Source organism: Mytilus trossulus, chromosome 12 (genome assembly GCF_036588685.1).
Source record: "Mytilus trossulus isolate FHL-02 chromosome 12, PNRI_Mtr1.1.1.hap1, whole genome shotgun sequence".
In the NCBI taxonomy this organism is placed as follows: Eukaryota; Metazoa; Mollusca; class Bivalvia; order Mytilida; family Mytilidae; genus Mytilus; species Mytilus trossulus.
In genome coordinates this window covers 47,587,439-47,659,527 of record NC_086384.1, presented here as the reverse complement: position 1 = coordinate 47,659,527, position 72,089 = coordinate 47,587,439, and the positions used below count along the sequence as shown (strand labels likewise).

Below are 72,089 nucleotides of genomic sequence, written 5' to 3'. Positions count from 1 at the left end.
AATCAGAATACAATGCAGATTCATCACAATTTTCAGGGTCGAGTAGAAACGACCGTTTTATTAAGATTTATTCAAAGTAATTAAAAATCTTTGAAAATGCAGGTATTCATATATAAAGTTGTAAAGACAAGATATGTTATTTAAGAAATAAACCTTACAATAAGCTAGTGGGTATATTTAACATAACATGGACAACATCCAAAACGACATCTTCAGAGACGTGATTCAAATAGTGCCTGAAAACTCAGAGGTGAATGTCTTTACCTTAATTACACCAATACACGTGAATATACTTGATGTCTTTATTAAAAATATGCAAAAGCTTCCTCGTTTATTCGTCTTCGAGTAATGCATGATTTTATAATTTCTTGGAGTTTCATTTTCTGTTACATAGTATGCGAGTTTGTCTTCAAAATGACAAATAATTTTATGAAGTGCTTTTTTTTTAAAACAATTTGGTCCATAGTGCTGTTTGTGAACTTTAAGTCCAGCTAAAAGTCAGTGATTAAGGGCTGGCATGATTTTGTGTTTTGTGTACTGTTTTTGTTGTTGTATTGTTGTTAATATCTGTTGGCCAAGCATTGCGAGTTTGTCGTCCACATATGACTTCGACTGTCTTATTGGTGACGTTCTTCTTCCTTTACAAAAATCCATAATAACTAAGGTAATTAATGATAGAATAGGCATAAGATCTAGTAATTATCTACAAATGTCAAAAGCTTAAAAAAATAAAGAAAAAATAGACTTATTGATACATGGAAAGAACTTAAGAAAAAAATACCAGCCAAAGAAAAATATAAATATAAATATTGCAAGCAGAATATATATTTTTGAAGTACGCGCATATATAAAACTCATATAATATCAGCAGCCATAAACCTGCACTAGTTTCAACTACATATCATCGAGGGACTAATAAAATGCAAAAAAGCATAAAAGCCCAAATAAAAGGTTAAAGTAAAAAATAAAGGAAATTCAAAATGATTAAAAGCTCAAACACACCAAACGAATCAATAACAACTGTCATATTCCTGACTTGGTTCAAGCATTTCCTTATTTTGAAAAATGGATGAAACCTGTTTTTATAGCTAGGCAAACCTCTTATCTTGTATGATAGTTGAAAAAAGTCCATTACATAATCAACGATGTGTAAACAAAACAAACAGGGGAAAACATGTAAAAAAAGAGAACAGCAGTCAACAGTGTGTTATAACATAATCACTAAAAATCGAACAAATATGTAACAAAAAAAACCAACACAAAAAGGTTATTTAAAGATAAATAATAGTATACTTCATGATAGAAATACTAAGATAATAATAATTTGTGCTATTTTGTGGAGGTCGGTTATTCTTAGTAGAAAAATCCTGACAGCACAGAGAGATCAACCGAAGTTCCGTAGAAAAACTGACATTCCTACTCAACTAAGATTGGAATTCGTGTGGGATTCGAACTCGCAATATCACTGTTGACTGGTCAGCGAAAAAGTAGTTCAAGTACTTTGACCATTTTGCCACCGAGGCCTCCCTAAAGAAAATCACAAAAGAAAAAAATGTAATAAAATTTAAGGTTTTAACTGTTTGAGTGTGAATTCTTATTTCACTGATGAACATAAACGATAAGATATGAAAACATTAAATACCTAACCATTCGAAAATACGATATTGTCTGTATTTTCAGTAATGAATTCCAATGTTGATTTTACTGATCAGATTTTTCCATTATATGAACAATTGTAAGCTGTTGTTTTATGTTATATAACAAACAACTAGAAATTGATATATCAGAAAAATGCATTACATATTAAATATTAAATAGCTAAATGTGATATAATTACCGATAAGTTAACTAAAAGACCTAATAATCGGAGGTCATCGCATGGATTACGTCAATGAAAAAATCCCATCCTATACAGTTAAGTCTAAACAACCAAGAAATATCAACGTTAAACTATACATTAGATAATTCAACGTCGTAAATTATGCAAAATTCATTGAATAAAGCCATATATTGCAAACGATATTTATTGACATACAGGTAACAAATGCGGCTTGATTTCACACGCCCCTTGTTGTATGCAACATGGTAATCTGTAGTTATGCACTCATATATCATTTAACGTTCACGTGATAGTTATGTAACTGACAATCATACCTAATCTCTTTATTTTTATATCATATCTGCAAGAGAAGTTTTGTTAAAATGTTTTAAAAATAGCTATTATGCAATAGCCTGAAAGAACATTTTTATTTTCCATTTTTAAACAAAGCCGTTTCTCTAATGATATACTCTATCTCTAATTCGATTAGTGAACGCCATAGTAACTAAGTTTAAAAATGTAGAATCATTTACATACACAATAGAGAAAACAGTACACTTTAAAAATAAAAAAAAAAATTAGCCAACTTGGCCAAAGTGACCCATATAAGTAGTTGATGGCTTCAAAAATTATTTTTTAGTTTTTCCCCAACAACGGTTATTGATTTTAAGTGCACAACACGAGTCTCTTACATAATCTTCATGATGTTTGCAGTTAATGTGGAACTTAATACTACAGCGAGACAACTCTGTACAAATTAGTTGAACGTTTAAATCATGTTCTATTATTAGGAAAATATAAAGCATGTCAATAATCAAAATCGGTGTTTATCAAACTGCTATATATCCAATGAAAATCTTCCGAAAAAGTGTTTTTGTAAACAATTCATGGATATTAAACGAGAATGATTTATTTTACTTAAGGTGTTGGGTATAGTCTCTCTTTGATTACCTTCATAAGGTTCGTGGTAAAAGCCAGGAAGTTGTAATTGACGTCGGAACACAAGCAAGTAATTTAATGTCTATATCTAAGATGATGAATAATTGAAATGTTAAGCAAAATAACATGATATTCTTTTATACTTGCTTTAAGGTAAGTTATGTAATCAATTAAGAGTAATATTTCGTGATTTCATCAAAATGTACAAAGTCAAATTAGCTTCTTGCATATCCCGAAGGCTTATCTTCCTCAATACACCATATATAAGAATTAGGAATGGATATTTCTTGAACAGGACAACTGCCGACTTAACAGGTAAATAATATATCATCCTGCACTATGCAAGTAGACATTTTACAGATCGAACATGCAATTAAAACTTAAAACAGAACTGTTCTAGTTCACAATACTATATTGATATGATTTGATACTGTAACACTTAAAAATTTAGATAAAATACTCCTTATAACATTCTTAATTATGTTCATAGCTGTTGTTGGATTTTTTTTTAAATATCTGACTCGAAGGTACTAAGAGAATACATAGTCATTGAAATGTATGATTAAAAAATATTCATCGAGTGACCAACAACAGGTTGAATAGATAATTTGTGTAGCAAATGAGTACAGTATTATTAGTTTTCAAGTTGAATGTTACGCTTATATTGTTTGTTCATTCCATATACTTTAGATGTATTCAATATAAAAAAGACAAGGAACTTTATATACTTTTTCGCGATATCACTTGTTTTAGTGTAAGTTAGATAAAGATTCCATATGTTTCATTTCGTAAAAAAGAATCCGTTAAATGGGAAGAAAATAAAGACAACTTGAAAAAAAACCTAATATTATGTTAAATATTAAAATTTAGTAAATGACATATTGTTTTAATTCGTTTTGGTAAAAGTGTCCTTAAACTTGAACAAGTTCGGTATCATAAAGCTCTTTCTTAAGTGTTTCTTATGCCGTTAAGAAGTAACCGAAAATGTCTTTTCAAACTTTAATGAACAAAACTAAACACATTCAGAGAGAAGTTATTATTCTTTATAGATTAAAGTAGTTATCTTCGTTTAAATTTAAAATGCTGATGTATACTTGTGAATTGTGATAACTATAAAATACATAAGTGATAGGTATAAAACTACATGTTGACTTGAGTTATACTTACTTGTGCGGTACAACACCTCAACACAACAGAGGATTCATGCAATAGGCAGTTTCTTTATCTGAAGGACTATGGGTTATTTTATTGTTTGTATTTCAAAAAGAAAATAACTTCACGTCATTGGTTGAGTTTTAATTGTGTTTCACAAATTTACTCAGACACGACGCTTTGTTGAACAACTATTTAATTAAAACATAGCATGTACAGTACGCATGTGTTTATAACACATTTTTCCAGTTAATTATTTTTGTCATATGCTTGCTTTCAACATTCATTATTGGCAGACCTATTCATTTCTGTTTTTCATGTCACAGTATACATACTACAAAAATTATCAATATCAAAATGTTTGTTCAGAAAACGATTAATTATACAATGCAACAAACTGAAAATAAGATAAAAATTCAAACCATAACAAACCTCACTAACTTTCCCAACATTATTGATTTGTATAAAAATATGTGAAATTAAACCATTTGAATAATGTCTTTTCCTGGATTTTAAAATTCCTTATATCAACTTGTTGTTTGTTCCTTATTCAATATTATAAATGAAAGAATGCACTTTGCCGTTTTGGAATCTAATGCATAAGGGTTACATTTTCAAAAGCGTACACCAAAACATTGTAACTGTTCAAAAAGTTCTAAACAATGGAAATTCAACAAATGACGTAACGTTATTTTCATTCTGATGTACGAACAATGATATCACTCATAGTCCTTGAGATTCTGAAAAGATGAACTAAGACACATAGTTTGTCATCCCTTTAAACTATCAATTTGTGAATGAATGTGTTGTCACAATTGTAACCTTGTAGTGGCTAAAACTTGTTCAGTAGACACATTTGTTTTAAATAATGTGAATATTTATCTATAGTGAATATTTTTTTTTAATTGTGTAAGGAAAGATCTATCTAAAATTCTTTGTTTATAGATGGCGCATGTTAAACTGATTATTCTGATGAAAAAAGATGTGTTTTGAATTCTTTGTTTATAGATGGTGCATGTTAAACTGACCATTCTTGTGAAAGAAGATCTATTTGAAATTCTTTGTTTATAGATGGTGCATGTTAAACTGACCATTTTTGTGAAAAAAAGATCTATTTTGAATTCTTTGTTTATAGATGGCGCATGTTAAACTGACCATTCTTGCCATAACGGTTGTTATAGGATTCCTCTATGGTCCTGTTCAGGTTAGCTGTCAAGGAGTCCCAGGTCTAGCACTAGGAGGAGGTTTAGGAGGAGGACTAGGACCTCTAGGAGGAGGTTTAGGAGGAGGACTAGGACCTCTAGGAGGAGGTTTAGGAGGAGGTCTAGGAGGGGATATGGGACGTTTTAGAGGAGGATTTGGACGACCGTTATTACCACGACCTAGAATAGGACGACCTATTCACGTTCCAAAAGGAGGAACTCTAGTGCCCTTTCCTGTTCCTAGACCGATCCCTGTACCTATACCTAGATCAAGAAACCGATCCCGTACAGTACGACGACGAATTGTTCTTGTCAATGGCCGGGGTGGAGGTGGCGGTGGCGGAAATGTAGGGGGCGGAAATTTAGGAGGAATTGCATCTCTGCTGCCCGCGTTACTTTTACCGTTATTATGTTAGTATAATTATTATAAGATTAACACATCATAACATACTTGAATTGGATTGGTCTGTTAGCTTTCCCCCTTTATTTACAATTCGATTAACCATGCTACCGAAATTATTTTTGTAGTCTTCATTGTAATCTTTTATGCGCTATACAGTTGTTTGGATCAAGAGTTCAAACAGGTTGAGATTGAAAAAATGCAAATATATATATTTCTGTTATTTCATTTCCAATAAATAGTAAAGCTGCATTAAAGCTTGGAAAATCTATGAATTTACAATAGGATAAAAAAAAATATCGAAAACATTCGAACTTTATCAATTGACTTACTCATTTTTGATCATATGATGATGGTTATCAAACGGAATGCTGTATTTTGTAAGGGTAGTACAGTCTACACATTGTTTAAATGATTTTTGAAGCATTATACTTTAAAGTAATCACAACTATTTTCGTTCTTCGAAATTACGGTTTACCTAAAAAGAAAGCGACGTGGTTTAACTGTTAAGAAAACTACCATTGACAAAATTTATTCTATTTATATTTTTTTCTTCTCCTACCCATTTTGCATTGATTCAAGGACACGAAATAAAAATAAAAATCTGTTTACGTAATAATTAAGGTGATACCAAACACCTTGCAAAAACAATTTGGCTTGTTCAATTTTAATTAACTTTTGACAAAATGTTCACCTTGACCCTTTGACACTTATCCGGATGAAATTATATGATTTATAGCATTTTGACAACACTTACTTTGATCATTGAAAAGTTTAATTTTGCAATATCAATAGTTCGTGATTTTTAGGTTCAGTTGATTTTTTCACAGTTATCTCCTTGAAGTGTATGTACCACTTAAAGAGCGTTTATTAACGGTTAATGTATAATCGCTAGTCTAACTGATTTTAATATCTAGAATATGTATTTACAAGATAATTTGCAATGTTATTGAATATGATGCTATGACATATTTAGATAATTGTTTTTATTTTTATATTAGTGTTGTCCTTACTTCGTGGTTTGACTACAGCAGCTACAACTAGTAAGTATTAAAGAGGCCCCCAATAGGGAATGTCATATTAAAGAGGCCCCCAATGGGGAATGTCATAGTAATTACATCATTGCAGATGGTTTACCAATATAATCACATAATCATCAGAAAACGGAATACGGATAATCACTGTATAATGTTTTTGTTTATTATTCATTGTCATTATAGGGTCAAATTCTTGTCAAATCCTATATTGAAAATTCAAACGTAGTATGAACTTAGAACAGAGTTTCAATGATTTATATACTGCAATTTAATCGAATCGTGTTGAAGCCTGCATATTAAAAGAAGAAAATGTACATTTATTCAGTTTTATAAGAAAGTATTTAAAAAATTCAAAAATTTCTGCTGTGAAATACATTTAAGAGAAATTGGTACCATGCAGTGTTCTGAAAATCTGCTTACTAAAAAAAAAGAAAATGTAATTAGAAAATGTGTCAAAGGGAATAGAATCAGGGAATGTGTCAAAGAGACAAAAATAATGACTAAAAGGAAGACAATAGAATGGAATCAGGGAATGTGTCAAAGAGAAAAAAATAATGACTAAAAGGTAGACAATAGAATGGAATCAGGGAATGTGTCAAAGAGAAAAAAAGACTAAAAGGTAGATATTGGCTATCAATTGGTCTTTAATGAAATCTACCCGGGGTAGGACATCATCTGGCCTCTTAACAATGATGTTTACTAGGACAGCAAAATGGACTGATCACGTAACCGAAAAGTTCAATGAATCAACATAATAAAAGGCGTGCTAAATTAACTATGTTCCTGACTTGGAAAGATGAAACATTCTTAGGAAGTTAACTTGGTTTGTGAGATCTAAACCCTCTTCATATTTCTAGCATATTTGTAATTAACATACACACACCAATGACTATATTTAATGTCGACTGCCATACAAATGTTCTTCATTTTAACCTGTTTATAGGAACATTTGTTTATTTCATCGGATATTTAACTGTCAACTTTCAAATACAAATGAATCCTTCATGTTAAGGAAAAGAATAATTATATGTTATATCAGATTAGCATTTTCGTTTTAAAATACACTTTTACGCCGAAAATTGACATGCCGCCCCTTCATCATAAAATATCAAAACATATATTAACATTTATTTTTTTGATTTTAGCTGCTGCTCCCGTTACTGTGATAGTGACAGCAGGAAAATAAACAGCATCAACGACAACGGCAATGTAGCGGAAAAAATACTAATATTAGATGTGCAAAACAGACATATTGTGTGTACCCAACATGTGTTTTTTATGTCAATATAAATAAGTACCAATCTGGTGTTATATTTGCCTTGTTTATCGACACGATAAAATGTAGATAACGAAATATCTTTAAAAAAACCAAACGACAATACGAGTGGTCTTCAATAAACCACAAAACAGATGTCGCATTTGGAGCAGGAAATTATACTAACAGAGCACCTGCAATCATCCCTAGTTCTTGGAGGGTGTCGTGATGTTCATGCTTTGATCTTCAATAGATATAAGAAGATGTGGTATGAATGCCAATGGGACAACTCTCCATCCGAGTCCCAGTTGGTAAAAGAACAACCATTATTAGTCAAAACACGGCCTTCAACACGGAGCTTTTCAAACCAAACAGGAAGCTTTTAAGGACACAATAAATGACCAGTGTCAATCCAATTAAACGATAAAAAACCCGGTCTAATCTTTATAAAAAACGAGTAACGAAGAAACACTTACGAACCACATCAATAATAGACAACTACTGAACATCAGATTCCTGTCTTAGGACAGATGCAAACAAATGCAGCGGGTTTGGATGTTTTCATAGGTCTATTTTTGTTTTGTGTACAATTGTTTGTTTAGCGGTCGTTTATCGTTTTTTTTGGTATGGCGTTGTTATTTGGCTTTCGACTTACGACTTATGAGTTTGACTTAGAGTTCCCATTTTAGCTCACCTGGCCCGAAGGTTCAAGTGAGCATTTCTCATCACTTGGCGTCCGTCGTCCATTGTCGTCCATCATCATCCGTCGTCGTCAACTTTTACAAAAATCTTCTCTGAAACTCCTGGGCTAAATTTAACCAAACTTTGCCACAATCATCATAGGTGTATCTAGTTAATAAAATGTTTCCGGTGACTCGGCCATACAACAAAGTTGGCCGCCATGGCTAAACGTAGAACATAGGGGTAAATTATAGATTTTGCCACATATCTCTGAAACAAAAGTATTTAGAGCAAATCTGACATTAGAGTAAAGTTGATTATCAGGTCAAGATCTATCTGCCCGGAAATGTTCAGATCAATCGGCCAACCCGCTGTTAGGTTGCTGCCCCTGCATTGGTAATTTTAAATAAATTTTGCCGTTTTCGGTTATTATCTTTAATATTATCACAGATAGATTTAAACTGTAAACATCAATAAAGATCAGCAAAGTCAGATATACAAATAAGTCAAAACATGACCCTGAAGGATTTATTGTTCTTTAAGTAAATTTTTAACAATTTTTCATAAATTTTTGTAATCTTCTTCTTTGAAACTAGTAACACAAATTTAACCAAACTTGTCCACAATCACCATTAGGTTATCTGGTTTAAAAATTGTGTCCGATGAACCAGTCCGCGATTCTGCAGGGCTTAAAATAGTACATACGGTAAAATGTTGTTTTTGGCTCATATAACCAAAACGATACCATTTAAAGCAAATCTGATAGGATAATATTATTCATTAGGTCTATCTGCCCTGAAATTTTCAGACAATTCAGGCAACCCGTTTAAGTGGCTGCCTCTGAATTGTTAATTTTAAGGACATTTTACAGTTTATAATTGTTATCTTGAATAGATAAAGATAGACTGTACACAGCAATAATGTACAGCAAAGTAAGACCAAAATGTTATTGCTCTTTATTTTAAATTTTGAACAATTTTCATAAATTTTGTAAATTTTTACAAAATATTTACCACTGTAAATACGTGGACAAATCATTATAACACAATTTTGTCATGAATCCATCTGTGTCCTTTGTTTAAGATGCACATTTTCATTGTTGATATTCACCCCATATGTACCAAGTTTTAAATTAGTTTTATTGTTTTATAGAATTATGAATCCTTAATGCTCTTCATCTTTTACTTGTTTGGCTTAACGGATATTTGATATGAGCGTCACTGATGAGTCTTTTGTAGACGAAACGCGCGTCTGGCGTACTAGATTATAATCCTGGTACCTTTGATAACTATTTACACCACTGGGTAGATGCCTCTGCTGGTGGACGTTTTGTCCCCGGGGGTATCACCAGCCCAGTAGGCAACACTTCTGTGTTAACATGAATATTAATAATGTGGTCATTTTTACAAATCTACTGTTAACAAAACTTTGAATTTTTCGAAAAATTAAGGGTTTTCTTATCCCAGGCAAAGATTAAATTATAATCCTTGTACCTTTAATAATGATTCATATTGAAGAAATTTCTTTGTATTCCTGAACGGAAGATTTTATACACACAGAAGAAGTATACTTAATAACAAACTGATTTTCATTTACCTGTGTATAATATGGCACAGGTTTTTTCAAAAGGTTCGATTTTCTAAAAACTATGTATTTGCATTCAGGTATCTCAGATCAAATTTACTCTTTCATTGTGTGTTAATTTGCGTTTTTTGTTTGAATTAGACCTTCCAATTGATATTTTATAGTGTGTCGTTTTATGTTGTGAGGTTAAATTATTGTTTCAAAAAAGAAAGAAGGTTTGGTACCATTGAAACGTTTAATCCCTTTAATGTCCTTAGTCAAGAATATGATGTAAAGTAGTTGTCGTCTGTTTAAGTAGTTCATACGTGTTTCTCGTTCTCGTTTTTATATCGTTAGTTTTTACATTTGATTGGTTTAACACTAGTATTTTTGTGTGCCTTTTATAGCTTGCTGTTCTGTGTGAGCCAAGGTTCCGTGTTGAAGGCCGTACCTTGTCCTATTATGGTTTACGTTTATAAATTGTTACTTGGATGCAGAGTTTTCTCATTGACACTCATACCACATCTTCCTGTATCTATAGACCAAAGTGATCGACATAGGCTCTTTAGGACCTCTAGTTTGTGTTTGCCTCTGTCCTGTAATGACTTAACATTTAACAGAAACGTAGGATACAAATATAGAATAACGGGTGTTAAAAAAGGGCAACATATATAAGAACAGAAGTAAAACAGAAATATTTCGAATAATGACAAAATTAACAAGAAATCAAAGGGCCGTCAGGAATATATTAACTTTGTTGTATTTAGAAAACTTTAAAGAAAGTTTTGAACGCAATACTCTTCAACTTCTTACTTATTGGGCTTTTAAACCTTTTTTGATTCCAGCGTCACTGTTGAGTCTTTTGTAGACGACACATGCGTCTTGCACGAATAATAAATTTTAAGCCTGGTATCTGTGACGGGTTTATTCACAAAATGATCGACATCTTCGAAGATCATGATGAATTTGATAACGTCATATCCTAAAAAAATTTACACGATTTCGTGAATAGCTATCAATTCCTTTTGAATCTTTGTTATCTTGATAAACAATGTAATGTACAATGTATAAACAAATCTAAAAGTTCAAGTCATCTAAACGGTAATACTAGAAGACACTGTTTGACTGAGGAACTATTAATTATTTATTAAGGGCGCTCAAACATGAAAAATGAGATAAAGTCAGAGTGTTCAAACTAGCACTTTTACTAATGGATTAATAAGATAGAAGTGATAGACAACTGCTATATGATGTTGACCTTGGTTGAAGGAGATAACTCTTCAAATCAGTGTTGCGTTTGTAAAAGTCAAGTTTTATCAATGTATTTTAAGTATTTACCTGAAACAGATTCGAAAAAATCCATGTAACCTAGAAGCTTAGAATATATTGATGAAAATTGTTGACACAAAAATATTGGTTAGTTCGTTCAAGTACTTTTTGTCCAGGGTTTTTGAAAATACTGTTGATACATTTATACGTAAAGTTGATGTTTGATAAAAACTCATCACGTTACGAATATTAAAATTTGGTATGTCAGTCATGCGTTTTGTCTAGGAAGCTGGACAAAAATGGTGAAAAGGTAGGAAAAGGTTCGAAGAGAACTTTTTACATTCCGTAAGTTTATGCCAAATACAGCTATATAGATATAGTAAGATGTGGTGTGAGTGCCAATGAGACAACTCTCCATCCAAATATTAATTTTTAAAAAGTAAACCATTAAAGGTCAAAGTACGGCCTTCAACACGGAGACTTGGCTCACACCGAACAACAAGCTATAAAGGGCCCCAAAATTACTAGTGTAAAACCATTCAAACGGGGAAACCAACGGTCTATTCTATATATAAAAAAAACGAGAAACGAGAAACGCGTATATATTACATGAACAAACGACAACATCAAATTCCTTACTTAGGACAGGTTATCTTTTCCTCGTGAAGAAAAGCTTTATCGTAGACGAGTGCCAAACTTTCAAAGTGCGGGGACATTGTAAATACGGGTTTTTGTCTTTTATCCGTTCTTCAAAGAAAAGTTTTTAATTGTTGCACTTTCTCATTTGGAACTATCAAAACATGACTTTAATACGTGAATAAGACCATTATCAATTGTATTTATAAGACCAATAAGTCATTTAAAACCAAAATAACTACCCTTTAAATATAGAAAGGAAACGGACAATTTGTCAAAGAGACAACAACCCGACCTAGGTGCAAAAAACAGCAAAAGGCCACAAAAGGGTCTGCAACGTTAACGTAGCAAGACAATTCATCACAAAGAGGCACGCTTCAACTGCCCGTTAAAAATATCATATATAAGTTAAGCAAAACGGACGCTACACTAAACTATGCTGTTAACATACAAAACAACATAATCTAAAATGAGCAGCACATAAAAATATGAAGATGTGGTATGAGTGCCAATGAGACAACTCTCCCTCTTTATACAAAATATTAGTTCTAGGTCTGATAGTGCTGCTTTGTCTCTGAGTCACTTAACATCAGAATAAATTCAACAACAGAACAACTCATTTGATCTGTCATTACTTTAGTTGAAAGTACACATATACAGAACAATTGTATTACTAAAGATATCGAAACCTGTTTTTTGTGTTTTTAGCATCCTTGTCCTTCCAGATCTCTATCTTGAACTGACTGATCAATGCTCATTTGATGCGACTCTAGTTGTGTTTGAGATTTGACTATTTGACTGTATAAAAACACGCGAGTCAGTTCCGAAGCTGTAGTTGAAATTCAGCAAAATATAATGCCGCTTGCAGTCAAATAGTTTCATCAAGGGCCAATAGTTTGAAACTCTTTACACGTCAAATATTAATACCCTTGCAATTGGAATATTGTGTACTAATTATATAATAGTTCTTGAAAAACTGGTCATTATCGTTATATATGGACTGGCCACAGGACAGTCGTATTGACTAAGATAGTGATAATGACTGAGCCGAAGGCGAGGTCATTATTGCTATTGCAGTCAATACCACTGTCCTACGGGCAGTCAATGTATCACGATAATGACCAGTTTTTCAAGAACTATTATGTTTATTTCATTGAGAAACCATGTTTTGGAAAATTGTCAAACATTCAAAATGACTAAAGCAAACGAGTAGTATTACGATTTCTATGGCAGAGTGGAGACCAGTCTTAGTAATACCGTGACATTAATTTTAGTGCAATTTTTCTCAATATATAAATACTTAATCAAGCTCTCTTAAATTTTATAGTTAATGAAAACATATAATAAACAATTAAACAACTTAAATTTAATATTAAAATCAGGAAAGTGTTTTATGCAAGGTACATCTATCTAAACAGAGAAACCACGCCTCAACGGTCATTATCATACGGAAACCACGCCCCAACGGTCATTATCAGACGGAAACCACGTCCCACCGGTCATTATCATGTATAAGTTCGTTAACGACCGGTTTTCTGGTCCGTATTGTTCTGTTATTGACCGATGGAATTTATTACTGCAGAATAATGAATGTCATGTGACCACTTTATATCCTATAAGAGAATCTTATTCTCAACCGATATGAAATAACATTATATAGAAAATGATCACTGAGGTATACAAAATTAAAGTAAAAGGGCCACATGAGACTGTTAATTTTTTTCATTGTTATTTTATTAAGAAAATACATTAGTTTTAAATAGCTTATCAACATTTTATTGGAACTATAAAAATCAGATCAAGAACTTAAAAAGTACACTAGTTCAAATAATAATGTCGTGACAGGCTATTGCATTTTTTCTCTCCCTACAATGTTGTAAAGCTGAAATCTTTATTTCCGTCTATTAAATCTACGAGTCACGGCTACAGAGAAAATATAACAAATTACAATTGTCTTTTTTTTTTTAATTATTCAGCAAATTGTTTTAAATAATAAAATTGTAGAAATCCGAATTTAACTAAAAGCAGGATTGCAAGATTGATGTTTGCATTCTGTCAATGACAGCTTCTGTCTTTGAAGTGATATATGATAAGCCTCCGTGTTATATTTGCATTATTCAAAGTTTGTATGCTGATATTATACAATTATAGCCTTCGTATGAGGTCGATACAAGGATATACTGACATGAAAGACGTATATTGACTGAGGACGAAATCCAAGGTCTATACACTTCTTAAGGTCGATATAACCTGTAATGACCTCATAAGTAGATTATGATTCTTATATCATTAACACCCCAAGGTTGACTGGGGTATTGAAATATGTTCACTTGGTCTTCTCCCGATCGGCAGTAAAACGCTTGCCGTAGTGGGGCGTCCGTTTGGCTGTGCGGGATGTATCAAGTTCGCAGTCACGTCCGGTCAGAAGGGGGACGTTAAATCCGATGCCTCGTGTACAGAGAGTGACACGCTCTTTGCACGTTAAGAACCCTTGCAACAACTCTTTGAGGGGTCCGAAGGTGCAAGGCCAAATTTCTGTCCCTATCCAATATACTCTCATTTTCCAGTGGCAGTCAAAATTTCCCCGACCATCATCCAAGATGGCCTCTATCGTATCAACCTACCTATTGTATTTATTGTGAACTTGTTCTCGTCCTGAATATGCATGAAATATTTGCCACTGGACGTAAAGCAACCAACAATCAATCAATCATTATATTATTAGTTTCCGACCATATTTGTATCAAAAAGGATGATTTGATTTTGTTGGAATTTCATATTGTCTACTATACAATAACAACATCTTAGTTTATGATTTTATTTCCCTTCTTTTTCATCTTAAATATTTGAAGATTTTATTCTTTAAAAAATCGATCATAGATATTTTATTTAGAAAGTTTTAACAATATCATGAAATTCATTACATGACTTCACAAAGTATATACTCTAAAAATACCCGTGCAATATGCTTTTTGCTATCCGCTGTTTTCTCTCTACCTTCAAAAATGTAGTTTAACATGTGACTATCGGTATACAAATTTATTTGTTACATGTATGATCTTTTTATCCTCTGCTTCAATAATGGAGAAAATAACACTTTATTCTAATAAATAAATAATTGGTTCTCAATACTCTTCAACTTCAAACTTTATGTGGCCGTTATATTTCTTTAATCGAACACGTTACGGATAAGTCTGTTATAGAAACGCGCCTCTTGCACAAATACAAAATTCCAATCTTTGGATCTATGATGAGTTTATATTCTACTTTGCTTCTCAGTTAGAAGTTCAAAATATGAAAAGTTTACGAATGTAACATATTCGAGATAAAAACATATGCCTGAAGAGGGGGAAACAGCAGTTTAATTGATTTTATTGCAATTTAAGGTGGTACCTAACACTTTCACTAAAAATAATTTGGCTCGATTAATTTTCATAAAATTTTGACAAAGTATTTACTTTGACCCTTTGACAAAAATATAAAAAAATCAAAAAATTTGAACCAACTATTTTATCAGAAGAAATACACTGGTTATATACTCGACCAATATCTGCTCTCGAGACCTTCGGCCCTTGGGACTGATATTGGTTTCTCGTGATGATACAGCATACAATACGGATTTTGCAATGTATTATTCTATATGTAAAATTATGATTTATTTACACTATTTTATTTTAAATATATTAAAGGGCTATCGTTCTTAAAGCATGGTGAAACTTTGCACACTATTTCAATAACACATTTTATGTTCATTTTGATTTACAATCAATTTACTGACAAGTGTATTTCATTTAGAACAATTGAACATAGCAAACGTATGTTTCAACTACTGGAATGATTATCATAACAAAATCTACCAATGCATTGAAAAATACACACAAAGCTCGTATAAAGGGAAACAAGCCAAAGAAGATAATGTCAAATTTAGTAGATTTACCTGTCTCTTTATGCTACAGAAAATCAAAAATTAAAATTGTATGGACGTGACGTTTTGTATGGAAACGTTCTAGACGCTACTCAATTAATCGCAAGGCGTTCTTCTGTTCAATTATAAAAACCAAATGACTTGTACTGAGAAAGATCTTGACATATTTCCTTGTGGTGAATTCAGGCATTTAAAAATAAATCAGTATACAATGACCGTTTCAAAAGGAAAAACCGTTACTAGTATACGTACCCAGTGTAGGTTTTTGTTTGCATGTACACATTTGATAACTCTAAAGTAATAGTTTTTAAAGAATTATTGGAGTAGTCGAATATCTTTTTTTATTAATCTATTTGAACAATCACACAAACAGAAATAAAAATTTAATTTTGGCATTTTTCCCTAACAGGTGTGACCTATCAAACATTAGTCTTAACTATGATTATCTTAGTTAAGACTGACTTTTCAAATGTTACATTACATTTTATATCAGTTTTTCTTATTGTTCTAATCAATTTAAGAAAAAAAAAATAATCGGCTCTCCAATAGTTCTCTAACTTGTTTTTCTTTGGAGTTGTTGAAATAAATCTAGCAAATTAAAACCTACACTTATGTACTTATACTAGGAACGTTTTTCTCTTTCTGAAACAGTTATTTTAAACTGGTCCAATCTTAAATGCCTGAATTCATCACAAGGAAATATTTCAAGATCTTTCTCAGTACATGTCAACTGGTTTATGTTATTGAACAGAAGAATGCCTTGCAATGAAGTGAATAGCTTCTAGAACGTTTTCATAGAAAACCTCACGTCAATAAAATAGTTGTTTTCAGAATGTAGTATTAAGTGCCAGCTAGATCAATCTATCAAATTTGACATTATCTTCTTTGGCTGGTCTCCCTTTATACGAGCTTTGTGTACAGTGTCCAATGCACTGGTGCATTTCGTAATGATATTTATTTCCGTACCTGATAAATATTTTTATTGTTTTCAATTGTCCGAACGGAAAAAATATTTTTCAGTTTATTAATTATAAAATAAAATGAACATGCAATTTGTTTATAAATTAGCATGCAAAATTTTACAAAGTTAAGAAAGGTAGCCTTATAATAATTTAATCAATATTCCTTTCTGACATTTCCCTTTTTTATGCTTTTATATCTTATTTTCTATTTACTACTCATTCTTTTTTTTTACTATCAATGATGAATTCACATTTAAATTAAAAAAGCATTATGTATTTAATGTTAATAACTTATAATTTTACAATCTATTGCTTGAAAATGTGTCATGAGTGTCAATGAGACAACTCTCCATCCAAGTAACAATTAATAAAAGTGAACCATTAAAGGCCAATGTACGGCTTTTAATACGCAGCCTTGGCTCACACCGAACAGCAACCTATAGAGGTCCACAAAAAGTACTAGATTAAAACCATTCAAATGGGACAACCAACGATATAATCTATATAAAAATATAAAGCATAATTGATCTGTTAGAGAAAAAAGTCCTAATTACTTACAGACAAACAAAACCTTGAGAAATTTAATATATATTTTATGTGAAAATGACAATGAGAATGATGGTCTTTGTATAAACGTAGCCAGGTCATAAGAAGAGCGTTATGGGGACGGCAAGGGCGTGCTAGAATCGTATAAAGGTCTTGAACAGCTTGGCATGAACGTGATATAGTCTTAGTTGAAGCGTAGTTGGGTCGCGGTTAGAACGTGATGGTCGTTGTGAACTCGTAATAACATCACTGTGAGATCGCAGTGCAGTTTTTCCAAAAGAATTACGCTTTCGCTACTCTTTCGCTACGCTTTCGCTATGATGGTAAAGCGATGTTAGCGATCTTACTACAACCTTAGTGTGCTCTCACTACGCTTCTACTACGACCTGATTTCAACACGACGGCATCACGATTGTTTTGAACATGTCCAAAGTTGGCAACGCTCACCACGACCGTGATACGACCTTACTAATCGAAATTTGCATTTTTTTTCACAGATCGTCGTGCGATCGTGGCCTAGTGGTTTTCTGGTATTGAGACATGCTAATATACTGACATCTTCGAAATTTTAGCAATTTAGTCAAATTTTGCGTCTGTGTAGTAATTGAGTCGGATTCACAAATCTCCAAAGGATATAACTTGACAATTGGTCTATTAAGTTTAGAGTTAGATGTTCGGACGGTCGCAGATCGCACAAGGTTGTCTTTTCCATAGGTAAGTTCTTCAATTACACCGAGTTCCCACGTCGTACGTTGGGAATTATCATCATTTATCTGGACTACATCTTCTAATTTTACACTTTGATTGTTATTTCCAGACACTCGGTGAAATTCTCGTAAGGAAGTTAAATACTCGTGTTTCCATCTTGCTAAAAATTGTTCAATAACACGGAATCTCCTTTTCGCTTGATCTTTCATAGTTTCATGATTGGTTGTTAAATCGGCACTATAATAGTCTGTTTCATCTGTAGATAACGGATACGGGAAAGATTTATTTTGTCTTCCATACAATAGATGCGATGGGGTAAGCGGCTCTGGATCGGCAATGTCCGACGATATATAGGTAAGCGGTCTATTGTTAAGATTAGCTTCAATTTCCACAACTAATGTCTGTAACAGAGGTAAATCTATACATGCGCGTCCAAGAATCTTTTTTAGACAGTTTTTAGTTAGTCCAACCAGTCTTTTTCAAAATCCGCTGTACCATGGGGCACGTTTTGGTATGAATTTCCATTTGGTTCCAAATTTGCATCATTTGTCATGTAAAGATTTAGAGTCCGTTAACTTACGTATTTCCTCCGCGGCGGCAACAAATGTTGTATCATTGTCTGATATCATAACTCTGGGTATCGATTTTCTGCTTATGAATCTACGAAAAGCTAGCATGAACGATTTTTCAGTCATATCTCGAACTATTTCAAGATGAATAGCTCGAGAATTGGCACATGTAAACAAACATATATACACTTTTCGAAGTAGTCCATCGTTTTCTTTGATGTTAAGCGCACCACTGAAATCGACGCCTGATATAGTAAATGGTTCTTCGGACGATAAATTATCTTTTGGTAGAGGTGGAGGATCTGGTGATTTGTATGCAACTCTTGTTACTTTCCGACAACTTACGCATTTTCGAATTACGCATCCAACTTCTTGTCGTGCTGAACATTGCTGAAGGTATCCAATATTTTTGCCTCAAATAAGTTTCGGTAGCTCCTTTGCCGGAATGTAAATTTTCAATGTGAATATCATTTATAAGTGATTTTGTTAATCTATGCTTTGTTGGTATTTAATACGGGAATTTTGCATTCTCTTGAAGTGGTGCGTTATTAATGCGTCCACCACATCGTATTAATCCGTCTTTGTCCAGATACCAACGTAATTGACGTATCAAACTATGCGTTGACTTTGAACATAAGCTTCAAAAACATCACTGTATCTTTGGTGTTGCACAGCTTCAATTAACTTCATTGTTGCATTATGTATATCATTTGGTGTTAGATATGTTGTGATCAGTCTACTAGTACTAGGAGCTGTATTACGACAATTATCTATAAATTTCTGTATGAAACCTAAGATACGCGCAGTTTTGTTGAATGAATGGTATCTATCAACGTTGATTATGTTCGATACGTTGTTTTTCGTCCGTATAAAGTCATCTTGCGTTTCTTGATTTTCATAGTCCCTACTAGTTGTGGTCATCACTTTATTTTCGATTTGAAATTCATTTGGCCATTGTTTCTCGTCTATTAACCAGTCCGGACCATGCATCCATAGTTTGTTATTTTTCAATTGTTAATAAGATAAGCCACGTGATAATAAATCAGCAGGGATGTGTTCTGTAGGGCAATATTTCCAGCTATGTTCACATGTGAGCTCTTTGATTTCGATAACTCTGTTTGTTATAAAGGTTTTAAGTTGCTTCCTTGAAGATATCCAGTGTAAAATAATTTGACTGTGGCTCCATTGTACACACTTTTTAACGTTCCGTAAACTTGCCATTATATGTGACGTTAAACGTCCTCCGACTAAGGCTGCCATAAGTTCAAGTTGTGGTATAGTCAACTTTTTCAAAGGTGCCACTCTATTTTAAGCCATGACAAAGTTAGACTCTTCACCCTTTACTAAGTACGCACTAGCGCCGTACGCTACTGCGCTTGCATCGGTGAATACATGTAAGGTAGGTGCATCGGCAGTGTCCATATTTTCAAAGTAACGTCTCGAAAATTTAATCTCTGTGCATTTTTTCAAGTCTTGATCGATAGAATGCCACTGCGGTCTAATTTCACCAGGTATTTGTTCGTCCCACCCTAGTTTTTGTGTCCATAAATCCTGCAATAGTATTTTGCTACGCACTGTAATTGGGCTTAGAATTCCAAGTGGGTCGTAGATTTTTGACGATCTTTTTAGTATTTATTGTTTCGTGATTTGATAATCTGGTAGCATTGACAATGGTTTGAATCCAAAACTAACAAGGTCATATTTAGTGTTCCATCGTAATCCTAAAACTTTAATACAGTTATCTCCATCGTTAACGTTTTGAGATGTAGCTAAATCGTAAAGTGCTGTACTATTCGATGCCCATGAGCGTAAGTTGAATCCACCTTTGGTCATCAGTGCTCTTGACTCTTAATAAAACTTCATTAGTTCAGTTGTGTTGTCGAAGACTGCAATTATGTTGTCTACGTATAATCCATCTATGAGTGTTTCCTATTCATGACTAGACGGTTTACGTAAATGCTTTAATAAGGTCGCATTCAATATAAAAGGTGAACACGTTGCGCCGAATAGGATAGCTTTAAAGCGGTAAGTTATCAACTCTGATGCAGCTGGGTCTGTTGAGTCCTTTAGCCAGAAAAAATCGTCATATCACTGTCTTTCTCTTCTATCGTGATTTAAAGAAACGCCTTTTCCTATATCGGTGACATGGAAGTATACCATGAATCTACCTTAAGTTTTAATATTTTGAGGAATGGGGATAGTGGATCGGTAGGAACGAGTTAATCTTCTATTGATTTTCTTTTGAAATCTACTAAATATTCTTATTACGTACGACCGAGCATAAAATTCCTTAAATACCTGCGGGTTAGTCAGATTCTCCGTATCAAACATTTAAGGTAAACGAGGAACTTACGAGAGGAATAAAATAAAATATAATGTTAACGCTGAATTTTGTATATATGCAGACGAATAAATAGGACGGTCTCTCATTAAGTATGCAACTGGAATTATTGACAGACATGGACAGTAAAATTAATATAGTTTTGTTCTTACTAACTATTTAAAACTTGCTTCTCATAACAAATGCACTATATTTTAAACTATCCATCATGCATTAAAAAAATAATCACATATTAGCGAACAGCCAACGCAATTCAGCGTGAATATCGTATTTCAGCTTCAACTTCTCAATTCAGCGTTTCAACCGTACCTCCGAGTCCTACATATATATTGACAAAACATCTTTATACATTCATATAAATTGACAAATATGTTACTTTATCATTTCGTTACCAAGACACCCTTCCTTTTCTTAAAAGTTAAGATGTACTTCAATTGCACAGGATGTTATTACTTAAACGTACATGATTCTACATTTTATGAGATTTGTCTAACCCAGAGCTATACAAGCTGCAAAAATCTTAGGGATCACTTGAACGTTTAATTTCTATTCATGTTTATAATAAAGCAATCAAGATGCACTGAATATTTGTCACTGAACGTCGCACAAACAGCAAAAAAGTTGTTAAACCTACTTCTCTAACGGTCGACACACTTCTTTTTTTATTTGATAAAAACGCGGATCGTTGAACCAGTGTTTTGTACATCAAAACCAGTATAAGGTCATTTGTCCTATTCCAAGATAAAGGTGGTACCTAACACTACAGGGAGATAACTATGTAAAATCAGCTAAACGTTTTAATTACGTTGCGTTGTTAAGGGAATATTAAGCTTCTCAATGATCAAAATTAGTATTTGTCAAACTGCTATATAACCAGTGTACTTTTTTGATAAAATGGTTGGTTGAAATTTTTTGAATTTTATATTTTTTTTTCAAAGGGTCAAAGTAAATACTATCTCAAAAATTTATGAAAATTAAAAGAGCCAAATTAATTTAAGTGAAGGTGTTGGGTACAACCTTAAACTTGAAGATAAGTCATATAAACACTTTGTGTACGGTTCAGAATGTTATAAAGATTTTATGTATAAAACGTGCGAGTGATTTGCACATTATTGAAGAATGTGCATATGTATCTTGCCATTGATGAAATGTACATCGTTTAAACCTTTTAAAGGCACCAATTACCTAACGAATAGCAAATGGAAGTGTTTTAATATCGTCGAATGAATTGATGAAACTTATTAATTCATATTGTAACCAAGACACTGTTCCTTCTTCTTAAAAGTTATGATGTACTTCAATTGCACAGGATGTTATTACTTAAACGAACATGATTCTACATTTAATGATATTTGTCTAACCCAGAGCTATACAAGCTGCAAAAATCTAAGGGATCACTTGAACGTTTAATTTCTGTTTATGTTTATAAAGAATCGAGAATTTCTTAAAGATGCACTGAATAGTTGTCACTGTACGTCAAACATACAGCAAACAAGCATGTGAAGTGGATAAGGGTTAAGGAATATTATGAAATACACTTAAAATTGGCATACGAAACAAATGACAACTTTCACAGGCCTTGTGCAGAGCTTTTTTGGTGTGATTTATTACATATTTTTCTGGCCAAGTTTGGTCAATTTCTTGTATGTAAACTGTCCATTTTTGTCTATTACTTGTTGTGTCTATTTATAGGTTTCATAATGAGTGAGATTTGGATATGACTTGATATCAACTCGAGTTATTTTATTTAAATATATTGAGTAACGAGCCATCGGCGAGTTATTTGAACTGTCCAAATTAAACAATGCGAGTTGATATCTAGCAACATCCAATTATGTCTCATGGTCGACACTTTTATTGTTTGATTGGAAATATACGCGGATCGTTGACCCAGTATTTTGCACATGCATACCAGTATTAGGTCATGTGTTCTATTCCGGTATTAAACTTGAACACAGAAATATACAAAAAAGTTTACGCCTCAGATTGTAATAAAGATTTTTTAGATAAATCGTGCTTTTTGTGTTTTGTATTTAATTGAAGGATAACATATGTAAGATACCATGGATGAAATGTACATCGTCTTAACCTTTTAAAGACATCAATGACCTAATGATTGGCAACAGAGAATGTTGTATTACCAATGTTATTTCAACTGATCGGGCGGAGCTTATGTTTAAATTTGCATCAAGGACAGTTTATTTGAAGATGTGTGTGAAAGGATGATTGCCGGTATAAAAAGAAGATGTGATGTGATTGCCAATGAGACAAATTTCCACAAGAGACAAAAAAGATACAGACATTAACAACTATAGGTCACCGTACGGTCTTCAACAATAAGCAAAACCAATACCGAATAGTCAGCTATAAAAGGCCCCGATAAGACAATGTAAAACAATTCAAACAAGAAAACTAACGGCCATATTTATAAAAGAAATGACCAAAAAACAAGTATTGGGGCCCTTTATAGCTTGTTGTTCGGTGTGAGCCAAGGCTCCGTGTTGAAGGCCGTACTTTAACCTATAATGGTTTAATTTTTAAATTGTTATTTGGATGGAGAGTTGTCTCATTGGCACTCACACCACATCTTCCTATATCTATGTCACACATAAAAAAAACGACAACAACTGAATTACAGGCTCCTAAAACACTAATTATAACTATTATCAAATTATAATCACCTTTCAGTGACACCAAGCGCATATAAAAAGACCTGAGTGCATGACATTCTACCAATAACTGGACACGTCATTAATGAGTTGTCCCAAAACTCCTGTCTATAGATGGACTGGTTTTGAAAAAGCAAACTTCTAAAACCCCACCCAGTCAAGTTAAATAAATCTAGAAATATTATCGTCACATGAGTTGATAAAACTTATCAAATTAAGGCAGTTCTCGTATCCCTTTTTCGAATCACATTCCGTGTAGTGTGAAGCGAAATATATTCATTCATGATAACATGCCACATCCATAGGATATATGTATACATCACCCCTTGATTTTAAATGTTAAAGCTTTAGCTTACTGTGGAAGTTAAATCCAGAAAACACACCAAATGCACTACATAATGAAGTGTTACTTTCAATTACACCGAGGTATTGTAGACTTCGATTTCAAAAATAAGTTGAATAAATTCTATATATTTGAATGACTGAGTTATACTATAAAACATTTGCACATAGATTTAAAAAAAAGGCACAATCTTTTATCTTTTCAAATTATTCATACATATCCTGCTATTTGATTTACTCAATCAGCAGAATATGAAAACAAACAAGTGAATATGCACTGAATGAATAAAGGAGTAGGCATGGTTAGTCATATTTTGGGCCCTATGAAACGTTTTTACAAAGTTGTTTAATATAACTTTTAATTATTCATGGCAAGAAACATGCTTTTGTGACCTAAGTATGATTTTTTTTTATTATACAACGAACAAGTATAAAGTAGTAGCATAATTATTGAATGCAAACATACCAATATCTTTACAATTTAAACATTTGTGCTAATTATAAGACGGTTTTTGTCTATAATGGATGTGGCCTCACTTGTGTTCATTCTTAATATTTAGATATTATGTTGTATTTAATGGTAACACATACAATATATAAATGTTGAGAGTGAACACAAATGCGACCACTTCTTTTTCAGTAACAAATCATCTGAAAAGGGACATTTAATGTTCTTTTTTGATAGATTTTTCATATTTAAGTTTGCACAGAGCGTTTTTAATGAACAGGTTAGTCAAAATCTTTTACAATAGCCAATTGAATATAATGAAGTAGATAATTAAGTGTTTAAAAATGTCAAAAATGTGTAATCAGATGCACTTCGAGTGTAATGCCGAAATTAGCACTTACCGGACCCTCACCTTTGACATAATGTTAATACAATATCAAAAGAATAAGGGTGAGATAATAACACTACTTTTGATTCGAGTGTTACTAAAGCAAAACAATGGCCGTTGAGTAAACATAATTTTTGTCCTGATATTTAGGGAGAGTTTATTTGCCACTGAAATGACCTGTACACTAATTTTTAAATGAATATAAGATCTATATTAAAGTGAAATGTACAACATTAAAAGAAGACAAAAATAACACTCCTCCCAACAAAAAAGGATGTCTAAAAAACAAAAAGACCTATAAAATTAAAGAGTCATGTACACAATTAAATTAAACGTGTTAACATAAATTTAAGATATGATTTATTAAAAAAAAAAACATTTTCTTAACGAAATACAGTTTTCAGAGCTTTTACATTAATAAGGGGCTTATTTACTTTAATTACTACGAGGAACGGAGATAATTGGTCGATAGGGGGAAGTAAATCTTCTGTTACGAGTTTGACATCTACAAAATATCCATATAACGAACGACGGAACATGGAAAATCCAAGATATATACACTTACGATAAATGAGGAACTTTCGAAGTGAGCAAAGTAAAGATAAAATGCTAACGGCGAATTTTCTCTACATGCATACAATCAAAGAGAGCGATATCTCGTTAAGTTTGCAACTGAAATTAATGACAGCCATATTTAGTTTGAAATGTGATGTTTTTACTAACTATTAAACAATATAATTCTCATAATAAATACACACCTTCATATATTAAACTATCTATCACGCGTCAAATAAATATTCACACATCAGCAAACGGCCATCGCACTTCGACTTAGACCATCGCAAACCAGCTTGTCCATCGCACTTCATCGTTCTCATCATGCCTCTGAGTATCACATATATATTGACAAAACACCTACAGTATATTTATTTATGGAAAATGTTGTTTATGCTGTATTTAGACCCTTCTACAACGACATTTGTTTTGCATGCACAGGTATAAAAATTGCGGTTTTTATCCAACACAATCATAGGTTTGAACACAGTTTTTAATTTATATATTTTTTCGTTTAGGCTTGTATTATATTTTCACTTCGGTTTATATGATCCGTTCATCCTATTTTGACTCTTTAAATTCAAGAGTCTATCCTAAATTGAGGTACATTATATGGTATTCCAAATACCGTTTCGATCCCTTACATCACTGAAGAGACATTTACTGTCGAAATATGGATCTGGTGTACACATTTTTTCAATTCATGTTTATGGTATAACATCTAATTGTTTTCTTATTAGTATTAAAATTAATATTAAGGTCCTTGTTATTAGATCTCATGATCAGTGTATTTGGCAATCGCCAATGGCAGTCAGCAGGGTTAAAGAACATCAGTTGTTCAACCTGTTAGTCAATTGCGTTTTGTTAAAATATATTTTTTGACTTTTTTGGTCTTTTGGAAAATGTTGTTTGTGCTGTATTTAGACCCTTCCACAACAAAATTTGCTTTACATGCACACGTATAAAAAATGCGGTTTTTATCCAATGCAATCATAGGTTAGAACGTTGTTTTCAATTTCGACTTTTATTTACATTCATTATATTGACATATATGTACTTTACCAATTCATTCCTTCCACTTAAAAGTCATGATGTACTTCAATTGCACAGGATGTTATTACTTAAAGAAACAACATGATTCTACATTTTATGATATTTGTCTAACCCAGAGCTATACAAGCTGTTAAAAGTTTTTGGACCACTCGAACGTTTAATTTCTATCAATATTTATATTGAAACGAAAATTTCCTAAATATGCATTGAGTATTTGTCACTGAACGTCAAACAAAGAGCAGAAAAGCATTTCAACTGGATAAACCTTAAGACATATTAGAGCTCCTGTGATATGATATATTACATATTTTTCTGGCAAAGGTTTATGAATTTCGTTAAATCAGACAGTCCCTTTGTGTCATATTGCTTGTTGTGTTTACTTATAGGTTTCATGACGAGGGGGATGGATATCTCTTGTTATCAACTCGAGTTATTTGATTTGAGTATAATGATATACAAGCCATCGGTGACTTTATTATTTCTATTTAAATCAAACAATGATAGTTGATATCAATAAACACCAAATTATCACGGATTGTAAAACCTTCTTCTCTGATGGTCGACACCCTCAGTATTTTATTGCAAAAATAAGAGAATGGTTGAAAAAATATTTTGCACGCGTGTACCAGTATAAGGTCGTGTGTCATATTCCGTAATCAAACTTGAACAGTAGACAAATACATTGTGTGTACGCTTCAGAATGTAATAAAGATTCTTAGGTTAAAACGTGCAAATCTTTAGTAAATTATTGAAGAATTTACACACGTACGTTGTCACGGATAAAATGTACAGCGTCTAAACATTTTTAAGGCATCAATTTCGTATTACCAATGTTATTTTAACTGATCGGGAGGAGCTTATGTTTTGATTTACATACAGGGCAGTCTATTTGAAGATGTGTGTGATAAGGATGATTGCAGTTATAATTTTCATTGAATTCTAAAACATACCAGTGTCACTAACGCATATAATGAACCAAGAAAAACAGAGTGTACGATATTGGACGAATAATTCGACACTCTATCGACGAGTTTATCGCAAAACTCCTGTCTATAGCTGGACTGGTCTTGAAAAAGCAAATTTCTTAAACCCCGCCCAGTCAAGTGAAATAAATCTAGTAATAGTATCGTCACATGAGTTGATAAAACAAATTTAGGGCAGTTCTTGTATCCCTTTTTCGTATCACACTCCGTGTAGTGTGATGCAAAAAAACATGCAATAACCATAGGAGAAATATGTATACATCCCTTGATTTCAAATGTAAAGGCGTAAGCTAGCTTTTGAAGTTAAATCAAGAAAGCGCATCGGACGCACTACATAATTAAGTGTAACTTTCAATTACACCGAGATTTGTTGATGAAGTGATACATGTTGAATAAATTTTATATATCTAAATGACTTGCACATAGTTTAAAAAAAAAAACACACTCCTTTATATTTTCAAAATATTCAGAATTTATCTTTTTAGAGTCTAGAGGACTATGGGCAATCTCATTGTTCGTACACCAAAATGAATATAGCGTTACGTCATTGGTTGAATATCTATTGTTTATCACGTTTTAAACCAATCACAACGTTTTGGTGTACGCTTTTGTAAATATTACCCAGAATGCTTTATATTCTAAAACGGCGAATTATACTGCTACTTAATTATTGTCTTCCTTTGTTTTAATTCAGCGATAGCTTTAAGGTATGCAGCTACATTAACATTGATGTATATTGTACTACTTTGGATGCCTCACACGGAAAATGTGACACAGAAAAAGTAAAACAACAAGACGAAAATATTGTCTTGATTGGTTGTAAAAGAAATACTTTTATACACCAAATCATTTAAATTAGTAATGATAAAATAAAAATCGAGAAACAGATGTAAGATAAAAACATATAATCATTCCATTGCATGTCTATCATCTCACTTGTTTTTCACGTGTTTCAGGTTTTGTGTTGATGATTTATTAAGGTCAAGTATTAAAAAACTTTTGAAATAAAATAATCGACAAATATGTCACTGTATGAAATATTTGTATATGTTATGGACTTGTACGACATGAAATTTTTTTTACTGTTGACTCATTTATTTCTGTGGGTATCAATTTTTGTGGATTGAGGAAAACTTGCATTTTCGCAACTATTTGAATTAGTGGTTTTGTCATCTCTGATCACAAAACCCATAGAAGTTTTGTCATTCGTTCAAGGTTTGAATTCTTGGATCACCTGTTCCAACTTTACCCATGAAAATTGGTATCAAATAAATAATAATGAATCCACAGTAAGCTATGTTCTCGATTAAGAAAATAAACAGTTGTAAACCGCTGTCCAAAAGTCATAAATCCATTGAAATATCAGGGTTGCAAACTAAAACCAAGGGAAACCAATCAACTTTAAGATGAAAACAAGGAGGAAAAACATAATGACTGAAGTATTAAAAACTTTTGCTATGTCTTACAATCATATACTGTTTGAGTTGATGGCTTGACTTTTCATGTCTTAATTGAGAGTATGGAAAAATGTAGGATTCAGCATTTAAAACTGGGTTAACTCAACCACACATCATGATTGTATCCAGTCAAACTTTATTTAACATTTGTTGGTCAGTGTTGTTTACCTTCGTAGTCGGTTTACTTTCGAATTTCATATGTTTATTATAAAATAGTCATCTACAATATATAAAAATCTTTCTGGGTGTAGAATTGTTATATATATGTTGATTTGTTTTATATTTTTTTTTTATATAATTGAAGCAATACCAAATACGAATAGCGCTCTTGCAACAGAAATTCAGTTATCAGCTACATTTGTTTTTAAATCATAACTGTCTATATAGTTTAATTTGCAATTATTGAGATCTGATTTGCATTTACATCATGTTATATATTATATTGTAGTATTCTATTTCAATGAGAAATATTGAAGTATATAATAATACAATGAAGTGTTCGTTTAACTTTTCAACTTGAAAATGTAGGTGCAAAGTGTTGATGTTGTTCTTTAATCTTCGACCTCCTCAGTGTAAAAAAATAAATAAAGCAGATGAAACGGAAAAGAGGTACACGGGAAAAGAAAACAAATACTAGTATGATGAAATAGAAAAACGTGAACGTCAAAGAAAATAATGTTAAATAAAGCATATTTAATACTCTAATATTAATATGTAAAACAAAAACAAAAGACAAAAAGTATCATATCTAATTAACTAATAAGCATAATTATAAAACATCAAATATCTTTGAAAAGATAAAATAATTTGTCGCAACGTTGTGTTAATCAAAACTGAATTATTCTTGAAAGGACTGAATAAAAACTTAACCTAAAAACAATACATTTAATGAGAAAACAAGCCCACAAGTTATAGATTGAAGGAGCAGGGCTCAACCAGTGTGCAAATCTTTCGTAAAATGAATAAACTTAATAAACAAAACCTCACTGAATCATTTTAGATCATAAAGGATAGTAAACTTTAGAGTAAAGAGAGGAGAAAGTAAGATTTATATCTTGATCCTGTTCTCGATATTGCGTCGCATGGATGACTTGATACAGTTATATATGACAAACGTGATGTTTTCAACTCTATAATTCTCAACTTTCATTTTTTTTCAAGGGTAAATAAAGGCGATAGAACTATACCGGTGTTCAAATGTCATAAATCGATTTAGAAAAATGAAATCCAGGTTACAAAATTCAGAAATTCGTTTCTATGTGTGTTGACGTTTGTTATTGTTAATTTATAACTGCCATATTCCTGACTTGGTACAGGAAATTTTCAGTGACATTTCCTCTGCTCCATATAATGGCATTTATATTCATCAGTTTACACGTTCATTTCAAAGGTTTATGATCAAAACTATCTCTTTAAAACTACTCCATCATAATAATTAATCAAGTTTGGCACTAGTGAAGATGTAAGTTTAGTCAGGTTACCTTCCTGCGAGACGGCACTGAAACAGTATGTTTTACGTACTTCGTTTCAAACTAAAACATTTGACCGCTTACACATTGCTTAACCCCTATCCAGTGACCTTTAGAATACAGTTGGTGAGATTAAAATGATGCATTACATCCCGTGTATTTTAAAGGGCATATTTTAGCAGAATTCTTGCAGGATCTTGTGTCTCCATTGAAAGGAAAATTTGCATGGGAAAGAGTCATGTGTTTGTTTACTACCAAACCTTACATGACCGGGGCTTTGATCATGTAATGGGTCAGAATTATGTAGAAAATTTCAAATCATGTTCCTTGACAATTAACCAGAAGATATAATTCTGTTGTGTGGATCTCTTTGATTGGAATGTTGAATTGTAACTATTTTCGAAGTATTGAGTGCTTTTTAGTTTTAATGAATTTTATGAATGATCTAATGCAAAATATGCCTTTATGACAGTAGGATGCAGGTAAAAATACTATTTATCATTTATTGATGAGGTTGAATGTCAGCCGGAAGGTAACTATTGTAAATGTATTTTTAACATGTTCGAGATAATTCATTGATAATTGATATAAGAAAATATCTGTATCTAGAATTTAACATTAATTGTTTTATATTTCTTCAAATTTTGAAAATATGGAAAAAATTGATCTTTGACCTCATTTTATGCAAAACTGTTACCACATTTCTTTTTGACGACATCGATATTTCATTAGTACTTATTTTTCCGAATCCAATGATATTTAATATAGCCATATACTAGTAGTATGTTTAACGATTAAATCTAAAAAATATTGGGTCTGGTCACCGTACTAAAGGGATGACACAAAACAATTAGTGAAGCATAAAAAAACTTAATTCAAATAGTTTGGGTGTGGGGGTCGAAATTTTTGCAAGTTTTGTTTAATTGACATTGATTTTATATATATCCTTATTGGTCAATCAATTTTTCTTAAATCAGGTTGAGAGGGGGAGGGTGTGGTCAGTGAAAAAAAACTTTACTTGTTATCCTACATTCAACATTTGATGTCGTCCCTAAGTTTCGATATGATGACAATGGAAAAATAAGAAATTTAGTCTTTTAAAAATCAACAATAAATAAAAAGATTACCGTTAGTGCAAAAGATGTGAGTAGATTTATCATCATTTGGTTTGGTCCGAGAATTTCTAATCAACTTTCGTAGTAATGCAAATGAAATGATTTGTACTTCTACATATAAAATGACGTATAATTGTACTATTGAACAAAATAACATACTTTATAAGTTATGTCATCAATAGATATTTTTTTTATCTAAATATACAATATTTTGTATGCATGTACAGTTTCCCGAAGGCATATCTTCCTTATCACTGCATATAAAAGGACAGGGTAGGGACATTTTCTTGGACAGGACAAATAAGCCAACACAAAGGTAAATGAAATGTTATTCTTCACTTAACTATTTATTTTGAATTCAGCCGATCAAACTTGCAATTAAAACAAAAAAACATTACTCTTTGAGTTCAAAATGCTATTTCTCATTTATTTAATATCAAACAGTGAGTGATTTATTTTTATTCATAGCTGAATTACGATGGTTATTGGTTGTGGTGATAAGGGAAAAAATAGCTTTCGAGCCAGGAGCCCGGAGCCTGTAGTTGTCGGTCGTTCCTTTTTGTTGTATTTGTTTTTCGTAAATGATTTTGTAATGATTTGAGCTGCTTATTTTTTCAGCTGAATTGTATAAAGTTTTCATGCCTTTAAAAGCCGACTATGAGGTATGTTTTTTTTCTCATTGTGGAAGGTCGTACGATTACCTACAATTTCTTCATCCACTTCATTTAAAATTTGGTTGCTTTATACGCAATATTGAATCGACAAATTTATATTATATAGACATATATGAAAAGGAGGGACCTTTCTATATTAAAACTGCAAAATTATTTTTAAAAATGCCTGACGATTTTTATTCAACTTTGAAGTCTTTTAAAATATTATAAACTTAACAGCTTTATCTTTAAACTAAAAAGAATGTAAAATATTTTTGCCGTAGTAAATGTAAAGTATTTTTCTTGTTCCTAACATATATAAGCAAATAAATATATGATTTTTTTTTCAAATTAAGATTCAACCGTTTAGTAAATCTAAAATTGAGAATGATAATGGGAATGTATCAAAAAGAGCACAAACCGATCAACAGTCATAAATCAGCCGAATGCGACCAATAAGGTTTCAACACAGCGAAAAAATAAAACCGGCGGGGTTAAACATGTTTTGTTAGGTTGCGACCACCCCTTACCCTTTCAGCCAATGTAGATGAACAAACAAACATAATTAGTCACAGTATGGGATAACTTTTACTCTCTGATAGATCAAATATAGGGCTATATCTATCCCTACAAAAAATCTCTGAATTGTCGGTTTGTAAAAGAGAGGCGAAGTACACCACAAATATTTTTCCAATGTTTTGTCATGAAATCTTTAAATATTTGATACGAAACCAGTAACCTATTTCTTTTTTATGTTCTTATGCTGTCGCTGTAGTTACAGATGAGATTATTAGATTTTTACATCTGAACTATCTATATTTTTTAACTTTGACATTTCAGTATTTTATTTTAAACAATAAAATTGCTATTTTGCATTGTTGAAGTACCTTAATTATTGGTTTATGTTAAAATTCAACCTTTCGCTCTAAAAACAACAAGTATATCATTGATGGATGTATTTTATACACATCAGTTTTCTCAGGCTACCTTACAATATGCGTGTACGTTCAGCACGCATTAACCGAGTGAAAGCCGATTTATTTGTCAAAATGAAACATGCGTTCAGAAAACGATTTGGTAAACAATGTGTGGAAAATAAAAAAAAAACATATTACCTTGTTAAAAAATTGGTGAAGATAAAAATATTCACCGATTTAGAAAAATATGACAATCAAATGAATAACAGGCCAGCGTGCATATTAACCAAATATCGATCATGTTACAATAAACAATACTCAAACGATTTAGTTGTTAGTTACACAGACAGACGGGAAACCAAATTTTTTTGGATAAATTATATTTACAAATATATCAACCAGTTGACTTTTTAATCAAGTGTCAATGTCTTACACAGCTACTTTTGCATATATACTATTTCTGTACTAAACAAAATGCAGTACTGGAAATTTACTGTTAATATTTAGTACTATTTCTTTACTTTAAAACTGTTGTAATATTTGAGTACATGTATTTTACACTACTTGATTTGTACAAAATATTTTAATACCGAAATAATACAAAATTCCACGTTCGAAAATCATAACTTAAGAGATTTAAAATAGAAAAACGTTCAAAATGTTGAAAATGTAACGGTAGTAACCAAAAATCTGTAGTGCCTAAATTCCAAGTACAAATGAAATACTGTAAAATACAGGTACCTAAATATATCAAGCATTTTAGAGAAACAAAATAGTACTGAATATTAAAAGTAGATTTCCAGTACTACATTTTTTAGTACAGAAATAGTAACTATGTAAAAGTAGCTGTGTTTGATTACAAAAATTGATCATGTGATCAAAGTAATATGTCCGATAAGAGCCATATTTGGCACCGATTATAAATTTCAATAGTAACAGATAAAACATGTTTTAAGTTGTCTTAAAGACATGTTAGAAAGTTTAACAAAACTATTTGTGTGAAACTTTGATTCTAAAGCGTTGATTTTTACATCTAAAATAGGTATAAAAAAAGAGATTTTGCCGAAATTTGACAAAACTGTCCAGATTTCATCCAAATTGAGGACCAGGAAACATAGAGCACAGGCTAAACTAAATATTCAAGTTAGTTATTTAAAATGTCATAACAGACATTGTATTCAAAGATTATTTTTTTTGCGCGCTATGTTGCATATTTAATAATCAATAGAAATTTACCAATTTTCCTTGATTCTTATGTTGAAAATAACAACGATGACTGTTTGAAACGTCATCAGTTGAACACAGGAACGTAAATGTTCAACAAAAAAACTTATTGTCTATCAAGTCACCGTATTAGTTATCGACTATAAGTCAATACATTCTAGTTTGAAATCATCCCTTCGTAAATTTTACGGACGCCATCACGGGTTGGTTGACCGTTATCATGGTTATGGAATAACCGTGTGACAAATCATATCGGATATGTTCCTTATGTCGTAACTACAATCCCCTTCCCTTTCATAAATGTGACCTATCGAATTAGACTATTTACCGGATTTTTTATCACTTAAGTAACACGACGGCTGTATATGTTGAGCAGCATCTGCTTACCCTTCCGGAACACCTGAGATCACCCCTAGTTTTTGTTTGGGTTCGTGTTGTTTATTCTTTAGTGTACTATGTTGTGTCATGTGTACTACTGTTTGTCTGTTTGTCTTTTTCAATTTTTAGTCATGACGTTGTCAGTTTGTTTTCAATTTATGAGTTTGACTGTCTTTTGGTATCTTTCGTCCCTCTTTTTTTAGCTAAAAATGGAGGCCAATTGAGAGCCTTATCGAACCTACTCCGTTGCTACTAGCAATATAATTATCATGTATCTTATGTAGAAAAATCATTGATCTATTTTGAATATGTTTTTTGTGTATTTCAATGAAGAAAACTTTGGTAAATAAGATTTTTTTTAAATAGATGGCGTATCTCAATCTGACCATCTGTATCGTAGCAATTTTTATTGGATTGACGTATGGTCCTGTTCAAGTTAGCTGTCATAAATTTCCACCCCCACCACCACAGAGAAAAGGACCTCCAGCTGGAATGAGCGTACTGCCTATACCTATACCTAGACCGTTTCCTATTAGACGACCTAATGAAGAAAGACGGACTGTTTTATTAGTTGAAGATAATGGATGGGATAATTCAATGGGTGGTTGGTTGGAATCATTATTGCCACTGTTAGCCATACCTTTGCTATGTAAGTAATAATTAAAAAAGTTATTATTATCTAAAATAACAATGTAATTATTATTTAAAAAAAGAATGTAATTCTTACCTAAAATCAGTATGTAATTTTTATCTAAAATCAGTATGTAATTTTATACTGTAACTAGTTGTTTTCCTAAATATAGTAACGCAGCTATATATTTTGTGCAATGTGAATGTCAACATATAGAACTTTTTGCACAATTAGGTTTAAAAAGGGATAATATTTAGTTTGATATTACATTTACAATTTAAATAGAAATCAATTAAGTAATGTAAATTGAAGTAAATAAACATATTAGGTCAATGTCACAAAAATATTAACTTTTTCGTATTAGGCACACAAATAGGGAAGGGATCGGTAAAATCTAAACCTATCCCAGTTTTTCAGCCTCATACAAAACAATTTATACATTTTTATGACATTGATCTTATATAAATATGTATTTTAATTTAGGTTGCAACTCCCCATAAAAGCTAACTATGAACATATGTTCGGTTTAAGAATTGGTAGATTTTTTTACTCAATTTTTTAAAATCATCTTGTTAATGTCAACAACCTGTCCACTGTAATCTGTCATGGTTGTACAATCACAATATCATCGAATGATTCTCCAAAGTAACTGATAATGATTATCACGTTTTCCACATGTCAGATATTCTGAATTATCTGGTTTTATACATCTAATATTTATTAAAAAATTGCCCACTAAGCCCTTTTTATAATTCTATTGCATATAGTTTCAAAAGTCATCTTTGAATATCTTATGAAATCCTTGAAACTTACATAGTTTTTGAAAGAAAAATGATGCCAATTTCAAATGTATGAAAATAAGAGAGAATCATTTCAATGACTTATATCTATGAAACAAGTACACGGTATATAGTTTATCCTTTTGTTCTGTGTAACCAAAAAATATGAGGTAAAAATAATCAAAATCATGCCCCTTTCCATAATTGAGGCTAACATAAGAAATGTGGTGCACACTTTAAAAAAAACACGCTACGCGGGTTATTCAGTGTGCACCACATTGTTGATGTTATTTCTTCATAGACAGAAAAAATATTACAGTTATTTTTTAATGTTTTTGTAAAAGACGAGTTTACTGGATGGCGTTAGAAGTAGAGTTCCTGTTAAGTATCGTGAAGGTGCTGATAGCATGCAATAGATAAAGCATTGACTGTAAAAGATCTGAAATCAATTACAAATGAGTTAAATTTCCAATACAGATAAACATTTTTGAAAGTCTTTGGTTGGAACTAACACATTTAAACCAAGATTTGTTCAGAAGTTTTGATAATCAATTAGTCAATAATATTTCATTTTGACCTTGGTTTACCAGTATTCCATATAAAAAGTCACCCACATAACAAGTAATGATGATCATTAAAGATTTTTTGCCGCACAATATGAGAAAACCTTCCAACCATGTTTTAAAAAACAATTTAAAAAGTGTGAAATTTTTAGCTATAATAATGTTCTGTCGCCATTTTTACATCAATTATATATGTTTCTTGAACATGTATTAACATAAATAATTCTTATCAAATTGTAGTAATGGCTTTAGGTATTGGTACAACGACTACAGCTACAACTGCTATGGCCGCAACAGGTAGGTTTAAATCTTTACTGCCCGATTTGTCTTCAAATGACTCAGGTTGTCTTTGTAAGAAAAGCAGTATGAATAATTTTATCATGTATTGTTTAAGGGAGCTGGCTTGTCTTGTTTTGGATTTTTTGTCAGATTATCGGAATTCTCCGGTTTTATCTATTTGAATGCCTTGAAAAAAAATTGCCCGGTAACCCCCATTTTTCTTTATGAAATTCTGTAACGTGTATAATGATAAGCAATCTGTAAATTTTTTTTTTACAATTTTAATTATTTTTACCAGTTTTTGAGATCTTTAACTTGTCGATGATAAATCTATGAAAAGTCAAGAGAGAATATTTTCCCGTCAAATTTTCAATGGCTCATATCTCGAAAACAAGCACGGTGACCTTTATATTGGTATAGTAATTACTTTGAAACTGAGAAGCGAACTCCCTTAACTTACAAACTAAACATTCTTAAGTTTGCAAATCTTATGCAAAATTAAACATAAGAGAATCTATATCGTATACTTAAAATAGAGCGTCACAATTTCACATCTTTCCTTGTAATCAAAAAAGTTCTTTAATGCTACATATTGCTGTTGAAAGTAGATTATATAAAGTTCCTGTGACTTAATGTAGTACAGAACATTGAAGGGTTATAACCCAATAAGATAGGTCAAACGTTTTCAACACATTCTGTTGTTACAGAAAATTTAGCTTCTCAATGATCAGAATTAGAATTATAAAACTGCAATTTTTCTAATAATTTCTTCCTGAAAAAAGGTGTTTTTCAATTTTTGTTATTTTTTTTCAATTTTTGTACTTTTGTAAAAGGTTCAAAGTAAATATTTTGTCAAAATTGACCATATTTCATTGATCACTGCAATCAGGTTACTTTGTGAAGCCCAATGCAAATCATTATAAAGCAAAATACTGTTTATTTATCTGAATTGAGTGTGGTCTTGTTCATACTTATACGATATAATATAAGCTCGTATAAGCCTACCATTTTTTTTCTTAGAAATTTAAGATGATCAATAAATTAATCATATGGAAAACAATCGCATGTTTGATAAAAGAGGGACGAAAGATACCAGAGGGACAGTCAAACTCATAAATCGAAAATAAACTGACAAAGTGTACGTCGCCAGTTGTATTTTCCAGGTAAATAAGTCAATGTTAGTTATCTTAGTAGACATTGAAATTTGACTATGGTTTGTTGAATATGTTTGACAATTATTTTCTGGATGTATATACTTTATTATAGTGTAAAACAAGGGAAATGAACTTGTTATTTAGGAAGCCAAATATCAAGTTTTTTCGTTAATAAAAGCCCATATTATCCATATACTTTTAAAAAATATTACTTTAGAGCGTCGCTTCCTAAACAAAATCCTTAATTTTAATTCAAACGTAATTGATCGGTTGTTGCCGGTTTTTTTATATTAATCTTTTTTTCTAGTTTGTAGTTAATAATTCCACATTTCTAATATTAATTGTCCTAAAGAAATGGAGTCTCCTTAATTCTAGATTTCTTATACGATTCTTTGCATTATTTAATTGATCCTAATGACAATTTAAAAACTAAAATAATGAAAGTCAATTATTCTAGGTGCCAAAAATAAAACAAAAGTCATATTATCCAGTTCGGTAGGAAAATAAGTCCAATATATACATTTTAAACACCAATAAACTGGTACATATTTATCAACAATATCAGAACATACAAATTCCAAGTAAAAAACAGGAAATCAACATTCTAAGAAAGAAAATAAAACAATGGGCTTGTATAACATACATCGGACCTAATTACTATTAAATATTATCAAGTGCATGTCCTTGTTACTCTGTATAATTGATTCTAGAGAACCTTATTGACGCCATTGTTGCTTACTGCAATTGTTCGAACTCACAACCGCCGTATTAACAGGCTATTGAATACAGCAGAAATTACTTTGTTTCTTTCTCTTAAACAGTAATAATTACTTAGACCACTCGGCCATTGCGGTCATTTCAGTGAAGATAAAACATAACGGTGACTATCACAGTAAAAAGTCTTTCAGTTGCGAGGGAAAAGAAAAAGAAGGGGACAAAAAAGTGCGCGTTATTTTTCAAGAAACGAAATTTTCTATTTCACCTGTTGCTAGTCACGCTTGGTTAACTGCGAAACCTATTTTTAAACACAGATTGTTTAGCTTTTATAAACTTTTTTTATAATGCCTTGATATATATATATAAACCGGTCTTACCGGGATAAGGAGAGTTAGTAGGCGTGCGAATAAGACAACTCTCCATCCAAGAACCAATTTATAAAAGTAAACCATTATGGTTTAAAGTACGGTCTTCAACCAGGAGTATTGGCCTTCACCAAACAGCAAGCTATAAAGGGCCCAACAATAAATACTGTTTTATTTTCAAAGCTTGTTTCTTCCCTAGAAATTGGAATATTCGACCCCTCATATTCGCTACATCTGTTTAATACACTATATCATTTCATGACTGTTATGATGTGAAATTGATGTTAACTTGTTGTATGTATTTCAGCTGCTGCTGCAGTAGATACCACTGCTGCTGCTGCTGCTGCTACCACTGCTGCTGCTGCTGCCACCACTGCGGCTGCTGCCACCACTGCGGCTGCTGCCACCACCACATAGGCGAATAGATATATTGTGTGTACCCAACGTTTGTTTATTTGATGCTAATATAAATAGTTATAAATCCTGTTATCTTTTTTTTTTTATATAATTGCACGATTAAAACGAGATTTGGGGAACTCCTCAAAGAGACAGCAATACTCGAGGTTCTGGTTTGAACTAACAAAAAAAAAAGAAAAATGGCATTATGTAAAGGGTCATAAATAAAGAATAAAACAAAATATATTATTGAAACATAAAACATAGAATATATTGTAGATTAATATTTTTCGTGGGTATCAATTTTCGTGAATTCTTAAAACTTGCATTTTCATGGATATTAGATTTCATGGTTTTTACACACAAGGCTTATAGAAAATTTGTAATTGGTTAAATGTTTGAAATCGGATGTTTTATCATTTCGAAAGCGTTTCAAAAGATTATGAATGGAGAAGCATTTCCGATTTTACGGGGTAGCTTCTTCGAAGCCGTTAATCACACATGTCATAGTACAAAAACTTCTTGGAGCACATTATTAATAAAATATAGAGGGTATCCCTTTGGTGCGTAAATTGTAAGTCAACATTGAAGTAGTAATATATTTATCATGATTAATGATTTGTATGCGCTATATAAGATACATACATTAAGCGGGTGACATCGTCTACGTTATTTCTTTTGAAGCTCTTGTCATTTCCATGGCATGAGGTGTAAACGTCTGGTCGAAGACCATCGTCAGCATGATTTGCTTCTGTAAATGCTTTCTGGTACAAATGTTGATTTGATATTTTTAGCACCGCTTTTGTGCTATTTTGTGGTGGTCTGTTTTTATTGGGGGAGGAAGCCAAAGTACCTGAAGGAAAACTGACAATCCTTGTCACTTAAGATTGAAATCTAGTCCACCCACATAGGCGGGGTTCGATGTCATAACCTCATTGTTGACTGGCTAGTGATTACATTAGTCACTATTAAAACCACTCTGCTACCGAGGATCCTGTACGATGTTCGATACTAGGTCTGAGTATGAAGGGGAACACAGTAGGAAATTGTTAAACGAGAGTAAGTATTACGGATTGGGGGTAGTTCGATTTTCATTCATTAATATACGGAAGCCGATTAGGGCCATTCAAAAAAAATATTTTATGTCGTTATTACGACATAGCATGTCGTAATTTCGACATAACATGTCGTTATTACGACATCGCTATGTCGTAATTTCGACATAACCTGTCGTTATAACAACATCGCTATATTTAAAAGAATATAAATTATGATTGGCAAGAGACTAAATGACAAAGAAATTAACAATTATACGTCATCATAATGTCCCCGATAATTATAAAAGCCTCTGCATGGTCAGCTATAAAAGAGGGAAGAAAGCTACCAGAGGGAGAGTCCCCGAAATGCTGTGTGGCAGACAGTGTTATTATTCAATTATTAGCTCCCTTGGTAAAACTCCAAATTTCATATTTAATGTATTTAATTGTTAAATAATTTACATGAAGCTTAATAAGTATATATTTGTTAATTGCATAGCTTTTGCTATTTGAATTCATTTGTTAAAGATATCTATTTATATTGTAAAGTTTAATATTTGCATCGTCGCAAAATCTTTGGTAACCTTCTTTGGATACCTTCAGTGAGAAACTTATATATGTTATAGATACCAATTTAGATTAATAAGGTCCCATAGTGCTAGGACTGTACAGTTAGATAAAGTCGTTTAGATGAACAAGTTACCGGTCGTAGAATAGCTATTCAGCCACACATGTTGGAAGAATGCAATGTGGAATTAATGGAGGACTGAAATTGTACAACCAAGTCAAGCCAAGCTTTCCATCTCCCGTGAAATAAGCGCAAACTACATGGCTTCTTGGTATAAGGGTGTATTGAAGTATTGATAGCTCTATTTCTACTTTCAAACGTTGGGCACGCGCGATGTTCCTAAAACCCCTAGGATTTAAAACAGAATCTTCGAAATTTCATCCGCAAAACAAAATAAAAATGTTAGAAAACACGAACCAATATTAAAACAAATTCAATATATGTTTTTTAATTATGTTTTTACAGCTCTTGATCATCTCCTAAGTAATATCTAGTATATTTGAGGATTTAAAAAAGAAAGCTATGTGAAAAAAACGGATGTCCCCATCCAACGTTACATTTATGAAAAAACTGTTTTAACTCTTATGTATAGTGATCCTATTTCTTATTCTCTGATCTTCTTGATTCTTGACAGGAACAACGACATGTGTCGGTTCTTTGTGGCGTTGAAGCCGTTATTTTATCAAATTTCATTGGACTCGACTGCATGTTATAGTAGAAAATGAATAAAAATAGTAAGACAATAATAATATCTAACAAAAGTACAAATATTTGCCTTATGTGAGTTCAAATATTGCTGATTCAATAAAATCTTCGACAGTCGTTTTTCAAACGGTAGCCATTTTGTCCAAGTTGATATTTCATTTTTCAAAGCAGTTAAGGCGTATTTTTGTATAATTGATCAAAACAAAAGTTAGAGTTAAAAAATGCCCAGATTCTTTCCTTATTAACTGCATATTTGTGTCTTTAAAGGAATAAAATGCTTCCATACATTACAAAACGGTAGCCAATTTTTCCAAATGTCTGAAAACGTCTAAAATCCTAAAGACGCTATAGAGTTCCGACGTGAAATGTGCTAAAGTTTCAATTAAATGTTTATGATAATTAAAAACAAATCGTGTTATGATTTTGGAGAAAGATGTTAATGATTGCTGCCGATAAAAAAAAGTGCATGTTGCTAAAGACTCCGCCCGGGGAAATAGGTTCGACACAGGTTAACTTTTGCAATTTTTAGCTCACCTGGCGTAAAAGGCCAAGTGAGCTTTTCTCATCACTTTGCGTCAGGCGTCCGTCGTCCTGCGTCCGTCGTCCTCTTGCGTCCGACGTCGTCCTGCGTCGTTAACTTTTACAAAAATCTTCTCCTCTGAAACCACTTGGCCAAATTCAACCAAACTTCGCCACAATCATCATTGGGGTATCTTATTTAAAAAATGTGTGGCCTGACCCGGCCAACCAACCAAGATGGCCGCCATGGCTAAACATAGAACATAGGGGTAAAATGCAGTTTTTGGCTTATAACTCAAAACCAAAGCATTTAGAGCAAATCTGACATTGTTTATCAGATCAAGATCTATGTGCCCTGAAATTTTCAGACGAATCGGACAACCCGTTGTTGGGTTGCGGCCCCTGAATTGGTAATTTTTAGGAAATTTTGCTGTTTTTGGTTATTATCTTGAATATTATTATAGATAGAGATAAACTGTTAACAGCTATAATGTTCAGCAAAGTAAGATCTACAAATAAGTCAACACGATTGAAATGGTCAGTTGACCCCTTTAGGAGTTATTGCCCTTTATAGTCAATTTTTAACCATTTTACGTAAATCTTAGTAATCTTTTACAAAAATCTTCTCCTCTGAAACTACTGGGCATATTTAAACCAAACCTGGCCACAATCATTATTGGGGTATTTAGTTTTAAAAAATGTCCGGTGGCCCGGCCAACAAACCAAGATGGTCTCCAGAGCTAAAAATAGAACATAGGGGTAAAATGCAGTTTTTGGCTTATAAATCAAAAACCAAAGCATTAATAGGAAAACTTTGTCTTGAAAGCTGACAAGATGATAAATTGATGATCAGTTCAAGATCTATCTGCCCAGAAATTTTCAGATGAATCGGACAACCTGTTGTTGGGTTGCTGCCCCTGAATTAGTAATTTTAAGGAAATTTTGCTGTTTTTGGTTATTATCTTAAATATTATTATAGATAGAGATAAACTGTAAACAGCAATAATGTTCAGCAAAGTAAGATTTACAAATAAGTCAACATGACTGAAATGGTCAGTTGACCCCTTTAGGAGTTATTGCCCTTTATAGTAAATTTTTAACAATTTTTCGTAAATTTTAATAATCTTTTACAAAATTCATCTCCTCTGAAACTATTGGGCCAAGTTTATTATAGATGAAGATAATTGTAAGCAGCAAGAATGTTCAGTAAAGTAAGATGTACAAACACATCACCATCACCAAAACACAATTTTGTCATGAATCCATCTGCATCCTTTGTTTGATATTCACATAGACCAAGGTGAGCGACACTGGTTCTTTAGAGCCTCTATTCTAGTTTTTAATTGTATAGCTTTTAACGATTTATTTAAAAGAATTTGAAAATGGGGGGAAAATCCCATTTTGTAAAATAAATTGAAATTTATGTTACGGAAGTACTCCGAAATAGATCATTTAAAGTCGTCACTTCAGTTAGGTGCAATCACCAATATCAAAACACTTAATACCAGTTCACGGAATGTTTTACTTCGCAATTTGTCCTGCTATTTCGTGATGAAAGTAATTACTGTACTAGCGAAGCCGGAACTTTTCGTGAATATAAACTTGTGCATGAAATGGAGGTAATTGAAAGACTAATCCCAAACAGCAACGAAAACCGTTTCATCGAATTAAAAAAAACCGGGATTATATTTTTGTTTGCCGTTTTCGCGGACGACCCAGGAGTAGATTACTATATTTTAAAATGTATATATTTGAAGATGACTTGGGAAATAATTCTCAAGCCAAGGTTCAAGTAATTGAAGGGGCGTATTTCGACAACTTATGTGTCAGGGAAAATACAATTCTATTCAAATTTGACCAAGGGTAAAAATGTTCGATTTACCTGCAGAGTGTCAGATATATTTGTATTGGGGATGAATTAAGATATAGAAATTTTACAATGACAGATGATATGCAACTTGAAAGTTAAACATCCTATGAAAAAAATATGAAAACCGTATACATGTACTTCCGTCCCATCTTTCTTTCCTACATTTCTTGCGATAGTACTGCATTTTAAGTTGAAGTAACTTAAAGGGTAAACATTATTATATCGATTTCCACAACTCGAGGTAATTTCGATAAAATGACATCACAAAACGAACAGAACCAGAATCAACCAACAAAATAAAAAAAAACGAATAAAACTTGCAAAAATTAACAGAAGTCAAAGACCCTCTTCGACGTCGCATTTTAAGTGTAACGTGTTGTAGGAATACCGTGCCCAACGTTTGAAAGTAGCATAAGAGCAATTGAAACTTTAATTCACCCTTATTACGAGAAGCCATGTAGTATGCGCTTTTTTGAGGGAGATGGGATATTCACATAGTATTATATACCTAATATGTCTGTACAATTATTTGACAAACGTTAATTTACTGACCCCAATTATTTTTATAAAATATATAAGTCTGAAGGTATTCAAAGAAGATATCCAAAGATTTTGCGACGATGCAAATATTAAACTTACAATATAGATAAATATCTTTAATCAATGAATTCAAATAGCAAAAGCTATGCAATTAACAAATATATACTTATTAAGCTTCATGTAAATTATTTAACAATAAAATGCATTAAACATGAAATTTGGAGTTTTACCAAGGGAGCAAATAACTAAATAATAACACTGTCTGCAACACAGCATTTCGGGGACTCTCCCTCTGGTATCTTTCCTCCCTTTTTTTATAGCTGACTATCCGGGGCTTTTCTAATTATTGGGGGCATTATGATGAGGTATAGTTGTTAATATCTGTGTCATTTAGTCTCTTGGCAATCATAATACATATTCTTTTATATATAGCGATGTCGTTACTACGACATAGCGATGTCGTTATAACGAAATAGTGATGTCGTTATTACGACATGATATGTCGAAATATCGACATAGCGATGTCGTTTTAATGACATGTTATATCGAAATTACGACATAGCGATGTCGTAGTAACGACATGTTATGTCGAAATTACGACATGCTTTGTCGTAATTACGACATAATTTATTTTTTTTGAATGGCCCTTATCGGCTTCCGTATTAATAGGACCTCCCTGGTTTTTTCTGTCATAATTGGACACCTTACAAATGACATGCAGATACATACATACAATTAGGAATGTACAAATCGATGTAGTGTTCATCAAATTTCTTTTCGTATTTGTCAGCAAAAGACGAAAAGGGTACACAAATAATAAAAAGAGACATTCCCATCTCGAAATCAAACTGTTAACTGGCAAAATAACTGAAAAAAGAAAAAAATTAGTACAGAAAATTATACATAGAAAACAAACGACTGAGCAACACACAAAATGAAAAGAATAATTTGGTAGGACACATTCGAGAAAAAGACAATGGGATTGTTGTAACTTCAATAGAACATATCTGTTGCCATCCGTAAAACCGGTATTCCATGACGGTCAATCAATTTGTGACGGCTCCCTAAACCGTTTGTGAGTTCAATGAGTAACTCCAAAAAGTAGTGTGACGATTTGTCACTATGTACACACATTCAGATAATGACCTACATTTTTTGAAAAAGAGGACGAAAGATACTAGAGGGACACTCAAACTCATAGATCGGAAATAAACAGACAACGCCATGGCTAAAATGAAAAAGACAAACCGATTGTTACTAAATGAAGATTAAAAGACAGAAAAGTAAAATCTCGAAATTTGAAATAAATTTTACATAGAATAATGATTAAATACTGAAAATCAACACGGCTTTATATGAAATTCTTGCGGGTGTGAAACTCTCAAAGCTATTGTTCAAGTTAACTTATTATCATGCATTATCTTTTTAAGTAAAAGTGCATAATGTCCAGCCTAAGTGCCAAATATATTTGGAGCATTAGTGAATAGATATTTAGAAAACATGGTATTATTGTCAATAAACGAATGTCTACCAAAATTGAGAATGGAAATGGGGAATGTGTCAAAGAGACAACAACCCGACCGAATAAAAAAAAAAACAGCAGAAGGTGACCAACAGGTCTTCAATGTAGCGAGAAATTCCAGCACCCGGAGGCGTCCTTCAGCTGGCCCCTTAACAAATATTCTAGTTCAGTGATAATGAACGCCATACTAATTTCCAAATTGTACACAAGAAACTAAAATTAAAATGATACACGACTAACAAAGGCCAGAGGCTCCTGACTTGGGGCAGGCGCAAAAATGCGGCGGGGTTAAACATGTTTGTGAGATCTAAACCCTCCCCCTATACCTCTAGCCAATGTAGAAACGAAAACGCATAACAATACGCACATTAAAATTCAGTTCAATAGAAGCCCGAGTCTGATGTCAGAAGATGTAACCAAAGAAAATAAACAAAATGACAATAATACATAAATAACAACAGACTACTACATGTAGCAGTTAAATGACATGCCAGCTCCAGACTTCAATTAAACTGACTGAAAGATTATGATTTTATTATATGAACATCAGGCACAATCCTTCCCGTTAGGGGTTTAGTATCATACCATCATAACATATATGAGAAGAACATAACCCGTGTCCAAAGACCAAATGACGTAGAAATCAGCAATTAAAAATCGATGTGAACAATAAAAAAAAAATACCATATCGCAAGTCAGTAACTGCTAGAAGTCCTTTGTTAATGTATCGGTAACAGTACATAAAATTAAAAAGAACGACTGTGCAACACGAACCAGGAATGATATTACTCCACATGTGGCACTGGTCATGTTGCTCATGTAATCACACACACAGTAAAAAGTATAATTTGGTAGAACACATTCGAGAAAAGACAAAGGGATTGTTGTAACTTCAATAGAACATATCTGTCGTCATCTGTAAAACCGGTATTTCATAACGGTCAACCAATGTGTGACGGTATCCGTAAACCGTAAGGGAGTTCAATGAGTATCTCGAAAACATCGTGTGTCAATGTATCTATATAAATTATATGTCTATATAATTAAATTTGGATGCAACGCCTTTTCTGATTTGGTGACGTTGTTTTGATTATCAGCTTATAAACACAATTTGGTTATGTGACTGTGACGTCATCAACCTTTTTTCATGGTTTTCTCTGGTTCAAAATTGATTAGAATTAAATCATAAGAATTGATCTTTATATTTTTTCTGTCTATTCGAAAAAAAATTAAAAATATTAAGTGAAATATTTAGTGTGCACTAAATTTTTGATATTTTTTCTTTTTAGCCAGAAACAAATATTACAGTCATTTCTGTAATAACAAACATTCAGATAATTACATATATTTTTTGTAATTGTTACAAAATAAAGATTAAGATATAGAAAAGCAAAATCTCGAATTACTAAATATATTTTATATGACATGATGAATTGAATACAGTAAATCAATGCCGTTGTTCCAGTACAGTTATTGTCATGCATGATCTCTTTATGCAACAGTACCACAAAGTCTAGTACAAGTGCCAAATGATTATTGAGTGTTTAGTGAATAGAATGTTAGAATACGTGGTATGATTGACAATATATAACGTTCTACCATTGACCAAATGACGAAGAAATAAGCAATTAAAAATTCACGTCAACAATGAACTAAACTCATACCATATTGCAAGTCAGTAACTGCTATAAGTCCTTTGTTAATAAATCATTGTCATTTATCTTAGGTTTTTTTGTACCTATTTTGACATCTGACTCGGACTTCTTTTTCACTGTTCATATTGTTGTGCGTATGTCTTTTCAACCTTGGCTAGATGATGGGGAAACTCACAAAACATGTTTAAACAAATTGAATGTTTGTATCTGTCTCGAGTTGGTAGCCTCTGGTCTTCATTCGTCTTGTTTATATTATTTTGTAATTTTGGAATATTAATATTATTTGAACTTCAGATTGATCAATGCTCGCTGCACTTGTCTATGTTTTAAGGGGCCAGTAAAATCCGGCCTCTGAGTAGGGATTTTCTGGAAGCCTAATTGGAAGGCTGTTTTCCGATCTTTTTTGTTTTGTTTCATTCACACATTCACCATATCAATTTTAAATCATATGTAATACTGTGGATTCATTTATTTTCGTGTGGACCAAATTTAGTGGATTGAGGAAATCTTCCAAATTCTTGGATATTTAATTTTGCAATCAACTAATGCATATATAATTAAAAAAAACTATATTTATTAGTGAATAACTGGAAACTATACTGCAAGAAACACACCTCTCTCTTTAGATTGTTATGTTTTTTCCGTCACATGTTGTTGTGTGGGCGTTTTATACCTTGTACTGTTTGTAAGAATATGTTCAATTAAAACCTGCAAATTTGCACTAACTTAAAAGTATATTTAACCAAGTTGTAGTAATGAAACGCTTTGATACTATTGACTCTGTTGGGATCATCATTTAATCTGTAATTGTAAACTTTTTCTCACAAAATTAACTAAACAAAGTATTGTACTGGCTTGACTTGGTAATTTGAAATCGTATTTGTATGTTTCGAAGAAATAACAGATGCATTATAGCTTCAATATTTGGACAATTATTCAGTAATGTTTGTAAAGGCGTGTGTTATAAACTGAAGTAACTAGATGTGTATAGTATATGCTTCACCATTGTTTTGATGGCTAACATCAAAATACTATATTAAGGAGGTTCGCTACTCAGATTCAACATAACAAGGATTTCAAATTACTTTTATTATTAGGTGGGACTTAAAAAAAGAAACTAAATTAGCTGAATGAAAATAAAGGTCAATGTGCATAATTTTGAGATAAAAACCATTGAAAATTTGGCAGGAAACAATTTTCTCTAGACTTTTCAGAAATTTAACATATAAAAAAAACCATGAAAAAATAACAGGGAAGTTATGAGATTCTCAAATATGACTTTTTAAAATATATTGAATGAAAATATGAAGAGAAAAATGGAGGTTAATGGGCGAAAATTAAGACGCACTTTGATGGATAAAACCAGAGGAATCCGAAAATCACCAAAAATATTGAAAAAAATAGTAGCAAAACTACTTATAACGAATTAAAATAATAGAAAGATAGATTCGTCAACAATGTTTAGTGAAAATAATAAATGTCCGTTTGATGACGTGTATTTAACTTGGATCTCATTTTTTTTTATATTTGTCAAACTTTTGTATATTTTTTACATTGTTTAAATGTTACATTGACTGACTTCTCTAAGCTTTGAAGTGTACTCGAATATAGGAAGTCGTGGATTTAACTCCCGATTGGACCAAAGATAAGATTTGAAAATGTATATTTGCTGCTTCTCTGCTATGCACACATGCTGAGTAAACTGTCGGATCGAATTCAGAGTCATATGCTTATGTCAGAAAGACTAGATGTTGCATGTAAAGAAGGACGTTACAATTCCGATCATCGAATCTGTCCAGAAAAAAACAACATGGTGCATAGTTTATTACATAGCCATATTTCGTCCAGAGTACCTATATAATTTGCAAATTGAAGTTCAACCGCTATCCAACCATAACAAAAAATACCAACCCCTAGTTTCTGAACTCACTGCTAATCGTTATTTTTATGTGGTTAATTTGGTTTGTCATTTCACAAATTGGACATATAAAGACTTTTTTTAAATTTTATTTCACTACAAAAAAAGGTCGAGGAACAAGTGCACATGTTCAAATCTTTATTTCGGTCATATCTTTTATCTGACGCAAACACCTCGTCAAGGTAATGGAATTATTGGTATGAGGGAACGTTGTCTCAGCCAAGCAAATTAAAAACAAAATAACGGGACCAGAAGCTCCTGACTTAACTTAAACATAAAAGGAAGCAAAATAATCTATTTTTGTATATGCTTTCCTTTAATAGTTAATGATAAGAACTTAGACACTAGTTAAAGGATATGACATTTCCCGAGTACACACATAAAAGGCGACGTTCAACACAACTTTTTTCTGTAGTTCAATGTAGCTTATTCATAGCAGAGAAATTCAAATTGAATGTTAAGTAGTAATCTAAAGCTGATGGTGTGGTAATGATTTGGTTATTTATTACTTATTTGTCTGTGGGGCACACGTACATGAATGCTTAATTAGTTTCAAGATCTTTTGTGTAGTATTAATTGTATACCAACAATATACAATGTATTATTGGTTGTCTGTTAACATATTTTTGGCAGGCTGTTACCTCATTTTTGTCTATTTCTTATTACAATGTTTGCTGTTTGCTTATAAAAAAGAAGATGTGGTATGATTGCCAATGAGACAACTATCCACAAAAGACCAAAATGAGAGACAACTATCCACAAAAGACCAAAATGACACAAACATTAACAACTATAGGTCACCGTACGGCCTTCAACAATGAGCAAAGCCCATACTGCATAGTCAGCTATAAAAGGTCCCGATAAGACAATGTAAAAAAATTCAAACGAGAAAACTAACAGCCTTATTTATGTAAAAAAAATAAACAAAAAACAGATATGTAACACATAAACAAACGACAACCTCTGAATTACAGGCTCCTGACTTTGGACAGGCACATACATAAATAATGTGGCGGGGTTAAACATGTTAGCGGGATCCCAACCCTCCCCCTAACCTGGGACAGTGGTATAACAGTACAACATAAAAACGAACTATAAAAATCAGTTGAAAAAGGCTTAACTCATCAGATAGACAAAAATACAAGTGGACGTGGCCGGGTACTTATACATCCCGACACAAAAAGACACAATGAACAGATCTGAGAGTACTCGCAGTTATCTGACAGCTAGTTCAAAGCCACTAACAACTAATAAAAAGATCATGCCTCGAAGACTTAACACTAACAGCTTACACATTTTATGGCTATTGTCGAATGTTTGTTTACCATTTTTTTGGTACTTTGTTACCACATTGTTGGATGTTTGTCATCACATTTTTTTTGTAATGTGTTTATTGGCAAAGAACTTCATATATGCAATATAATTATAGTAAATAAGTTCATAGTACATCAGCAAAATCGAGACAAGTACATAAAATTGATATTTTGAATCCTTCTATAAACGTATATTGATATTATTAATAATTTTAAAAAGGAATAGAAAATCTAAATCAAAGGTAGCATGGATTGGGTAGATATTTTTATTACATGAGAGTTTGCTTATAAAATCATTCTATTAGTTGGAGCCAGGGGTTCCAGCAGGCGTACGCTCTTTGCAATGGTTTATTTTTATAAAATATTATTTTTTCAATGAACAAATTTTCTTTAAGGTAATTTTTAAAGGCTACACTATTTACTTGTCCACATTGCATTTTTGTTTTGTATATATAATATTTGGTTAATAGTATTATGAGATTTCTTATGTAGTTTTTTTCTGTTTTTTCTAATATCCCAAATAAGACAATATCTAAATTAAGTGGTAGTTCAATTTGGACTTTTGCAAATATCCATTTATTAAGTTCTTCCTAAACATCAAAAACTTTTGGACATGTCCAGAATATGTGTTCAATAGTTTCTATTGAGTCTGAACAGAAAGTGCATTTATTGTTTTGTGAGATTTAAATTTTGTAGATAAATTTATTTGTTCCCAAAATTCTGTGATTAATTCTGTATTGGAGCCACTGTAATTTTGAGTTTTTAGTAATGTAAAATGGAAGTCTGTATATTTTATTCCAAATAATATTATGTCTATTTAGGATTAAAGACCACTTTTCCTGTGATGTGATATTGGTTATTTTTTTATTTAAAACATTATACATGTCTTTTTATCCTTTTGTAGATTTCATAAATATAGAAATAGTAGTTGGTATAATTGGCCCATAAGGCTTCATAAGCTGATTATTTTTAATATTAAGACTTTTCATATAGGAATAAACAGCTGACATTACTCCTTGAAATATAAGAAAGTTGGTATCAACATCATATGTTTTTTTAAATTCCTGCCAATTCATTAAATGTCCATCATTATCAATTAAATCATTTATTAATCAGACGCCCTTTTCAGTCCATTTTTTATACAGAGGGGTTTGATTACCAATTTTAATTTCTTTATTATTCCAAAGATTAGATGCGATAAAATCATATTCGTTCTTAATAGCTACTTTGGTTTGTAGTTCAGTCCAAGCATTAAAAACCTCCAGCCAAAAAGGATTTTTAACTTGTGTTCTTGGACCTACCAAGAATAATTCATTTAATTCAATTTTTTCAGTACAAGTTAGTAATTTACAATAGTTATTAGTTTGTTTGATTATTCTTCTTATCCAAGTTAATTTTAATCCTTTGATGTATTGTTTTAGATTTAACATGTTAAGTCCACCCAGTTCATATATTTGAGCAATTGTTTCCCTTTTAATTTTGTCTGGTTTACCATCCCAAATAAAATCAAATATTTTTTTTATGAATTGATTTAGTAATCCATTATTAAGATTTGGTAAAGTTAAAAATAGGTGATTGAGCTTTGAAATTATAAGACTTTTAATTATTGTAATTTTTCCAATTGGGGATAAGTATTTGTTAGACCAGCTTTTCATTGTTCTTTCTATCTCTTTAAATTTGGGTTCAAAATTTAGTGTTTCCATTTCATGTAAGTCTACTGAATATTTAATACCCAAGAGCGTAAATCTGTTGGAACCCCACTCCAATCCCCACTTTACACACATTGTATCTTGGCTATATTTATTTTTCCCAATCCAGACTACCTTTGTTTTCTCTAAATTCATCTTGAGACCAGACCATTAAGCATATAGTTCTAAAACACAGAGAGATGCATCTAAGGATTCTGGTGAACCATCTAAAATAAGTGTGGTGTCATCAGCATATTGTGATATCAAAAATTCAGAGTCTTCAATAGTAATACCTTTCATGTTTTCGTTTTTTCTAAGTAATATTCCTAAAATTTCTGCACATAACAAGAAAATGTAAGGAGATAAAGGATCCCCTTGTCTGCAACCTCTTTCAATTGTAAAAAAATCTGATAGAAAATTATTCTGCGTTATTGCTGATTTAGTATTTGTAAAAAAAGTTTTAACCCAATGTTTTATGGAATTTCCAAAGTTGAAAAAATCAAGAACTTGTTCTATGAAAATCCAGGATATTGTATCAAAAGCTTTTTCGAAGTCCATGAGGAGGAGAATGCCTGGGATATCATTTTCTTCAGTGTAGTGTAGTAAATCGTATATTAATCTGGTGTTTTCACCAATAAATCTACCAGGTATAAATCCGGTCTGGTCATTATTAATTAAAATTGTTAAAACTGACTTTATCCTTTCTGCAATGCAACTTGATGCTAATTTATATATATTATTTAAAAGACTGATTGGCCGCCAATTCTTCATGTATTGTTTTGGTTTGTCACCTTTTGGAATGAAAGTTATAATTCCTTGTTTTTGGGTAATAGACATTTCCCCTTGATTATAGCCATATTTAATTGATCTATGTATGAATTTACCTATATCAATCCAAAAAAATTTAAGAAATTCATTTGTATATCCATCCGATCCAGGGCTTTTCTCATTTTTCATTCTTTTAATTGCATCAGTCAATTCTATAAATGATATTTCCCCTTCTAACGACTCTTTCATATTTTCAGATAATTTTGGTATATCTTTATGGGGTAAAGCATTATTCAGATTAAAAGATTTTATAGTCTCATTTTTGGAATATAGATTTTTGTAATAATTTTTGGCTTCGTTTAGAATTTGTTTTTGGTTTTCAATTATATTTCCTGATTGATCAATTAATTTAGGAATTGTTATATTGACATAATTTTTTGTCTCTAAATTTATGAAAAACTTTGACGGTTTCTCTCCTTCTTCTACCCATTGTGTTTTTGACCTTATGTATTGACCCCTCATTTTATTTTGTCTGATAATTCTAAGTTCCGTTTTCTTTTTTTCTATCTGTTCCAAAATTTCATCTGTTTGGGTTATTTCTTCCAACTTGTTTATATCTTCAGCTAGCAAATGTTCTAATTTATTTGTTTCTTTCTTTTTAAATGAAGCATACGATATTGTTTTCCCCCTTATTTCAGTTAACAATGTTTCTAAAAATAATTGATCACTAATTGTGAACTCAATTTCACTAGGGTCTACTAAGTTTAGGTTTTCTCGATTATATACAAGAGAAGCATATTGTTCTTTAGTTTTATTTATTACCTCTTTTACAATATGGATATAATCTGGATCATATAAAAGAGAATTGTTAAATTTCCATAAACCCCTCCCAATTCTGAAGTTATTAAGTTTTATTTGTAAAATAATAGGCGAGTGATCTGATCTATAACTATTTTGTATCTTTAAGTCATGTACATTTGGATAAAAGCTCTGTGAAACTAAAAAAAAATCTAGTCTGGCCTGTTTTATAGGGTTTGGTTTCCTCTAAGTATATCTTTTACTTTCTGGATATAGTTCTCTAAATGGATCAGTTAAGTTGTAAATTTCCTTTATATTTAACACTCTTTCCTTAGCTTTTGGATTATTTATATTTAAGTAATTAAAAGTATCAAGGTCTTGATTTTGCACTAAGTTATAATCTCCTGTCACAATGACAGTATGATTATCAAATTCTTCAATTGTTTCGCTAACTTTATCATAAAAATCAGGACTGTTTTACTCAAGAAATACACGCCAGGTTGTTTAACATTTATTGTTTTATTATGATGTACGTTTCAACCTGAAATAAAGAACAAACCACATTTACTACATTGTAAGATATAAACATAACAGAATGATAAGTCTATAGTATGCCATGCATTGTCCGATGTATATTGTCACTTTAATTCAAACAAACTTACGCATTGACGAGCTCCAATATGTAAATAGCTTGAGCAAATAATTGTCAACATTTCTCTGTTCCGAGGGAAATTTAGTATCGGGGAAAGGAACGTAAATTACTATATCGCCTTGCGATACACTCCCGCCACGAACACTTCATATTAAACAGTTACATTTGTTTGTTCTTCAACAGGAAGTAGTAAGACTAGTCTGTGCACTGAACGGCGAATTTTTGTATCTGTGACATTTTGATAATCGGTTCCACTACCTCCTATGTTTTTGTAACGCACGGTCACATCACGAACATTTCCATCAAGACTCGGAATCGCCTCGTCAACCTGCTCCAGTTTCCATTTTCCACGCAAAGCATTGCTGTCTTGTACCAAAACCAAGTCACCTTTCTTGAGATTTCTATATGATGTATGCCATTTCTGTCTTATAATCAACATATGAAAATAATCACGAATCCACTTTCGCCAAAATGAATTCACTACGTTCTGGATAAATGCATGACGGTTTCTTGGATTACAATCCTGATTGTAATGTCCATTCGGTACTCGAATACTAGCTCTCCCGAGCAATAAATCATTCAGTATGTCCCTTCATTCGGATCACAGTTCTTTGTACCTATCGGTCTTTCATTTAACACATTAGCAGTCTCAAATAATACAGTTTGCAATTCTGAAAATGTCATCACTGAATCCCCTATGGCAACATCAAGACATTTCTTAACAGATTTGATAAGAGCTTCGCTACAACCATTTTCCCATGGTGCATCAGCTGATTTTATTATATTCCATTGCATTCCTTTACTAGTTCCAAATGTTTTAATATCGTCCCAATCCCATGTATGCACAACTTGCTTAAGTTCTTTTCCTGCAGCAACTAACTGCGTTCCGGCATCAGAAATCATCATTCTTGGATATCCACGAATCGAGACAAACCTTCTTAGCGCAATCAAAAAACTGTTCTTATCATATCCTTCAACAAGGTCAACATATACGCCTCTGCTAGTCAGACAGTTAAAAATCACTCCATACGCTTGCCCAAATGTCCTTCTTTTGACTGTATCACGGATGGTATACGGTCCGAATAAATCTACTGCACAGTAGTAAAAAGGTGGCGATGGATTCAATCTATATGACGGAAGCTTCCCCATCTGCTGTGTCAAAGTAGTTTTGTTTCTTTTTCTACATGTCACACATTTCTCCTTGATCTGTTTTATGGTGCGCCTAACACCAGGTATCCAAAACCTGCTTCTAATCTTCGCTAAAGTTGAATCAATTCCACCGTGATCCTCATTATGAACAGATTGTACGATAAGATTTGCTAAAGGGTGTTTTGATGGTATAAGAACAAATTCCGTTTGGTTCCATGATTCCTTAATCCAATCAGCCATCCTCTGTCCGACAACAATGATTCCATCCTGTCTTTTATAAGGGCCTAGTCTCTGAAATAGTGTCATGAAAGTTTCAGTGATTTCTCCTTGTGCCTCTTTGACCCACATATGTTCTGCTTGCTTAATTGATTTGGTGTTTAAAGTGTGAAATGTCCCTCTAAATGTTTTCTTTTTAATTATACTTAACACGAGTGCAGTCACACGGAGTAACTTTTCCAATCTTGAGAATCGGGATATATCAATATCGATAAGAGTAGGTGCTATCTTTACATTTCTCTTATCAATACATAGTGTCACACTGACTACGTCTGGAAGTTGTTTCGATTCTATAGTACTATCTTGTCTTGTTGGCCAACAATCGATAGACTCTCTCATGAATTCTGGCCCTCTTTGCCATACAGAATTTTCATCCAAGATATCAGGCTGTGTTGGTCTAGTTACTAAGTCGGCTGGGTTAAGGTCCCCTTGAATCCAATACCAATCAGAAGGATCGGTAATACTTTGTATTTCCGCAACTCTCGTTGCAACAAATGTTCCAAATCCGTAGCTTTCTTTTTGGATCTGTGCTCGAACAATCATTGAGTCAGTTATATGAATTATCTTTACAAATTCCCAGTCCATTTCTTGAATGATTTTTTGTCTTATTCGAGCCGCAAGAATGGCTGCACAAAGTTCGAGTCTTGGAATAGATAACTGTTTTGTAGGCGCAATCCTATTCTTGGAAAAAAGTAGTCTAGTCTCATAATTATTGCCAGTTTGCCATCGAACATACGCACATGCTCCGTATGCCACTTGACTTGCATCCGAAAATATTACCAATGTCGGGCTGCCAATAGTGAACTCTGGTTTTAAGCGTCTCGGTACTTTAATGTTCTCAAGTTCAAACAAACCTCTGAAAAACTCAATCCATGTTGTGGTTAATTGTTCATCTAATGGTGTATCCCAACCTATGTCTGACTTTGTACACATGCTTCGCATTAGAAGTTTGGCAGATAAAATATACGGAGTAACCAAACCAAGAGGATCGTAGATGCTTGACACCTGACTTAGAACCATTCGACGAGTCAAGTTCTGTGGGATATCGTCGATCTGTTGTGCATTTAAGTTAAAACCTGTTCGAACTCCCTTTCGCTTCGGCGAGAAGTTTAGCTTGATTTTTAATGTAAATGTATCCGACATTGGTTGCCATATCATACCAAGTATTTTCTCTTCATCTGTTCTGACAACGCTTAGTCCTTCCATTTCATCATTAGAATCTCCTGATACAATCCAATGTTTTATAGCAAATCCACCTTTGTGGAGAATGTTGTCTCAGTTTTGAATCAGGTTTTTTGCCTCCTTCATTGTTTCTTTTGACACCAAAATGTCGTCAACGTAGCTATTTTTGTTGATCATTTGAGCTGTATCTGGATATGTATGTGAACACATGTCAGCAGTCATTTGAAGTGCAATGGTTGCGATAGCACCGCTTGGTTTATCTCCAAATGTAACAGTTTGTAATACATAATGGTCTGGCAGCTTACTTGAATCCATATCTTTCCACACAAACCTGTGAGTATGTTGGTCTAGTAGAGACAGGTTTACAGAATTGTACATTTTCGATATATCTCCTGCTGTGGCTACTCTCTCCTGACGAAATCTCAAAAGTACTCCTAATAGATCATTTATTACATTAGGTCCCTTTGCCCAGTATTCGTTGGGTACGTGTCCCATGTACGAAGCTGACGAATTGAAGACTATTCTGATTGGTGTAGATTTCGATTCTGGTTTTAATACTTCATGATGATGAATGTAATGTACTGGGCCTTCATATTGTTGAATTTCCTTTTCTGTCAATTTCCTGGCTACATTCCGTTTAACCATGTCTTCAATTTGATTTTGATACGACTCACTATATTTTTGTCCCATCTTATGCAAGCGTTTCTCCGTTGATAAGAATTTAGCCTTAGCTGAGTTAACATTATTAGGCAATTCACTTGGACTCCTTTTCCATGGATACGATGCTTCCCACTTTTGACTTTCAGAATCATAATTGAGCCCGTTTCGTATCATTATTAACTCCCTCTCGTCCTGAATAGTATAGTTGTTGTTCCCGATTGGACATTTTCCGCATTTACAGTTCCCACATTTAGGTGTGCAGCTAATTCCAAGACTTTCTATTTCATAGAATTTATCAATGCTTTCTTTAAGGGGTAAATTTTCAATGTGCATGTCATTAGTATTATGTATTATTCTTGATGCATGATTGATTCTAACAGCATTGCTATTGACGTTTTTGATAGGATTGTAACATAGTATGACTTCCTCGTAAGCAGTATCCGAATTGATTCTTCATCAGTTGCAAGTTCCCAATCTGATCAATCTTGGTAGGTAATAAGGCGCAACAATTAGTGCCAATCAAAAGTTCAATTTTACCTGTCTGTCTAACAATATCGCTTGTCTTGATGCCTCTGAACAAATTGACAACATTTTGAACATTTACTTTAGATACATCTGCCGTTATCTCGTCCATACCATATACCTTGATTTGCCAGGTTTCGCCATGCGCGTCGCTTAATGGTAGAATGAACTCCTTGCTTTGAATACTATCAGTGCTGTTTCCAACCTTTGTTACTGACAGTGTTACGTTACGTCCCTTTAGATTCAATTTTCCTGCCAATTCACGAGTAATCAAAGAAATGTTCGAACCTGGATCCCATAAGGTGGCCACCTGAATTCCGTTGCATGTAACGTTGCTCACCATTAAAATAACGTTTTCCCGACCACGATCATCATTAACAATGTCCATTGAATTGTGAAATGCCAAAGCAGATACTGGAATGCCATGAAGAGCAGGATGGTGATATTTTCCGCATTTTGTATGATCTTCATTGATTATGTCACAAGGATTTCGTCTACTGCAATCACGAGATAAATGTCCAGTCTTGAGACAACTAAAGCAACACCCATTTTTCCGTAACAGTTGAACTTTGCTTTGTTCATCCAAATTAAAAAACGCATAGCACTGTCCAATATCATGTCTATCAGTTTCGTGATACCAACATTTTTTTCTGATTCAAGGCCTTATTCTGATTTTGCCGATCGAATTTTCCATCTGTGTTCTGATTTGGTCTACGACGTTGAACAGCTTCGGTAACTTGAGCTAAACCATTAACCATCTGTTTCATGATAACCTGATTTTCCTTTAGAAGTACCTGAATTGATGACTGATCTTCTCCTACCTGCATAACATGAGCAGCACTTTTGATGTTTGTGGCACCTTCCCGTAAATCTGATTCAATGTACTCCATTGCATTTTTTTCTTCGAGTAGGAAATTCATAAAGTCCTTAAATTTGAGCGATCGGTCCCTTTGTTTTCGAATAGCCCATTCCCTTTTCTGAATTGTCGGTAAAAGTACCTCTATTTGACTCATCATAGTTGCAGTGTCCATTTCCCTTTCCATCTTCATTTTACACAAATCCAACCAGCATAGCTCAATTATATCTACTGTTTGTATGAACCCTTTATTGTCACCATCAGATACCTTTTTGAGCGATTTAAGTTCATATAAAACTGATTCAGCAATGCGCTCTTCTCTTCCATATTTCATGTCTAACCTTTTGAACATTGCAGTGAAGTTATCATCAACTCCTTGAACCGTTTTCAAAGCTTCTCCGGACAAACACTGTTTTAATGCAAAGGGATCCGGAGTCATTAATTTTGAGTAATCATTTCTAAAGCTGGGATACTCTCTTACATTTCCACTAAATGTTGGTGCCTCTAAACGTTTGACTTTAACAGTATTTGGATGTTCCTTTGTTGCGTTTACCTTTGATTTATCTTCTTTGTTTTTCCTATTTATCATGACTAAATCGGCTCTTGCGTCGCATAATTGACTGTAGTTCTTGTCCATATCGGAGTTAGCAGTGTTAATTATGTCACCCTCTGTTTCATCATCAGAGTCAAGGATATTTAAATAAGCAGAATGTTCCCCTTCTAATTTTTCATATGCATGTTCCATGTCTTTAAGTATTTCCTGGAGAACCTCCCCATTTTCTGTTTTAGTTTGTTCTTTGAATCTATTGAACACTCTGTGAAACTGACCTTTTGCTGTGCTTCGTTTCTTCTTCCGTAATTTTATCTTATTCAATTTATCTCCATCTTCAGGCTTGTCTTGTGAATCCATACTTTCTCTTGCGTTGAAATGTTTTACTCAAGAAATACACGCCAGGTTGTTTAACATTTATTGTTTTATTATGATGTACGTTTCAACCTGAAATAAAGAACAAACCACATTTACTACATTGTAAGATATAAACATAACAGAATGATAAGTCTATAGTATGCCATGCATTGTCCGATGTATATTGTCACTTTAATTCAAACAAACTTACGCATTGACGAGCTCCAATATGTAAATAGCTTGAGCAAATAATTGTCAACATTTCTCTGTTCCGAGGGAAAATTAGTATCGGGGAAAGGAACGTAAATTACTATATCGCCTTGCGATACAAGGACTGTCACTATTTGGACCATATAATGTAATTAAAGTAATATTGTTATCTTTAATTTTAATATTCAATCCTAATAGATTTCCATTTTGATCTTTTTTGCTTTGTAAAATCTTATATTCAAAATTATTATTAAATAAAATGGCCACTCCTCTTTGATTTGAAGAAAAGGAACTAAAGACGCATTCTCCACCCCATTGATTCTTAACAAATTGTTCATCTTTTTCAGAAAAGTGTGTATCTTGAAGACAATACATGCTACAATCTTTTGCTCTTAGATAGTCTAAAACATCTCTTCGCTTTTCAATTGAATTAAGTCCTTGGCAGTTGTATGAGACAATCTGAATAAGATTATTTTTCATTTAGAGTATAAATGACATAAACAGTTTGAAACATTATTTATATAAAATGACAAAAAAAGTCCAACACAACTGACAATAAGTACAGAAAATTTAACACAATGTATGTTATGTACTAATGGTCTGGTCTCTGATTCAAACATGATGTTAATTGTAATACTTCTGCTATAAATTTCTATATCTTCAAGTATATTTGCCAATAAAATAATAAAGAAAATAATAAAACATTGTACAGAAAAGAAATGAAAAAAAAAATGAGTAAAAAATAAATGAAAATAATAAATACGAGTAAGTCAATAAATACAGGATATATACCTACAAATGGTATAGTCACCCAGCTTACTGAAATTACAATTTATAGTCTGTTGTGAGAAAAAAGGGGGGATTGTTATACTTTGATCAAAGGTTAACATTATGAAATGATCATTTATTGAGCAGAAAATATCACTTGATTTATGAATAAATCAGCTGTACTCATCATTCTTTTGAATCCTTGATTAAATAATATTTTTTTAAGTATTTAAATATACTTAGCACAGCTCTTGTTTCAAACTAAAAAAAATTCAAATGCAATGAATATCTTTTGAGTTATTTCCCTTTGATTGCAAAAAGTAGAGTGTTGTTAGACCTTGATAATTATCTTTGTCTTTACTTTTCCTAAAGTGTGATATAAGGATGTTTTGGTTAAAGTTATTTTTATTTTCTAGTGTCACTGTAAAGGTTTCATTGCATGTTTATGAACATCTTTGGTATAAATATTATCCATTAAGAAGTCTGTACTATAGTACCTGAAACTTTAGTCCTAAAAGTGGATTATGTAAATGAAAACAATATATGTAACAGCAAAATAACAACTACTACCTGTGTTTAAGGAGCAATGTAATAAATTATTGCAATGCATATCAAAGCTTCCTATTCATAATATGAAGTCATAGCTTATTGGACTCAAGATAATGCAAACTTTATGCTAATTCTAATTTCATCTATCCATGTGTTCAGAAAAAGAAAGGCCTGCTTTAAATTTTAATATAAGTTATAAATGAATTAATTATCACTGTTAAGTAAAAAGCTATATAAATTATAAAGTCTAAATTATACGATTATGTTAACCGGCATTGTTTTGTAGTACTGTATCATTATAAATTGTGATTAATACTATGTATTATTCCTGTTTTTACACATGTATGTGTCTGACTATGTACTAGTATCATATTATGTTATGTGTAGCCGTCATTTTGGACCAATTAATATTCTGTACCAGGATACATGTAAGTAAGTCATGGTTATACATGTTATATCGCGACATTACATGTGTACAGAAGTAACTCTTTTATCTAGGAACCTATATATCATATAAATCAATATAAGATTAATTCGCCATCTCAGAATCTATAGCAATGTTAGTAAAACGTACACTAAATTGTTTTGATTGGTTTGATAATAATATAATGTAACTTAATTGGCTAAAGTTTTGTACATGTACATCTTAATTTCAAGAGTAATTATTTTAATAATGGCCTTCAGCTTCTGAAACAGTGAATTATCAAGTTTGATAACAACATGCTAAACATGCTAAAGGCATATATTCTGATTTAAATACACAGCAAAAGCAGGAAATTTGCAAATCAAAAAAAGCTAATACAATGCAACTGTTTTCTAAAGCTAAACAAAAAATAAAAAAATCAGAGCAAAAACACAACATAAAATTGCAAACCATAAGCACGCATAAAAAAAAAAGAAGCACAAAACAACAAAAAAAGAATAAGAAAATGCAGTCGCATCAAACAAGCACACTTTTTACTTACTGTTCTTTTTTTTTAAACCTGAAATATATATAATAGGCACATAGTTTTAGAAACATGGATATATATTAATTTATAGATCTAAATAGCTGGCGATAAAACATGAAAATTTCAAATAAATAACAAGCATGCTTGTCAAAAGAAGAAAATATATACATTGTATGTGCTTGTTATTTAAGAACATTTCAATGACCGTCAGTATATTGTCAAAAGTACATTAAGTGTATCATCTGATCATGGAGGCAAAAACAAAAAAGACAATCCTCATTTATAAGGTAAGCAACAGAGAGCCTCTCTCCTTAGAAACCAATTATCTTTTGAGTTTGTACGTATTTGTAGGAGAAGACGGGTTCCAACCACCTTGATTCTTGTTTGCAGATGTTACTCATTCCTAATTGTGTAAGCCAACTTTGCGAGCTCATGCCTCGATTCTTTCATGACTGGGGGTAAATCATCAACAATGCGCATATGTTTGTTTGACAAATTATAACCTTTTGATAGGACGTACTGTTTGTCTCCATGATGGATAAAGCGGACTATTATAGGAGAAGGCCTTTTTATCTGGTCTGATGTTTGCCTTGATGGAATACGATGAGCGTTGTCAAAAGGGTAGCTATCAGCCTTTTCTTTATCTATTTTTAGATCTTGGGTGAAAAAAGTATTAAGAACTGCAAATATATCTTCATGATTACTTTCTGGCACTCCATAAATAAGGGCGTTATATTTTCTCTCATGTTTTTCTAATAAAACCTGTTGTTCATGCAGAATAGAAATTTTTTTTCTAGACTTGTTCTAAATATGTTTAACTTCTTATCTGCTACCCTGTTAATTTCTAGTTCAATGTGACCAACACCTTTTTCTAGCTCAAGATGGTCCTCCCGTAATTTTTGAACCTCAAGTTTTGTGTTTTTAACATCAGTTTTAACCTCATCTACCTCAGATTTTATTTCTGTTACTATGCGTGTGAAGCGGTCCTCTATATTGTCTAGCTTGTTGGATAATATTCCTACTTTTCCGTCTATACCAATAATAAGCTGTTTCAGTTCAGAAATAGACTCAACGGTAGCCATAGTCATAAAAAGAAAGTAGTTTTCAGTTAAATAGGTGATGACCGATAGGAGTCTCGTACCTTGTTACTTGTAAAAAAGTTCAAAAATCCCCTCTCAATAACATCTCATGCACAAATTCTGAATTAAATCATCTTCTGGACATCACGTGTGCATAAACTGTACATAAACTGTTGTTGTAATCTACATGTAACTGGGTGAATCTATACTTTTTTACTCGTCAATTTTTTCCATGGGCAGCGCCATTACGGGTGCGCTCGACTTGTCATCACATTGTTGGCTGCTTGTTACAAAATGAATAGCGGCTTTTTGTCACATTTGTTGCTGTTTTAACACACGTTTGGCTGTTTAATACCACAATTTTGTTTCCTTTTCTCGCTATTTAAGAATTATCTCAAAAAAAAATTCCATATCCTATCCATATTTTACCTCGTTTTGTTCTTTTATTTTTGCTCAAATTGCACCTCATACGTCTGTAAAGGGGCACTAACAACGAGATATATAAAAAATTAAAGTATGATGTTTGTTTTGTTCAATCATTAATGAAAGTGAAAGGATACTGCACTTTTACCAGCCGGTAAGAAACATTAATGATGAATTATTCACTTGTAATTTATTGACTGATTAGATCAACAAAAAATCATTCTTATACAGATAAAAACGATGATTAACATATATTTTTAATCTGTAATATCAAATTAAACAGACTGAGAAAAATCAAATTGCAGGAGTTCGCTTTTGCTTTCGCTTTGGCTTTCTATTTATCCATGTTATATCTATATCTATGTTTATATGGCTTATATTTCCAACGAAGGTCTTCAGAGGAAGTCAACTTTATTGCTAATTGGTTGGTGTCAAGACTAAAAAACACACGAAAATAAGCTACGTTTATTTTATAATTATTATTTTATATATAGTTTAAAGTCCCAGTCCAACTAGACTACGATCGCACCACGTTCACCGCAATCTTAGATAAATTAAGATTGTGGTAAGGTTGCAGTATGAGCGGCATGAACATGTTAATTTTCGTTGATTTCACGATGATACTTCGTCCTCATTACGCGTCTAAATCGATCCTGCTACGATGATATCACGTTCTCAACACGCCTTTTCTACGATTATCATGATCATACCACGGTCATCACGTTCTCACTTCGACCTTACCACCAGTTATTCGATTGGAACACGATTTTACCGCGCATCTACTGCGATTATAGCACGTTCTTATCACGAAATCTTTATAAGGTTTTAGCAGTAACATCATTATCGTGTTCCATATAAATGCCACCTAAGTTTTCCAGAACACGTGGGTGTGGTTGTAAGAGTAAATGTAGAGGTAGAGGAGCTCTGATAGTAACGAATCCTGATCTATCTAGAAGAGATGTCGGACCGACCAATCCGACCTGAATCACAATCTTTTGCTTGTTCATCAAGCTCAAATAATGATGTTTTAGTGAACAATAGCAGGGACGGCACAGATATGTCAAGCAAGGTTGATCATGAGTCGTTCAAGAAAAAGGACAAGAGTTCCAAATTAAATACACACAAACAAAACCTGGAGAGCTTTTATAATCAATTTAATTAAATAGTATTACGTAATCAGAGATCAATATTTTAATTAGATTATTTTATATATTTCATGTGAAAATGGAAGTGAGGATTATGGTTGTACTATGAACGTAGTCAGGTCGTAAGAAAAGCGTGATAAGGACGGCATGAGCGTGGTAGGATCGTAGTGGAAGCGTAGATGGATCGCGGTGAGAACGTGATGGTCGTAGTGAGGTCGTTTTAACGTCGCTGTAAAGCCCAAGTCCCACTAGACCTGCACCACGCTCATCGCGTTATGAGCGGCATGAAAATGTAAATTTTCGTTGCTTTCACGATGATACTACGTCCTCATTACGCTTCTACAACGATCCCTCTACGATAATACCACGTTCTCACCGCGCTTTTTCTGTGACCTCACTACGCTTATCTTTCTACGTTCATCACGTTCTTACTACCACCATACAACGAGTTATCCGATTACAACACGATATTACCACGTTTCTACTGGGATGATAGCACGTTCTTACCACGATTGTACAAGTTCATACCGCGATCTTACTACGTTCTCAGCAATAACGTCAACATCGTGTTCCATATCAATACAGTTCCATTCCTTCTATTTCTGATTAATACGTAGATTTCTCGGAAACAATACAGTCATGCCACCAAAATCTACTAGAGCACGTGGGCGTGGCGGTAGCGGTTGATGTAGAGGCAGAGGGAGCTGCGATAGTTACGAATCCTGATCAAGCAGATATGTCGGACCGACCAATCAAACCTAAATTACTATCCACTGCCCTTTCATAAATGTGACCTACCAAAATAAACTATTTACCGGATTTGTTATCACATAAACATAGTATGAACGTAGTCAGGTCGTAAGAAGAGCGTAATGAGCACGACAAGGGCGTGTTAGAATCGTACTATGGTAGTGAACAGCGTGGTAAAGTTGTAGTGGAAACGTAGTTTGGTCGCGGTGAGAACGTGATGGTAGTAGTGAGGTCGTAATAACGTCGCTGTCAGATCGTAGCGCAGTCTCAACGAATGGAATCACACTTTTTCTACACTCTCGCTACGATGGTACAGCGACCTTTGATATCTTACTACGATCTTCGTGCGCTCTCACTACGCTTCTACTACAACCTGATTTCGCAACGACCGCACCACGATTGTTTTGAACATGTTCAAAGTTGACCACGCTCATCACGATCTTTAAGATCTCACCACGACCGTGATACGACCTTACTGCGATCTACACGATCGTACTACGATCATCAAAATTTGCATTTTTTACAGATCAAAGTGCGATCGTGGCCTAGTGGAATTGCGGTATTAGACCGTAGCGCAGTCTCTGTGAATCGAATCACTCTTTCGCTATGCTCTCGCTACGATGGTACAGCGACCTTTGTGATCTTACCACGACCCTACTGCGCTCTCATTACGCTTCTACTACGACCGGAGTTCGCCAAGATCGCACAACGATTGTTTTAAACATGTTCAAAGTTGGCTCATCACGATCTTGAAGACTTCACCACGACCGTACTACGACCTTACTGAGATCTATACTATCACACTACGATCGTCATTATTATCATAATTTTCACAGATCGTAGTGTGATCATGGCCTAGTGGGACTGTGGTATTTAAAAATCATATATGAGAATGTGAGTGAAATTGGTGAACGTGAATTTGACAGCTAGGGCCCCTTTAAGTTGTCCCTTGTTTTGACCTGGAGATAAATCAGCTTCTGATATCTCTTCGGTTTATCAGTTTCGCCGAGTGTCTCGGTGGTTCTCTCTGGCTTTCTTTACCATAATAACAGATATCTTAGTGTCCTAGCACTCCCTTTGTGTTGGGGTGGGGATTGTCCTTGTAATTATTGCACATTGTAAATACGTTAGTGACAAATATCCATTAATCATGAAAGGGAATGTACACGGATTCCACTGTTCCATCGCAGCTCTCGAGGGGTGCTCTGAATAACAGTAATCTACCTGTTCATAAATACGAAGGCTTTTATTTTTTAAATTAAGAATGTGAAATTGGAAAGTAAAAGTTGTAGAAAATTATGAAAGCAGTCAATAAATCGTTTATTCAGTTTTTTGGTATTTCTAATTATTACACATAAATAGCAAACCTAAAATGTCAAAAAAAAATTTCATTTATCTGCATATATTATCAAAACGGTTTTTTTTTCAAAGTGACTATTTTCGAAGGGTTAAATATTTCGCGGTGGTGTTTTGCCACAGCTTTTTTTGGACATGTTTTTATGCTTTTTGGCCTTGAATGTTTGTCTCTGTTTATATTTTATTAACTGTGCATTTGCATTCAGGTATCGCAGATAAAATATATTCGTTCATAGTGTGTTAATTTAATTTTTTTGATTAGGTTAAGACTGCCAATTGATATTTTATGGTGTGTTTTTATATGTTATGATGTTATACTATTGTTTCAGAAAAAGGGAGATGGTTTGGAACCATTACAACGTTTAATCCCGTTGCAAATGTTTGCACCTGTCCTGAGTCAGGAATCTGATTTACAGTTGTCGTTTGTTTATGTAATTTATACGTATTTCTCGTTTCTCATTTTTTATATACATTAGACCGTTGGTTTTCCTGTTTGAATGGTTTTACACTAGTAACTTTTGCCCCCTTATAGCTGTTGTTCGGTGTGAGCCACGGCTCCGTGTTGAAGGCCGTACATTGTCTTATAATGGTTTACTTTGATAAATTGTTATTTGGAAGGAGAGTTGTCTCGTTGGCACTCTCATCACATCTTCCTATATCTATGTGAACAAAAAGATAAAAAGCAAAATGCGTAATATACGAATGTTTTCATTAAACGATATAATGTTTTAAACGTATTTGCCCAAATAAATTGAATTATCATCAATTTCTGTTACATACTACTACTTGACACATGACAAGAGAAACACCTATTTATTCTATTATTAGGATAATACAAAGATAATCTTTTTATCTTTTGTTTTTTTAATCCTTTATTGGTGGATTTAACATACGTAAATAAAATTTTATAATAAAAAAGCACAATGAGGATGTTAAATTTGATATTTGCGTTGTTGTGCTTCTTTCTTAAATTTTTTTGTTTCTATAGTGATTACGATGATAACACAATTTGGAATGCTGTATCCTTTTTTTGACATTTTTACCTATTGTGTCTGTTTGTTTTGTAAAGCATCGTTGTCAATATATGGAAATTTGACGTGTCTGCTATAAAAATGAGAGGTTTAGCTAATTTTAAAACCAATCAATCCACCATTGTCTACACAAGAAAATGCCTATACCAAGTCAAGAATTCGACAGTTGTTATCCATTCGTTTGATGTGTTAGAACGTTTGATTTTGCCATTTGATAAGGGACTTTCCTTTTCGAATTTTTCTCGGAGTGCAGTATTTTTGTGATTTTAACGCTATCTTATCAAACAATTACATTTTTGTACGTTTATGAATCAACAAATTCAATTTGTTCAAACGTTATCGCTTTCAGAAATTAAAAGGAAATTAAGGATTTAAGCATGCAATTTGATATAATTATGTAATCTTTCATGTACAATGTAAAAGGGAAACTAATGTCACAATTTTTATTTTAATTTTTAATTAAAGTTGCAATAACTTGTTTCCCAATCAGGCCTGGGGTAATGGTAATTTGTAATTGTAATGCATTGTAATATTACATTTTTTGGATGTAATGCAAAGTAATTTGTAATTTGTAATGCACATTCCATTACAGTACATTACTTTTCATTACAAATTGGTAAAATACATAAAATTGAAGAATATTGTATAATAAAAATAAAATATTAACAAAAACAAAAGAAAGTATGAAAAAATAATTTGTCACAGTTAATTACTGTATTAAATAAATTACATCAATCTTTAAAACACACATTTTAAGGTAATTAATATAAAATGGTAAAAATTATCAAGTCTTGATTTTGGTTTCTGATATTTGTTTAATATGATATTAGGAATATTTTGGTGTTTGGTGGATTGGTGTTCAATGAAAAATCTTATAAAAATGTATCAAACAAAACTATATAGATGAAAGGAACAAATATGAAGATTAAATTTTCATGATTTATACACACCTTACATGTATTTCAGTGAAAGATTGAATATGTCAAACAACATTTTTAAACCAAACTGTGGTTTGGGTCCTGTCTGTGTTGTTATTTCATCTAATTAATATCAAAATGTTTTTAAAGCAATCAAATCTTCTCATTATGTTTGTCCTCACAGAGCCCTTAAGCATTTCAAAAGATAATCCTTTAATGACACATTTATTATATTCCTTTGAAATCCCTTAATGATGTCATAATGATTAAGTGATCAATGTAAGAAACAAAATTATATGAAAATTTATTTATTTTTTACCACCAATTAAGAATCATAAAAGTGACTTTTCCAGTTTCATGCATCCTACTACTCCATCAAAGAGTATAGACACAGGTATGGTGCATTACATGGTGACATCTACTTGTCTGAGCCATGTGAAGAAATTTCAATCAATGCACTGGAATAATGGAAGTCAAATTCAGTGTGCCTTTCTTCTTTGGCTAAAACAGCTATCAAGTATTTAGCCATTTCACACGCATCAGCTGCTGTAGAAAGGCTTTTTAGTATTACCAGAAAGGTGTACAGAACTGATCGCTGTTCTCTTAATGACATCACTTTTGACCTCTTATGATAATAAAGTTCAATGGACATATTGATTAACCAGTATTTGAAGTCTATGTCACTAACTCTGTATATAATTATATATCTACATATACCCCTGTAATATTTATCAATTTCTTATAAAAATCTGTTTTGTGAAATGTTTTTAGTTTTTATAGTGAAAAAGTAATGTGTAATGTAATGCATTACACAGGTAAAGTAATTGTAATGTAATGCATTACATGTGATAAAAAATGTAATTGTAATTGTAATTGTAATGGAAGAATCACAAAGTAATTGTAATGTAATGCATTACATTGCAATGTAATGGCCACAGGCCTGTTCCCAATCAAATATATATGAATATGTTTAAATTTAACTAAATCATTCCTTTTTTAATATTTGAAAAAAAAGTTGCTTTAGAAAAGACAAATATTTAAAATCTGAATTGTATCTGGATAAATTATTTTATAATCAATGGAATTTATAAAGATTCTTTTAATATTTACTCTCTTATTTATTATGAATATTATGGTTAATTTTTTGTTTTACATGGTACCATAAATATCGGGCACAGAATTTTTAGACGAGTTTCCCGCTTTGCAAATTTTTGAGCTATACTGAATTTTTAATTGAAATAACGTTTAATTAGAGGTCACAATTATAATTGCAACACATAGTGTGAAATCAAATGAATACAACAGACAGAATTAAAAACATTTTTGATGAAATCAGCTAATGATTAAAAAAAATATACTTTTTCTCTTATAAAGGATATTTTACAAAAAAACGATCAAAACTCAATCACTTTCCAACAATCAATCCTTTATACAAGTTATATTTTTTGTTATATAAAAGTGTCGTGATAGATTTGTGTAGTCTGACAGGCGAATTTAGATAATGACGTATGTGCCAGCTGTTTCTGGTAGGTGCAAATAAACTAAACATAGATACCGGAATTGATATTTTATATTTGCGCCATTAGCGCGTTTTGTCAACAAAACTCATTAGTGACGCTCGAATAAAGAAAAGTTAAAAAGACCGAAGAGAGTTCGAAGTTGAAGAGAATCAAGGACCACAAATTTGCCAATTAAGCTAAGGTAATCTATTCTTAAGGTAAATCTCAAGCATATATAACTTTGGAAAATAAATTTCTGCTGAGCTGTCATCTTAAATACAAACGGTTAAATTGTATATGCATATTGTCTCGAAAACACACCATAGTGATTGTCGAATCAAAAAAGATAAAAAAAAAAAATATGCCAAAAATACCAACCTCTGAGAAAGTTCAAAACGGAAATCTGCTTATCAAAATTAAAATTAAACCTCAAATACATAAAACGAATGGATAACAAATGTCATACTGCTGGTTGAGTAATGGCATTAATTTTTATGTACTCAATGGTGAATTAATCCTGTTATTAAAGCTAGCTGAGCCGCTCACTTGTATGACAGTTCCATAATATTGATATAGATGTGTAACAAAAACAAACAGACATAACTGGTAAAAATATCAAAATAGGAGTACAGCAGTCAACATTGTGTAATAATCCTAATCACTTTAAAAACAAACAAAAATGTAACAAAAAACACAAAACTGTATATAGACAAAACACATTAGAGACTTTCCTGTTTTAATTTTCCAACAGTTCGTTACATTTGTTAT

General features: G+C 32.4%; 4 protein-coding genes across 4 annotated transcripts; 2 read left to right on the top strand and 2 right to left on the bottom strand.

Annotated features, from left to right (window-relative positions):
- Positions 1–2,997: 2,997 nt before the first annotated feature.
- Positions 2,998–7,855, top strand: LOC134693639 (BPTI/Kunitz domain-containing protein 2-like). The gene is made up of 4 exons (XM_063554480.1): positions 2,998–3,073; positions 5,046–5,523; positions 6,514–6,555; positions 7,695–7,855. The coding sequence occupies exons 2-4, from the start codon at positions 5,046–5,048 to the stop codon at positions 7,733–7,735; spliced, it is 561 nt and encodes a 186-aa protein (XP_063410550.1). The 5' UTR covers positions 2,998–3,073; the 3' UTR covers positions 7,736–7,855.
- A 23,858-nt stretch (positions 7,856–31,713) lies between these two features.
- On the top strand, positions 31,714–39,598 carry LOC134693713 (uncharacterized). Its single transcript, XM_063554615.1, has 4 exons — positions 31,714–31,799; positions 35,022–35,304; positions 36,869–36,925; positions 39,451–39,598. Exons 2-4 carry the CDS (start codon positions 35,022–35,024, stop codon positions 39,558–39,560), a joined length of 450 nt encoding a protein of 149 aa, XP_063410685.1. The 5' UTR covers positions 31,714–31,799; the 3' UTR covers positions 39,561–39,598.
- Positions 39,599–55,671: 16,073 nt separating this feature from the next.
- On the bottom strand, positions 55,672–57,723 carry LOC134692515 (uncharacterized). Its single transcript, XM_063552972.1, has one exon. The coding sequence runs from the start codon at positions 57,721–57,723 to the stop codon at positions 55,672–55,674; it is 2,052 nt and encodes a 683-aa protein (XP_063409042.1).
- A 69-nt stretch (positions 57,724–57,792) lies between these two features.
- LOC134692514 (uncharacterized) lies at positions 57,793–58,692 on the bottom strand. The gene has a single exon (XM_063552971.1). It carries the CDS (start codon positions 58,690–58,692, stop codon positions 57,793–57,795), a length of 900 nt encoding a protein of 299 aa, XP_063409041.1.
- Between the last annotated feature and the right edge of the window lie 13,397 nt (positions 58,693–72,089).

Coding starts and splice junctions, on each gene's coding strand:
- LOC134693639 (XM_063554480.1), top strand. CDS start 5,046: ATGGCGCATGTTAAACTGACCATTCTTGCCATAACGGTTGTTATAGGA. Junction 5,524..6,513: donor GTTACTTTTACCGTTATTAT/GTTAGTATAATT, acceptor TTTTTATATTAG/TGTTGTCCTTACTTCGTGGT. Junction 6,556..7,694: donor GACTACAGCAGCTACAACTA/GTAAGTATTAAA, acceptor TTTTGATTTTAG/CTGCTGCTCCCGTTACTGTG.
- LOC134693713 (XM_063554615.1), top strand. CDS start 35,022: ATGGCGTATCTCAATCTGACCATCTGTATCGTAGCAATTTTTATTGGA. Junction 35,305..36,868: donor GTTAGCCATACCTTTGCTAT/GTAAGTAATAAT, acceptor ATCAAATTGTAG/TAATGGCTTTAGGTATTGGT. Junction 36,926..39,450: donor AACTGCTATGGCCGCAACAG/GTAGGTTTAAAT, acceptor TATGTATTTCAG/CTGCTGCTGCAGTAGATACC.
- LOC134692515 (XM_063552972.1), bottom strand. CDS start 57,723: ATGGAAGGACTAAGCGTTGTCAGAACAGATGAAGAGAAAATACTTGGT.
- LOC134692514 (XM_063552971.1), bottom strand. CDS start 58,692: ATGCACATTGAAAATTTACCCCTTAAAGAAAGCATTGATAAATTCTAT.